The sequence below is a fragment of the Astyanax mexicanus genome, chromosome 25 (assembly GCF_023375975.1).
Source record: "Astyanax mexicanus isolate ESR-SI-001 chromosome 25, AstMex3_surface, whole genome shotgun sequence".
In the NCBI taxonomy this organism is placed as follows: domain Eukaryota; kingdom Metazoa; phylum Chordata; class Actinopteri; order Characiformes; family Acestrorhamphidae; genus Astyanax; species Astyanax mexicanus.
The window spans coordinates 665,499-737,587 of record NC_064432.1 but is presented as its reverse complement, the minus strand read 5'-3'; positions in this window follow the sequence as shown (position 1 = coordinate 737,587).

Here is a 72,089-nt window from a genome sequence, read left to right as displayed (position 1 = left end):
TGAATTCCTCGTTCCCATGTCAATCCCAAAACGGACCAGTCTGAAATCCATCATGCAGATTCTGGCCCAGAGCAAACCGGCGAGGGTTAGGGTTAATAAGAGGTTCCTGTTTATTGCTGTTATTCTAAAGGAGTTCACTGCCTCCCAATCAACCACTGCAGGGTCGTGAACAAACAAGGAGCATGTGGTTCAATCCTTATAAGCCCAAAAACCTATGTGTACTTTGGAGCTGGTCCAACATGCAATCATAACGGGACATGATCCACCTAACCCAGTTCTTTGAGTTTTAGTAAATGAAACAAAAAAGGAAATAAAAAGCTTATATATATATATATATATATATATATATATATATATATATATATATTTATATATGAGAATTTACAGAAACACACACATGTTGGAGGGTCGCAACCCTTTCTGTCGTGCCAGGAAGAAAAAAAGCTTCTACAAAAGGGATCTACAAATAACCAAACGACCTGAGGGAGGAGGTATTTAGAGATTATGGGATTAATTACTGTCAGTTTTTGTTGAGTGGAGTGTGATCAATAACACTGCGACTAGAGCACAGCTAAGCCTATAAGAAAGCACCCCAATCCAATAAACTCGAGCTGCGCTCAAAACAAAGCTCATCATCTCAATGGAGGGAATAAGCCAATACGATATTCCAGATAATCCACTGGGGAGTTAATCACCTTTACTAGCAATAGAAAAAAAATGACTGCATGTGCATGTCTAGAATAAAAGCATGAATTATACACAGCAAAGATGCATGCATGATAAAGTGGGAGATATGCCATGAATATCGTGATAACCAATCAGAATCCAGAAGTGGTACGCTGTGTATGCTGTCAAATCTATTCAAATTAATATAAATGATTAATCACTGGTTAATCACTGCTCTACACGGGACTAATTTGGAATGTGCTATGTTGTATACTGTCAGGGTTATAGAAGTACTGATAAGATAACAGAGGTGGAAAGTGATGAATTACATTTACTCAAGTTACTGTAATTGAGTACATTTTAGGAGTAATTTGTAATTTTTAAAGTAGTTTTTAAAGTAGGTAATTTTACTTTTACTCAAGTACATTTTGACACAAGTAATTTACTTCACTACATTGGAAAACTCCCAATTACTGAGTAAAAAATAAAATGCTGGGGGAAAAATACAAATTGTCTGAATAAAAAAAAAAAAATTGTGCCCCGCCGGACAGAGCTGTCAGCTTTCAAAACTTCCACATCAAACCTGCAATGATTTGTTTTTACTTTTTTACATCAAATAATTAAAAGTAACTATGTAACTTTTACTCAAAGTACATTTTTAATTGAGTACTTTTTTACTTTTACTCGAGTAGATTTTTAGATGGGTACTTTTACTTGAGTAGAATTTTAGCAAAGATGGTGATTTGAGGTGAATCAGCGTGAAGGAAAAGAAAAGCAGCAGCTATCGTTCAGCACCTCCAGAAACTCCTTCCTTCAGGACGCTGAGAAAACTAGGTGATTCCATGTGATTCTCCCTCATGAAGATACTGAGATTAAAATCTCACCAAGAGTGTGCAGATCTGAACTCAAAGCTAAATGTGCTACTTAGAAGAATCTAAAGTATAAAACATATTCTGGTTTGTTTAACACTTTTTGTTTACAGAATATTTCAGCATTTTTATGTTGTAAACTAATATTGAGAAGAGGGAAACATGTATAGATTTAATGTCATTGTCAGGTTTGCAGCAGGGAGGAGGCAGAGGCGGACAAAATAAACATAAACTGAGAACCAGAACTGAGCATAAACAGGAAAAACATGAGGACCACTAACAGATGTAAAAACGTACAAGCATCGACACACGAGAAAGAAAACACGGACTATAAATAGTGGTGGACACAAATGGGAAACAGGAAATACCTGGGACTAAGGGGCGGAGTTACAAATGAACACAGGTAAGTGGAAAATTACTGGGGAACAACACAGAGGAGCAAGGGTCACGTGGGGGTCACACACAGAGACATTAGAACAGACAGGAAACAGGGCAAAGACGTGACAGTCATCAATATTAAATTTACAGCGTATGCATTGAATTAGAAAAGGTGTGTCCAAACTTTGGACTGGTACTGTATCTGTTCTGTGGTGGTCCTGTGTGGTCCTGATTATTGAAGAACAGGGGGAAAGTATGTAATAAAGTATGCAGATAAAGGAGGAGTGGCTCAAAATTCCTCAGTACGTACACAGTGTAGACTGCAGTGTATACGGTGATACTGTGTTTGACCCCTGACCTTGTGATGGTCCTCCAGTCAGCTCCAGCTATTTATCGGCTTGACCCGTCCAAAGACAACAGATCGGACGTGCCTGAGCCTCACGCGCTCTCTCAGCACCCCAGGTAAAGAATGTTCCTCCACAGCCTGCGCTTATCATGGTCCACTCTCAGAGAGAGAACAGTCATCCATCTTTCCCAGTTCAATCTATCCCAGGGATTGGAGGGAAGCCTGTGAGAAGAGAAACGAAAAACGAAATGAAACCTGGAAAAACACAAGAGATTCTTCCGTCATTCTGGCCTTCGTCTGTGTTGTTGAAAGTGTGGACGGTAATGCTTAGTAAACAGGAAAAAGACACTCAAAAGGAACTGATAGGAATTTAACGAGGAAGAAATACAATTTGATTCCGTGCAAAAAAAAAATCCTAATTGTAAAAGTAATTCTGACGTCTCTTTTCATGATGACAGAACTTCCAACAGCTGGAAGTACTGAATATTCAGGAAATATTTCTGTAATTAACTTTAGACAAGCATGATACTGCAGCGTGCTGAGTCCTGCAACCTCTACTGTAGAATAATACCTTACCCCTCAGGAAATCTGAAAAAGCACTGAAAAAGATCTATTTAACTTAACTGGATCAAATGGTTGAGAGCTGCAGTCACGGGTAAAGTATGCGAATCCTTTAGAATTGTCTATATTTATATATTTCTGCATAAATACATCCTAAAACCTTATCAGATTAGATAAAGTAGATAAAGAGAACTTAATCAAACAAATATTACAAAAATATAAGACTTCGTAATTTATTTATAGTCAAGAATTATATACCTTTGATCAACAAAAAAGTAATTCAATATTTAGAATTAGCCAATCATTTGAAGATGAAAATACAATCAGGTGTTTTCAGTGAGGTGTTAATGAGGTGTCACAACACAGTTGTTCAGTGTGAACATGAACAAGGCCTTTAGTTGCTTAGAAGTTACACTTGGTTCTTTTGTGACCTCACAGACAATTACACATCACAACTGCTCTTGGAGTGATTTTTTGTTGGTTGACCACTCTTAACTTTCTTCCATTTGTACACAATGTGTCTTGGTGTAGTCCAAACCTTTTTAGAAATGGTTTTGTAACTTAAAGCTCCTTAGAAATCTTTGTTTGTGTGATTATACATTGGTATTCTATAACATGGCTACAAGGAGAAAACCCTCTGCTCTCCAGACAGAACCGCTGCCCGTCTGCAGTTTGCTAAATCTTACATGGACAAGCCAGAAAGCTAATAGGACAATGTTTTGTGCACAGATAAGACCAAAAATAAAGCATTTTGGTTTAAATGAGAATCATTATGTTCAGATAAATATATACAGGAAAACACTGCATTCCAGCATATAAAGTGTCTTTAAAACATGGTGGTGGTAGTATCACAATTTGCGCTTGTTTTGCTGCATCTGAGCCAGACCTGCTAGCTATCATTGATGAAACAACGAATTCTACAAAGGAATTTTACTAACTACCAAAATCTGAAGGAAATGTCTAGACATCTGTGTATGAGCTGAATCTCTAAAGACTGTGAATCATGACAAGACAATGACCCTAAACACACACATCAATCTAACACAGAATCATTAAAAAAGAAGAATAATGGTAATGTTTTGGAACGGCTGTTATGTAAGGAACCAGAGACTGTAAAAAAGATGGATGCCGTGTCGCCGTTCCCATTAATTTAATGAAAATGAAGCTAAAATCTTCCTCCATGTTGGCGATCCTGAAACCCGAGTCTGTAGAGCGCAGTAGAGACCAGAGGAGGGAGAAAGACTGTGGAGAGACCGCCTACTCATTTAAATAACCCCGCCCCTGAGGGCTGCCTCGAGGTCACAGGCTGCAGAGCCGAGCCGAGCGAAAAATAAAAACTTAACAATATAAGCAGATGTTACACTAGCTGCTGCATTTAAATAATGGAGGTAGAATTATAGTATATTAGAAAAAAAAACGCGATTGAAAGTTGTTCTGTTTTGCCTGTTTTGAAACCTATGGGGAAGGGTGGGGTTACCCAGCTTTCTGCAACCGAACAGCAGGGGGCGCCCGACCTGTGGTGGCTTCACTTTTGAGAGACGATGCTCTGTCCAGCTATACACAGACTATGTAAGGAACTAAAGCAGAAGTTCTGGAAAGAAAAAACAGCAAAATAACAGAGCTGTTCACGCATAGATATGTAATATTGGATCACTATCCACAATAAAAATTAGTAAGTCTAATATTTTTGTCTTATTAGTTTGATTTGGTTCTTCTTACCTATTTTAGGAGTACTTTAGGTAAATAAAGAATCTTTTGTAGGCTTCACAAACTCCAAGAAAACCTTCAAGCTCCACTCTATACTATATAATATATATATATAGTAGGGTCATGCAGAGGCTTCTGAAGAGGTTTACCTTCACTTGGCGAGCTCGCATGGTCTTGGAAACAGTGTCCAGCTATCCAAACAGATGTACAGACTTGTTGCTTTGTGAAAACAGAACAATGCGTTCAGGACAGTGCAAAGCAGCGCATGTTTTTCAGACATAAATCATCACGAGGCCTGCAATCCATTACCAAATACAAGCTGTTTCTACAGCAAACTTTAATTAATGTGGCTCACTGGCAAAAAAGGGGGAGGAGGGAGATGCAGCAGAGCCCTGAAGCCCTCAGTGTGAATCAATTATTGATTTGCCATTTGACAGTAACACGCTAATTTAAACTAATGGAAGAGCCGGAGGCTGACTTGTGGTCGACGCTCACTGTTCCTACAGACCCGAGTTTGTTACCTCCCAAAGTGCAGCAGTCCTGCAGTCCTTCCCTTATGATGGTCTAATGAATCTGGCTGTGTTTTCCAAACTTGTGCTCAATTACTCACCTGGCAGTCTGGAGGAGTCCTGTTGTAGAGAATTGCTCAGAAGAGAATTTGCATCGAAATGAAATTAAAAGCTGAGGTTAATGAGGCGTGTACACTTGCCTTTAATGTGTTAATTCTTGGCGGCAGCATCAAAGGGGAAATGCGGGACTACATAGAAGGAAGTTAAGGGCGATGTTATGCTGAGATATCGCAAAGAAGTCCATCGCTCTCGCCAACCCAACCAAAGACAAAATGATCTTTGGGTACTGATTATTTTACAGACCATTTTTGTCATTAATTCATTAAACAACTTTCTTTTTGGAAGTCTTTCACATTCTTATCCCAAATCAGTCATCTTTAAATAAAATAAATGAATAAAAAAAAATGATGGGCCGAATTGTTCAGAAGCATTAGAAGCACACACGATGAAAGACCATGCTGTGGTACACTTTGAACAAAGTACCAGACAGACAGCAGATATACCATTTAAGTAGTTAAGATGTTTCTAATGCTTTTTGGAACTTGGTGTGGATTAATAATATATCCCATGATATGATATGTGGGATTTTAGGTTTCATGGCTAAATTGGAGCAGCCTGGTGTTCAATCTTCATTAATTGCACATTGCACCAGTAAGAGCAGAGTGTGAAGGTTCAATTAGCAGGGTAAGAGCACAGTTCTGCTCTAAATATTACAATGCACACAACATTATGGGAGACATACCAGAGTTCAAAAGAGGACAAATTGTTGGTGCACGTCTTGCTGGAGCATCTGTGACCAAGACAGCAAGTCTTTGTGATGCATCAAGAGCCACGGTATCCAGGGTAACGTCAGCATACCACCAAGAAGGACCGACCACATCCAACAGGATTAACTGTGGATGCTGTAAGAGGAAGCTGTCTGAAAGGGATGTTCAAAGGGGTGATAACTCGGATTTTATAAAAAAAAAAAATATATAAAACCACGGCTGATCAAATCACGCAGAATTCAATGTGCACCTCAACTCTCCTGTTTCCACCAGAACTGTCCGTCACCACAATCAATTATTGTGCTCTAAAACCAGGTGTTTCACTTTCATTCTCCAACACCTGTACATATGTACAATGCCAACATATAACATATAAGTTGTAAGGTGTTATTTTGTGAGTGAGGTTGAGCACTGGCCAGTGTGCTCATGGCAAAGTGACATGAATCATGAAGCAATTGAAGCAATTTATCACATTTTATATATTCTATACATTTAACATATATTTTTATATACAGTGTAGCATTCTTTAGCTGTGTCAAGCTATAGTTTTCACCATGTAAAGGCAGCTTAAGGGTTCTAATAATCAGGACAAAAACTTTTTTATGATAAGAGCATGATTTTCTGTGGAAATTATAAATGAATGAAAATGAGACACGTCCCCGGTTTGAGATGAAATAGATTTTTAATGACTTTTTTAATTCATCATTAACAGTCTCGTTGATTCTGGTCATTTAGAGAATGGTGAAAAATGGATTTTAATCACAGCTGTGTTTATTAATCAGAAGAATTGAAAAGATCCATTTATCCTGTCTGCTATATTCATAAGCAGCTGTGCATGTTTGGGCATAAATAGTCTTATAAATAGCATATATACAATTTATCTATTTAACTCGTATAACTTAAATAATGACAGTTCCTGACACGTTGTGTGCAGTTCTAATCACAGTGACGGCAGTCTCATGTTACAGGTGACATGCAGCCATTTAATTTATGCCACTAAAGTGATTTAAAGTGAACTGATTCCAGTTGCATGTGTGAAATGTTAATATCTTAATATATCTGTGTTATAAACTGTTTAATTCAAAGCACGGCCTCTAATTATTCAGATAAGGCGGGTTTTTAATTTCACCTGATCCACACAGGCTTCAGATGCAAATTAGTTAAATTGACAATTATTCAGATTAGTATAGAAAGCTGGGCTGATTAGAAACATGCTCACTTCCGTTTTTATTTATGCCAAAATGATTTCTGCTATCAATTTATATTCTGATTCCACTTGACTTGCCACAGAGTATGAAACAAGAAAAAAAAACAGGCATTGCTAATTTTGCTGTTTTGCTATTTTCTGCTTAGAAATGCGAGTGAAATTTCAACAATAGATATATGGACTTTATTTATTTATTTTTTAAAGAATAATTGTCAATTGCATGCATGTTTCAATGAAGTTTGCGAAAATGTGTCTTCAAGGCAAAAAAACTCAAGAAAACCTTTTATAACTTCAAAAGAAGAAGTAAAATAGGCACAAAAACAGGACAAAGACTTACAGAAGAGGTTATACTCGAGGCGTTTGCCCCCCAGTAAGCTACAGCAGAAGATGACAGTGAGCAAATTGTCTGGAAATTGCATTTAATTTGAAATACAATGGCTGTAAATCTCAAGGTCCCCTAAAGACATAAAGTCTCAGTGTGGTGGATATGAAGCCTATTCACGGCGAATCACAGAGGTCCATTCTTCAAAGTCTTTTTCTGCACCCAGATAATGAAGTATCATCATCTTTGTCTCAGCAGCTTTATCGTTATCAGCCACACTGAATGACAAAACGCGTAGAGCGACAATGAATTCAGGCCTAAATCTACCATAAACAATGGGATTTAAAAAAGAACACACAAACACTCATTAGCCTGCCAAAGAGTGCATTTATTACCACGCTGCCTCTGCGAACGACTAGAAACAACCAGAGTGAAGTTGAAACCAACATTTTTTCTCAATGGCTTCATAATGGCTTCACTTTGTCAACACTTTTGTGCACGTGGGCGTCGCTCAGGATTCCACGTTTGACTGAACAGCTTCATTTAATCAGGTTTTGTCCTCTTATGTGTCACTCAGGAAGCTATCAGTAACATTTCTAGTAGCACTTCAGCTGCAAAGAGGGAAACTTGAGGCAATGATGAAAGGAGTTTGCTTCTCTTTTTATGAAAGTAAAGAAAAGCTAGTGCCACTTTAGACTGCAAGACAGTCACAGGGGAACAGAACGTGGCATGAATAGCAAATATGTTCACAGCATATTCCTCACATAGGTAATGGCTTTTAAACTATACTATACTATATATGGTGGAACAGATGGAAAGCTGAACTGGGGGTTTTAGGACTTTAGAAATTTGTTTAAAGAAGAAAAAAGAACACATATGCTTATAATCACTTTTCTTATCTTTATCCAAAGAGTTCATTTGAAATCTGGGCCCAGTCTTTCGCTGAAACCACACAGTAGCGGGTACAGTGGGCCAAGTACATTTTTCTCATAAAGTCTCAGAAAGACTAAAAAGATCAAGACAGTTGACCTGAATGACCAATTAAACCAAGAGAGTCACCCAGAATGACCAATTAAACCAAGAGAGTCAACCAAAATGACCGATTAAACAAAGAGAGTCAACCAGAGTGACCAATTAAATCAAGAGAGTCACCCAGAATGACCAATTAAACCAATAGAGTCAACCAGAATAACCAATTAAACCAAGAGAGTCAACCAGAATGACAAATTAAACCAAGATAGTCACCCAGAATGACCAATTAAACCAAGAGAGTCAACCAGAAGGACCAATTAAACCAAGAGAGTCAACCAGAATGACCAATTAAACCAAGAGAGTCACCCAGAATGACCAATTAAACCAAGAGAGTCAACCAGAATGACCAATTAAACCAAGAGAGTCACCCAGAATGACCAATTAAACCAAGAGAGTCACCCAGAATGCCCGATTAAACCAAGAGTGTCACCCAGAATGACCGATTAAACCAAGAGAGTCAACCAGAATGACCAATTAAACCAAGAGAGTCACCCAGAACGACCAACTAAACCAAGAGAGTCACCCAGAATGACCAATTAAACCAAGAGAGTCACCCAGAATGCCCGATTAAACCAAGAGTGTCACCCAGAATGACCGATTAAACCAAGAGAGTCAACCAGAATGACCAATTAAACCAAGAGAGTCACCCAGAACGACCAATTAAACCAAGAGAGTCACCCAGAATGACCAAGTAAACCAAGCTAGTCACCCAGAATGACCAATTAAACCAAGCTAGTCACCCAGAATGACCAATTAAACCAAGAGAGTCAACCAGAATGACCAATTAAACCAAGAGAGTCAACCAGAATGACCGATTAAACCAAGAGTCAACCAGAATGACACATTAAATCAAGAGAGTCACCCAGAATGACCAATTAAACCAAGAGAGTCACCCAGAACGACCAACTAAACCAAGAGAGTCACCCAGAATGACCAATTAAACCAAGAGAGTCACCCAGAATGACCAACTAAACCAAGAGAGTCACCCAGAATGACCAATTAAACCAAGAGAGTCACCCAGAATGACCAAGTAAACCAAGCTAGTCACCCAGAATGACCAATTAAACCGAGCTAGTCACCCAGAATGACCAATTAAACCAAGAGAGTCACCCAGAATGACCGATTAAACCAAGAGAGTCAACCAGAATGACCAATTAAACCAAGAGAGTCACCCAGAACGACCAACTAAACCAAGAGAGTCACCCAGAATGACCAATTAAACCAAGAGAGTCACCCAGAATGACCAAGTAAACCAAGCTAGTCACCCAGAATGACCAATTAAACCAAGCTAGTCACCCAGAATGACCAATTAAACCAAGCTAGTCACCCAGAATGACCAATTAAACCAAGATAGTCCGTCAGGATAGGATGACAATCAGAACTGCACTGGTCAACCAGGGTGACCAGCCTGACCAAGTTTTAACCAGCATGGCCAGCATGACCAAGAAGGTCAATCATAATGACCAAAGATCAAGCTATTGGATCAGCATGACCTACATTACCAAGCAAGTTGGCCATACTAACCAAGCATTACAAAAAAATGACATACACTACTGGTCAAGATCTGATTAACCAGCTAGCTAACCAACATAGGGTATGTTTAATAGTTTAGCTGCTCTACAAGTGTGATCAAACTGACCAAGCTAGAAAACCAGTATAACCAAGTAAAACCATACTGGACAACCAGCGTGACCAAGATAGTCAACTAATGTGACCTGCATGACCAGCATAATCGGTCAAGAGCTTTTTTTTTTTTTTTTTACTAGCACAGGGAATATTTTAACCAGATAAAAAACTGCTTTTCAACCATCTGAAACTAGCTGGATATTTCAGCAGGGTTTTCTCAAGGAAAAAATGAAAAATAGCTCTAAGGAAGATATAAATAAATGAGGCCTGACGTCTATAATACTGCGTGGCCAAATTGGGAGCCATTAGAGATTCAGGCTGATTCAAGCTGTAGTCATTATTATAAAGATGATTGTTACCACATTGTCCCCTAATGAACATCAGACCAATCAACAATCCCAATTACAACACGTTTACAACATGTTCAGCATGTACGCTGTAAAATGAATGAAAGTGTACACACCAATGCTTGACTCACCATGAATATTAAATTACTGCTGCAGTAAAGGTTGCAATCTCAAGGCAATAGCTGAGACAGACCATAAAGCAAAATGACATAAACAATCTAGATAATGCAACAACCCTAAGGAGGCCCTGTTTGTGGAATCCACATTATCATATTGAAATTGGACTGCACTCAAATCAGGCAGCCTTGGTATAATAGGAAGGGTCTATTTATGAAAACATAAGCTACATTCAGCATGGTTTATTATGTTCCACAACCTATTCAGAGGACATTTTTACTGCCCAAAACCTGTTTTCCAGTCTTCTTTCACTTGAAGGAGTCATTTCGGGTCAAATTACCAATGGAAGAGGCCTTTGGATCTGAGTGGAATGAATACGAATCTGAATATCAATGACTTTAGACCATCTTCTTGCATGTTAATGATTTTTTACAGTTTTAATAGCCCACCAAACAGGTTTAACAAACAGCTTCCCTTACAATTTCTATGTATTGTATCTTCTTAACTTAGAGTTAAGTGTTAAATGTAAAAAGAGTTTATTTCAGGTAATTTTGGAGACTTTCTATTGATCCAATCATCGATAAGTTTTGACACAGTGTAAGGGAGTGTTTGTATGTTCAAATTATGTAGTAAACTAAGAATCAACAAATGGATATGCTTATTTTCAGATGTTAAATTAATTACATTACATTACATTTTGCAGACGCTTTTATCCAAAGCGACCTACAATAGTAAAGTACAAAAGTAATAGAAGTTAAAGGTAAAAACATCTTTATACAGGGCCTAAAGGAGGTCAAAGGGAATAAAGGGATAGAGGAGTGAAGGAGGGGAAGAAGGAAATGAGGTTAGAAGTAGTTAGTGTGTTAGAGGTGTTAGGAGAGTAAGAGCTATTTGAAGAGCTCTGTCTTCAGGAGTTTATTAAAGATAGTGAGAGATTCTCCTGATCTGGTAGTAGAAGGTAGTTAGTTAGAGGTGTTAGGAGAGTAAGAGCTATTTGAAGAGCTCTGTCTTCAGGAGTTTATTAAAGATAGTGAGAGATTCTCCTGATCTGGTAGTAGAAGGTAGTTAGTTAGAGGTGTTAGGAGAGTAAGTGCTCTTTGAAGAGCTCTGTCTTCAGGAGTTTATTAAAGATAGTGAGAGATTCTCCTGATCTGGTAGTAGAAGGTAGTTAGTTAGAGGTGTTAGGAGAGTAAGTGCTCTTTGAAGAGCTCTGTCTTCAGGAGTTTATTAAAGATAGTGAGAGATTCTCCTGATCTGGTAGTAGAAGGTAGTTAGTTAGAGGTGTTAGGAGAGTAAGTGCTCTTTGAAGAGCTCTGTCTTCAGGAGTTTATTAAAGATAGTGAGAGATTCTCCTGATCTGGTAGTAGAAGGTAGTTAGTTAGAGGTGTTAGGAGAGTAAGAGCTCTTTGAAGAGCTCTGTCTTCAGGAGCCTGTTCTGTATCACCTTGTAGGCGATTAAAAGAGCTTTAAATTTGATGCGAGCATTAACTGGTAGCCAATGGAGCTCAATGAGCAGTGGGGTGACATGCCCGTTGGTTTTGGTTGGTTGAAGACCAGACGTGCTGCTGCATTCTGGATCATTTGGAGTGGTTTTACTACAGGGCATTGCAGTAGTCAAGGCGCGAGATGACGACTGCTTGTAGCAGGAGTTGGGTGGCCTGTTGCATCAGAAACGGTGGAATTTTTCTTATGTTATAAAGTGCAAAGTGGCAGGATCGAGCAACTGAGGCCACATGGTGCGTGAAGGAGAGCTGGTCATCAATCAGAACACCCAGGTTCCTAGCAACCTTTGTCGGGGAGAGGATAGATGGTGTTGCTGGTGTAACCAGAATTTCATTCTTTGAAAGGTTTAGCTGGAGGCACTGGTTATGTAGCTGCAAAATATTGTATTCTTTAGTAAATTAAACAATTTCACAGTGAGGTTCACAGTTCACCACTGGCCTGTTTGGCCAATAACAGTATTATTTATAAATATAAGCCTGTTTTCTGGCCTCTGATCTATTGTGTTGATGCCAGCCTCTTCTCCCACCCCTGCTGTTTCTTTGAATGCAGTCCAATCTCACCCACAGGATGCAGTTTGATTAAAGTGTGAGCTGAAGCACATGGCAGTGATTATAAGTAAGTTTGCATAAATCACATCCATCTCATCCACCTGATGATCAGGATTTACGTATCTTTGATGTCGTCAAACTCAGAGTGATGTGAGCAATGTTTCACTCTGAATCTCAGACACTTCTGTAGCCTCTGACATACGCACTTTATAATCACGACAGGGCTGAGATGATAACCACTGTCTAAGTAGCAATTAAAGCCTAATGAGGACTGATAGCTGGCAGCTCAAGTGGCAATGTATGTTAATATGACACTGAGTCGCCTTAAGTTATCTGATTTACCTCCTACAGCTTTCAATTTGTTCATATTTATATGTGTCGGTGTATACACGCTGATTTAAGAGGTAATTTACATGAATGATTTACATGATACAACTGGAGGCAATGCAAATCACTGCTGTCAAGACAAAGTCTTGTGTTTTGGAAGGTGTAATAAGAGTTTATTCATTTAGAAAATTGTAAGGTATATACTTAGGATTCTCGACACAGGATTAAGACATTTCTACAAGGTTGTAGAAAGGTTATAGATGTTATGGTTCCAATTTTTTTCAGAAATTAAGCCAATACTATACACCATATTGTCATTGTCATATTTTGCAACTAGTGCAATAGACGCCACTCCTCTACACATTTGGTAAACCCTCTTCGTTTACCAAGACTTAGGATGTCTTGTCTCAGCTTGCCTTCACTGAGCTTAGAATGCCACCTTTTTATTGAAGGGTGGAACTTCCTATCCATTTATCAACCAGTAACCAGCCTCCTTGTTTACAACATGCAAGTCTCTGCAATTATATACCAGTACCACTTCATGCACTGATTTCAACAATATTCAAATATGTTTCTCTACAATCAGCTACTCCATGTAATGGAGAGAAAGTGTACCATGCATGTTCAGCAGAAGACTAGTCAGCCATTTTTGTTTTGGTGCAGTTTTTGCCCTTTTCCCTTCACATTTTACATGCACAGACAATAGAAAAGTGGGAAAGATACATAAGATGCCTCCTTGAAATTGCTCCGAATGTAGTTTTCACTTTTAGGCTAAATATGACGGTTCCTTACATTGAAACAGACTTGATATGACTTTGTATGATGTAATCAGCTAGAAATCCAGCATGCTTTGGCTGCAGCCTAGGCTTTAGAATGAAGGTAAGTGGTCACGTGGTGGCCTCAGGTCAACAGGTCCAGTGATGAATCAGATGAATCAGAATCTTTGTCTTTTTCCACAAAAAATGGTGAAGAGTGCCTCGAAATAAAGCTCCAGAACTCAATGACTGCTGACTGCTGCTTTTTTTTTTTTTGACAGAGGCTCACAGTGGATATATACATAAGCTATATCAGGAGAAAAGTGCCAGTAAAGGAAAGAGTTTTCCAAGAAAATGAAAACAAAAGAACCCAATGACCCAAAGCAGACAGCTTTTATTTTAGTCTGTGGTTGATTCTCTGAGCGTAAAAAAGTGATGGGGGTTCAGGTGATTAAAGAAAGAATGTGTTTAGTCTTATGAAACACCAAGCCACGGAATATCATGAGTCATTTGACTGAAATGATAACAGAAACTGTAAGTAGCTGAGGTAGAGTCTGCCTCCGAGAGCGAGGTGGATAGTTAGCAGACATCTCATGATCAGCAGGTGCTCCGACGAGAACGTTCGCTGGCTTGTTTCCTGATTTCTCCTGTTATTTCAGCATGATTTGGACCAGAAACAGCAAAAGGCCCAGGTGCTGGATCTCAAATCAACCGTCTCTCTTCTTTTCTGTTCTGCTCATGTTCTGTTTCAGACCAAAAGAAAAACAGGAAAAAAAAATTCTCCAAGCAGAAGCAGAAGACCCAATGCAGTCTGATTACAAAAGACTCGACTACGTAAATACAGCTGATGAGACCACCAGCAGTGCCAACATAAGCAGCAGATTATCAAAATAGATTATGCTTATCATAGATTGTACTTTTCTCTCCACAGCCAATCATCAGCTGTCAGGAGAATAATTTCAGGGAAGAAAACAAGCTGATGCTGATGGGCTACATCACTGTAGAAGCTGTCCAAATCACCTTACAATTCCAGGTAATAATTTAGAAAACAGAAACCATGACATCAGAGCCAAGGTAAAAGAGGCTCTCAACGGGAAAAAGCATGGAAATAACCAATGTGCTCGTAAAACAAATACAATCTCACGTGCAGAGTGCACATGGAGCAGGCTTCCAGTGCTACCTGACTGGAATTATATATAAAAATGTAAAGACTATATAGAGCAGGGGTGTCCAAACTACGGCCCGTGGGCCATTTGCGGCCCGTTTCCTTTTTTGGAGCGGCCCGCGAGGTATTTTAGAAATAAAATGAAAGTTGGCCCGCTGTTAAGCAGGTTTTTATAATGTCAGATTTAAAGTTTGAACGCTAGGTGTCAGAAACGGGCCAAAGAGTCTAAAAGCGGAGAGAGTGTGCAGTTGTAGCACAAAAAACGGGCCAAAGAGTCTAAAAGCGGAGAGAGTGTGCAGTTGTAGCACAAAAAACGGGCCAAAGAGTCTAAAAGCGGAGAGAGTGTGCAGTTGTAGCACAAAAAACAGGCCAAAGAGTCTAAAAGTGGAGAGAGTGCGCAGTTGTAGCGCAGAAAAACGGGCCAAAGAGTCTAAAAACGGAGAGAGTGTTCAGTTGCAGCACAAAAAACAGGCCAAAGAGTCTAAAAGCGGAGAGGGTGCTCAGTTGTAGCGCAGAAAAACAGGCCAAAGAGTCTAAAAGCGGCGAGAGTGTGCAGTTGTAGCGCAGAAAAACGGGCCAAAGAGTCTAAAAGCGGAGAGGGTGTGTAGGTGTAGCGCAGAAAAACAGGCCAAAGTGTCTAAAAGTGGAAAGAGTGTTCAGTTGTAGCGCAGAAAAACAGGCCAAAGTTTAAGGATTTCAGGAAGGGAATCCAGGAAGGGGGCAAACACATTCACACCACATTATAAGCTGGATTTGTTTAGCAGGGTAATGTTAAACCACATTTTGTCGTCATATGGCATACTTTATTTATTTAAAGCAGATCTAAAATGTTCTGAATCTATGCATCTTTTTACTATCTTTGTGAAGGGAGTAGTGATGAACACAAATAAACACAGTGCTGCCATGAGTAGAGTGTAAATGCGAGATGTCCAAAGTGAGCTCAGAGCACCCCTACAGAGTCACCGAGCATGCCAGGGTCAATCAGCAGAAGCCTGATACTGCCCCAGACTGCTCGGGCCAAAAGGTCCTGTGGATAAAGCAGCGGTCAGCAGTGATGTTCTGGAAACTTCAAACAGAGAAGAGTCATCGCTCGGGTTCATCTTTCTCTTTCAAGGTGTTATATGTTAAGATTAAAGATGTTATCCGCCTTTTACTCTCACAGTCTGCCTTTGAAGTTGAGAACACAAGCAAAAGAGTTTGACCACCCTTTTGGGAAACTGTGATCTTGGGCTTTATGCAACAAGACACACCAGCATGATCCTTACATGTTAAAATATTTTATTGGTATTTAAAGATGGGTTATTATAGAACACTAAGAGGTAGTACTAGACAGGGATTAGGCCAAATTTGGAGATTTCCCATTTAAAGAAAACGTATAGTCTAAAACTAGGCTTAATCCCTATCTGAGACATTGACCCTAAAAGACCTGCAAGATCATGCTGGTTGACCGGTATGACCAGCATGACTATAGTTGTTAAACAGGTTGACTAGTGCATAAATAATGTACCATTCACACTACAGCTCCCATCCACTGGTGGCGCCGTTTTGCTAGCATAATCACTGTAATTGACCAGCAAAAAAAAACTTTTAAACAATTTATTTGACGGCTTTAAAGAGCCACCTGAACCCAACTGAACCATCTGTAATGTAATCAAGAGGAAGATGGATGATCACAAGCCATCAAACAAAGTTAAAGTGCATGAATTTTCACTCCAGGAGTGACACATGGTTACCCAAAAGCAGCATGAAAGACTGGTGGAGAGCATGCCAAGATGCACGAAAGCTATTTCTCCAAATGTTGACTTCAGGACTTAATCTCCTTATTAACGTAACAAGAGGCTATCAAAGTTCTTGTAATGAAAGTCATAGGTTATTTGGCATCATGTGTAACTGACCACACCAGGCCTACTGGATGAATTCATTTTGCTGCTGACCACATTTTATTAATAATGAATGTATTATATATTTTACAGGCATATAGTCTAAGCCAGGGGTGTCCAAACTTTTTTTGTTGGGGGCCAGAAGGAGAAATATATTTGAAGTCACGGGCCACAGACTCTGTAATAAAACAAACAATGAAATATACCACTTTAAATAATACATTTTCCTGATTACTTTCATTTACACACCATTTTACTTGACTTACTATCTTTATCTATCTTTGACAGTGTTGTGTAAACTAAGATTTTTCAAATTGATGTTTAATTTCATGATGTCTCTAAATATTAAACTCCTTAATTACGGCAACTTTTAGACTCTTTGGCCCGTTTTTCTGCGCTACAAATGCGCACCCTCTTCGCTTTTAGACTCTTTGGCCCGTTTTTCTGCGCTAGAAATGCGCACTCTCTCCGCTTTTAGACTCTTTGACCCGTTTTTCTGCGCTAGAAATGCGCACTCTCTCCGCTTTTAGACTCTTTGGCTTGTTTTTCTGCGCTAGAAATGCGCACTCTCTCCGCTTTTAGACTCTTTGGCTTGTTTTTCTGCGCTAGAAATGCGCACTCTCTCCGCTTTTAGACTCTTGGGCCCGTTTCTGACACCTAGCGTTCAAACTTTGAATCTCACATTATAAAAACCTGCTTAACAGCGGGACAACTTTCATTCTATTTCTAAAATACCTCGCGGGCCGCTCCAAAAAAGGAAACGGGCCACAAATGGCCCGCGGGCCGTAGTTTGGACACCCCTGGTCTAAGCTATTGATTATCCTGATCCAAAGATTGAGACATGCCATATTAATTCATGAAAAGTCCAAAGTTAGTATCCCTTTATTCAGCTTATACCAAGCTAGTTTCAGTGCTTACATCATCAGAGACACAGCAGACAGATAAGGTGTGATTAGCAGCAGAATCATTTGCTATCAGATCAGAAGCGAGTTTCTATCTTGTCCGTGTGAAGATGAAAGAAGATCTCTCTCCTCTGTTAGACAGGCCTTTTGAAGTGCATGAAAAGCGAGGATTTTACACTAAATAAAGTAAGGAAGTTCACTGGCTCTATAACACACTGACCACACACTTCCTGTTTCACAGAGGAAAACATGACTTTGGCAAATGGTCTGTTAACACTGCGTTCTGAAAGCACACAATCACTGCTGCTGCTCTTATTGTGCATTTTAACAGCAGTCATGCAGAGGGAATACTCACTTCAGTGGACTATTAATTTTATACAGAGAGCTTAAATGGAGAGTCTAAGTGGATTGCATTGTTGGACACAGCTAGCAATAAAATTATAAATGCATAATTTGTATATAGCTTAGATTAAAACTCGTGTCACATTCACACACTGTAAACCCAGAAGCTGTTTAAACTCAAATAAATTAAGTCAGAAAATATTCCTATAACAAAAACAATATGCACAGTAGGTATATAAACTACACTATGCCAGAATGTCAACAAATCAGTGCATGGGCTACATAAAAATATGAATATATTGAATGTTGGTGTATTATATTTTGCAATACTTTATTGAAGCATGTTGATATTTAATAGATTGCATGTAAAGATTTAGTGTTGTGTTTAAACCTTGCCCAATAGATAGATGGTGGATGTGTTTAATACGATGTGTATCATCTAGATATGTATAATCTGTCATTACTGATGTTTTTGTTGTTGTTGTAAGTATTCTTAGCATCATCCTTATTGGCCACTTTACTGAATGATCATCATAGCTTAGGTTGTGTAGTCCCAGTTTCAGCCATAGACAGCTGTACTTCTTCTGAAGGGCTATCATGCATTGTCTTGTCTGTTTTCTGCGAGGAGAAGAGCCCCACTGAACAAATGAGCCAGACCACGTGCTGCGTCTCCAATATGATGTGACATTTCTTTGCTTTTATCAACAATGCCTCCTTTTCACGCTTCACCTTCTCAGGGGAACAATGCTTGTGTTGGTGGTCTTTACCCATCTTTACCTTCTTACTAGAAAAGATTGGGTTCTCATGGCAACTGTGCTGAATGGGGAAATTGAGTGGATCCCTTTTCAGCCTGAAGGTTCATGAAAAGTCACAGCCATTTACATTGTTTTTAGAGCTGCCCAGATAGTCAGAGTGTCAAACGCCTTTTCTCCTTTTTAAAGATGATTACGCTGCCAACATGGCAAAGCTTTGCCTTCACTCTAAAAAACAGAGGTATGATATATATATATATATATATTTATTTATAATTGTACCCTCAAAAGTATAATATTGGTCTTTACAGGGTCAGATTTGTTCCCTCTGAAGTACAGTCATTTCTAACAGTAATAAGTACAGATTTGTACCATTTAACCTGCAGCCAAAAGGTACATTCAGTATTCTGTATCACTGTAGTATTAATCGATATATATTTTAATTGCACATTTTTTATTTGAAAGCCAGAAAGTTTTGGATTATCAAGTTTTAGAGCCATATTTAGTTGATGGTACAAAAAACATGGGTACAAAAAAGGATTTTCACTGAAAGGTACTTTTTTGTACCTCAATATAAGCTCTTTTAAGTACAAATCTGTACTTACTTTTCTTAGTGTGTTTCAGGTCTTAGGCAATGCTAAGTACCTAAGAATTGCAATTGCATATTGCTTCACATGAAAAAAAAAAAAAAAGGCACGCACAGGACAGTGCAGTGGGTGATAAGGATCGTGACTGGCATAATCTGGTTAGAATTGTCCATGCAGACAAATGACTCATTGAAGGAGACCCCACACACATATTCCACAGGTCAGTGTAGTGTTCATTATCTTCAGTGGAACATAGTATGGAACTAGTATTGTGTTCTATTACTTCATGAAAAGCCACAGTCTTTCACTCTCTGTTTTTAAAGCTGCCCAGACAGTCAAAGAAGTGTCAAACGCATTTCTTCCTTTTCTGAGCTGATTATTATTACACTGCCCACACGGCAAAGCTCCACCATTCATTAGGAGCTGCAGAGACATCTGTCTGAAAATAAACACACCTCTTAGGCAGTGCTGAGTGGGCGGACACTAGTGGAAATTACCATTGCGTATGGCTTCTTGTGGAAGCTCGACTCAATTAAGAATAATAACATTAGAGCCGTAATGAAAAAAGGCCTGCGCTTCTGTCCCATAATTGAGTTATGGAGTGTGAATCTAGCCGGGCTCTTTGCTTTAGTTGCAGAGTTTTATCTGACGGGTAAAAAAGAAGAATGCCTAACTCTGAATTTGTTTTCATTACGTTCACTTTTTTCCTCCCATGTTTTTGGTTGAATAATGTAAAACTTTTTAACTCAAACTTTTTTGTCTAATACAGTTTGAAGGGGTTTATTAAAAGTTAGATTTTGTATTTTCACTATATAGAACATGCAGCAGGTGCTTGAGCTTAGATCAGGGGTGTCCAAACTACGGCCCGCGGGCCATTTACGGCCCGTTTCCTTTTTTGGAGCGGCCCGCGAGGTATTTTAGAAATAGAATGAAAGTTGGCCCGCTGTTAAGCAAGTTTTTATAATGTGAGATTCAAAGTTTGAACGCTAGGTGTCAGAAACGGGCCAAAGAGTCTAAAAGTGGAGAGAGTGCGCATTTCTAGCGCAGAAAAACGGGCCAAAGAGTCTAAAAGTGGAGAGGGTGCGCATTTCTAAGGCAGAAAAACGGGCCAAAGAGTCTAAAAGCGGAGAGGGTGCGCATTTCTAGCGCAGAAAAACGGGCCAAAGAGTCTAAAAGCGGAGAGGGTGCGCATTTCTAGCGCAGAAAAACGGGCCAAAGAGTCTAAAAGCAGAGAGGGTGCGCATTTCTAGCGCAGAAAAACGGGCCAAAGAGTCTAAAAGCGGAGAGGGTGCGCATTTCTAGCACAGAAAAACGGGTCAAAGAGTCTAAAAGCAGAGAGGGTGCGCATTTCTAGCGCAGAAAAACGGGCCAAAGAGTCTGAAAGCGGAGAGAGTGCGCAGTTCTAGCGCAGAAAAACGGGCCAAAGAGTCTAAAAGCGGAGAGAGTGCGCATTTCTAGCGCAGAAAAACAGGGCAAAGAGTCTAAAAGCAGAGAGCGTGCGAATTTCTAGAGCAGAAAAACAGGCCAAAGAGTCTAAAAGTGGAGAGAGTGTTCAGTTGTAGTGCAGAAAAACAGGCCAAAGAGTCTAAAAGTTGTCGTAATTAAGGAGTTTAATATTAAGAGACATCATGAAATTAAACATCAATTTGAAAAATCTTAGTTTACACAATACTATCAAAGATAAAATGGTGTGTAAATGAAAGTAATCAGGAAAAAGTATTACTTAAAGTGGTATATTTCATTATTTGTTTTATTACAGAGTCTGTGGCCCGTGACTTCAAATATATTTCTCCTTCTGACCCCCAACAAAAAAAGTTTGGACACCCCTGGCTTAGAGTTAGTATATAATTTAATTTCGAGTTTGGCCGAGTTAAAACCATCCCAAGCATCAGAGCGTCATCTACGTGGAGAACTTTTGGGGGGTGTTATAATTCCGGTTTTATTTAGGGGTCTTATTAAATCCACATACTGCTGACCAACAACGTCTGTCTAGAATTGTCTATTGTGCAACAATTTCTCCAGCAGTGCAGGAGATCCCTCAGGTATAGTCCTCTGGTTTGTATAAGAGTTATTGTGCTTTAGTGGGACATGGCAAAAGTCACGGGACAGGTATAGCCATATCAGTGTAAATAACTAAAGCATTGGATTCTCCTTAAACGTATTTCTTTGCACAGTTTATTTAAATTTCACACACTGGTACACTTTCTATTCTTTAGACGGGTCTCCGTTTGACTTTCTCTATTATTTACACTCCTGTTATCTCCTTGCTTTGCTGCAGCAGCTTTAAATGGTCTGTTTTGAGAGCACTGTTCCAGCTCCTACGTGTCCTGGGACAGTGGAGGCAAATACTGACTCTGTATTGAAGCTGAAAGCGTGACATCTCTCCATTTAGAGCATTCGTAAAGTGGTGCACTGGGAAAAATCAGAACGATAGGGCTGCAAATGAGCATGATGCATTTCTTATTTTTCATAGCTTTAAAGCTGAGCTTTTGCCATCTATTACATAAGTGCTTTTCTTTAGCCTTTTCTTTTGTGTCTGAATTTGTTCCTAAAACTGTTTGTTTTTCTTGGTCGCAGACTAAGATCGTACCTGCACGTTGTCTGACTAAGAGCCAGGCTGCAGCCTGAAGTTAAGTCAAAAGAGGCTTTTATTGTCATTATATCTGAGTACAGGTACACAGTGCATTGAAGTTACGTTACTCCTGAACCATGGTGCAACATGGAACAACAATATTACAATAGACAACAAAGTGCAGGAGTGACGACAGTGTAGCAAAAACTATAACACTACAATAAATACAATAAATACAACAGACGAGACAGTTAGACAGACAGGACAGGACAGTACCGATACGGTATAATAAAGTATTATACCAATAGTAATAACACTAATAAAACAGCGGTCCCACTTCATAATAAGTGTCCCTAAGTACTATGTAGTTACACGGTAATAATCCATGTAACTACAGTGTAACTACTGATGAAGTACACATTGTTACAGATTAACTACAGAGGAACAGGTTATGTAATTACACATGTGTATTAAGGTTAATTTTGACTTGTATAACTACACATGTGTACCAGGGCGAGTGTACTTACACATGTGTAATAGTGTGTGTAGTAGACAATAGCTGTTGGATAAGTTTATACTCAACTTATCACACACACTATTACTTGTGCAAGTACACTCACCCTGAATTAACCCAAAATAAACCTTAATACACATGTGTAATTACATAACCTGTACCTCTGTAGTTAATCTGTAATAATGTGTACTTAATCAGTAGTTACACTGTAGTTACACGGATTGTTACCGTGTAACTACATAGTACTTAGGGACACTTATCATAAAGTGGGACCTTTAAAAAAGCTCAACGGTTAAGCGCTGGCTTAAGAGCACAGCCTGACACTAGCATTAGCGTTGCTGTCAGGCTCAGCTGATGTTTGGGTGGGTTTGGATAGTCCACTGCTGACTTTCTAACTAAGGATTGCGTAACACTGAGCTTAGAGAGGACAATGTCCCCCGCAATGTCCTTACAAAGAGTTGAAATGCATTAGATCTGTCACTCACATCCACACACACACACACACACACGCGCACACACGCACACATACATCCTCACACACAGCTCTTCAGTGTGACTTCACCATGCTAGATGACACTGACGCAATAATGAATGTTTTATGTAAGAAAGTCAGCCCACCTCACGTCAGTGTTTGGACTGTTTTATTCTTCATTCTTTGCTGTGACACATCCTGGCTCCGGCTTCAGCTGCCTTAATGGCTGTTGGATGCTGTAGTTTTTATGCTGATGAGCAATTACAGTTATGATGTCTAGAATTGGTTTAGATGAAGGGTTGTTGAAGAAGGGGAAAACTGGACCCAGACCAGCAAATGAAATGGGTTTGTTCTGTTCCACGCTTAAACGATGAAGCAGCGGAAGAACACTTGAACTCTTGGAGCATGAAGGTATTATAGGAGCTGCATTAGTGGCTATTCATTTTAATGGAATTTGCTCAGTGGTGCATGTACCACCTTGATGCATTTGCCTTAGAGCAGGGGTGTCCAAATTACGGCCCGTTTCCTTTTATGGAGCCGCCCGCGAGGTATTTTAGAAATAGAATGAAAGTTGGCCCGCTGTTAAGCAGGTTTTTATAATGTGAGATTCAAAGTTTGAACGCTAGGTGTCAGAAACGGGCCAAAGAGTCTAAAAGCAGAGAGGGTGCACATTTCTATCGCAGAAAAACAGGCCAAAGAGTCTAAAAGCGGAAAAACGGGACAAAAGAGTCTAAAAGCGGAAAAACGGGACAAAAGAGTCTAAAAGCGGAGAGAGTGTCTAAAAGTTGCCGTAATTAATTAAGTTTTATATTAAGAGACATCATGAAATTAAACACCAATTTGAAAAATCACAACACTGTCAAATATAGATAAAGATAGTAAGTCAATTAAAATGTGTAAATGAAAATAATCAGGAAAATGTATTATTTAAAGTGGTATATTTCATTATTTGTTTTATTACAGAGTCTGTGGCCCGTGACTTCAAATATATTTCTCCTTCTGGCCCCCAACAAAAAAAGTTTGGACACCCCTGACTTAGAGCATGCCATCTTGTCATGTAAAATGTACAAGCCAAAATTGAGCCATAATACGGATTAACAGCACCTTATATACCTGTTCAGCTCCTGCCAGCATATAGGATATAGGAGCACACTGTATATTTCCAGATTGTTTTAGGCTCTTGTACTGTATCTGTTTTCCTGCATAATTTTTTATCCTTTATTCACACTGTTCTTTAATGGATAGACCACCCCAGAGGAGCTGTTATTTAGGCCAGGGGACAATCTAAACTGGCACAGCAGGGCTGCTGGAGTTTTTAAACACTCTGTTAAATCACTGTTCACTCTATTAGACACGCCTACCTCCACTGCTCAACCTTATAGCTGTAAAGACAGAAACAGAAACAGAAAGTTTTTGTTGGTCATCCACTAGTTCTTTACCAGTGGTCAAAGGATACTGGTCAAAGAACACAACCCAGAGAACCCTATTGGCTGAGTATTTCTGGTTGGTGGACTATTCTCAGCACAACACACACGCTAACACACCACCACCACGCCAGTGTCACTGCACTGAGATGGTATTAATGTTATGGCTGGTCAGTTTCTAAATAATAAAATGATGAAACTGATTATAATGACACTAAACAGAATTCATACCTTCATGCATTCATACCATTAGACCCATGTGGTGAACTCAAACAGCCAAACTCTCACCTGTATTGAACAGCTGATCAGTCAACAGGTCTCCTGGGATCAGATTTATGGTGAATATATTGCTGCTAACACATTCTAAGATAAAAGCCATTTGCATTTTAGCTTCTAAAACATTTTATCGCACTTCATATTTTAAGCTGCTGATTTACAAGCTGGTACTTACAGTTTATGGAGAATCCAATAATTAAAGTGCTGCTCTGTTGTTGGGTTATTGCTTTTTTATGTCATATTCAATAGTTCAAAAGTGTAACTGCAAATTGGAGCAAAATTGACAGACATGAGAAATACCATAATGTAAATACAGGTTAATAAATTGAATTCACTGTAAACCCAGAAGTCTGTTTTACATAAAATTGGAGATTTCTAAACTATACTCAACTATTTTGAGTTAGTTGAACTGAATTTGTGGGCACATATACTTATAATAACTGAGTTTAGTTGACTGATTTTTCCATTGGCTTCTGTCATAATCTATTTGCATACTGGGCGTGTCCAACAGTTTCTGACAGACTAACACTCACCATCAGTGTGTAGTGATTCCCCCGGGGCTACCTTAGGTAAACTTGTAGATCACATATTATGATTAAATGCTTGTTCTCTGTGTTGTAGGCTGTAAGAACAAGCATCATTAACTGAGCTGCAGTAACTCTGTGTTCTCTCTGTGCTCTCAGTACTTTTAATTCTTTACTGTTTTCTTTCATCTACTTTTCTATGAGTATTTAAAATAAACAGAAAGAAGACTAAGTACGAGTTCAGGAAAATATTAATTTTAAATATATATGTATATGTATTTGTTAAGTTCACTGTACTTAAAAATTATACTACATGAACTTAAAATTTATTAGGTGATCGGTTACAACAAAAGTTTTGAGTTTAGTCAACTTATCGGGTTTTACACACTTAAAAAAACAACTTGCATTTACAGGCTATTTAAAGTACAAACAACTCAAGTAAACTGTGTAGATTTAACTATGATTTGAGTACACTTAAATAGCAAGCATAAAGTTACCTTAACTTGAAAATAACAGTTATAATTGCTTAACTGGTTTTCTCATTTTTTTAAGTAAGATCAACTTATCCCATTTTACAGTGCAATGCTACCCTGACCAGGATAAAGCTAATATGAAGATATGAAGTCTCTTCAAGGGTTAAAGATAAACCTCAGCAGCTTTGCAATAATAGAAAGCTGTATCGCATCTGAGGTAAATCTCATGAAATTCATACATACAATAGGCCTATGTAGATATCCTTTTCATATCTTTCAATATTAGAAATGTGGGACACAGGGATTGCCATACCATAATATTCTACAATAGGCCACACTGTGTAATTTTGCTTCCTCGCTGGCTTCACATGCGTGAGGCTTAAAGGATAAAACACCGTGGTGTGGAGGACACGGACACAGAAGATGCTCCTTCACCAGGCCCAAAGGCAACACATGGTGCAGAAAATAGTTCCCTCTCCTCCTCATTAATCTGTGATTCCCGCTGAGTCTCAGAAGCAGCGGTCAGTCTGCCTGTGGACAGAGCTCCGCTGAGCTAAGGAGCTCCGCTTCAAATAAAATGCTGTTTTCATCTATTCTGCTTATCTTTTTTATAGATGTCCAGATGCCACTATCTTTCATCGCAGGGATTACACAGCTGTGAAAAGCGTGTGCTGAATAAACTCATAAAAACATATCTGGTACGTTCAGAGTTCCACAGATAATCATTTTATGGTAACACTTTCTTTGAATGTCATATCTATAAGACTCTATAAACATACTCATAACACATTATAATGCATTCATAAGGCATTATAAACATGGCTATACATATCTATAAAAATGCATAATTCATCATAGCCATGTTTATTATGCATCATGAACTGTGATTATAATGCATTAATAGCTGTAGTGTTTATAACATGTCATACATCAATACCAAGAAACTCAGTCCCTGCTTGCAGACTTTATCATGACTAAAAAAGCTTCCAACTTATAAACACACCCTCAATAATCCTATACATATATTTGTTTATAAAAATGCATAACCCATTATAGCCATGTTTGTTAAGCATTATGACCTGTGATCATAATACATTATAAGCTGTGCTTATATATATATATATATATATATATATATGTTAAAATAGTATATAGTCTCTATCATTAATAATCTAGTCCTACAATAAAAGTCTGGCACTTTACTTAGAGCGCACAAAGACCTGTTATAAAACATTATAATTGACTATAACTAATATTATATTCAAGACAAGAATACTTTATGAGTGGTTAATATATATATATATATATATCCCTGCCCTGTTTTGTTTTGTTTATCTAGTTATAGTTATTAGTTTCCTTTGATTGCCTACTTGTTAGTTTATTCTGTCGTGTTTTAGTTTCTCGTTTACTAGCCTCCCTGTTTGTTTATTATTATTATTATTATTATTATTATTATTATTATTATTATTATTATTATTATTATTATTATTATTATTATCTCTTGTTTGTTTAGTTTATGTTCTCTTGTTTCACTGGTTTGTTTTCTTGTTCTGTGTTTGTTTGTTTCATTGTTATTTATTTAATAAATGATTTTTTCTGTTTCTTACGCCCTTACCTTCACTTGCGTCCGCCTCCTCGACTCCCTGCCTGGTTAGCCTTGACATTCTGAACATTTTAATCATTTTCTTACACATTTGCTGACAAACTAGACATTTTCTGTCCATTTGTGTTCCTCAAAGACAGCACAGATCCATTACTGCAATCACTGTGATTACTACAGTGCTATAATAACATACAGAACAACGATGACCAGACAAAAGATTCTGCATTAAGATTCATAACTGTATACTAAATGTAGGGATCAGTGGGTTAACAGCTATGGGACGCGCTATGGGACGCTAAGTTCAGTTTCAAACCTAATTGAAGTTCTGATGCAGTGTATAGAGGTGCAGTATATTAATTTTCTTCACAATCTAAACTCCAGTCCTGAAACAAACAGTGCTTCTACTCCGTATGAAACCCGCGGTCTCTAAAGGGAGTGGGCACAAAAAGAGTTTGAGAAATTACTTGGAGCATTTTTTTAATTTAAACTTTAAAGCAGCAGCTCTCCCCAACGTATAACCCGGCTCAGCCCGACCACTTATCCATTATAATACGCCGCTTTCAGAGAAAATGAAAGAAATACATGTAGAATGCCAATGAACTGCCAGGAGCTCGAGTTCTTATAGTTACACACGTGCTGCTGTAGAGAAGACCCCGTCACAAAGAAATGCTTCAATCTAACAAATACAAAGCACTTAGTCCAGCTGACAAGTGTAGAGATGTCCCCAACAGGGACATGCTGAACTACAGCCCTGCAGATCTCCAGCTCATACAGGAATAAGAATGATTAATCTGGGGCCGGACTGTGAACCCCTAGAGGCTGAAGGGGAATAACACAATCAGCTTCACTATCCAGTGTGAAATACACTTCACAGACAAAGTACAACATCAGAGCTCAGGTACAGACACTAGTCTTCTGTATTATAATGTAAAGCATTAGAAGGATTCTGTATCAAAATAGTAAAGGCAAGGGTAGAAGCTTTGTTTAATCCTTAACAGTGTTGGGCAGGTTACTTTGAAAAAGTAATTAGTTATAGTTACTAGTTACTTCTCCAAAAAAGTAACTGAGTTACTAACTGAGTTACTCCACTATAAAAGTAACTAGTTACCAGTAAAAGTAACTATTGTGTTACTTTTGCATAACTGTCAAGTTTTGAATTTAAAAATAAGGGAATTTTTCCGCAGCCCGCTTTGAGTCGTTCAAAGGTTCAGTATCCTTTACATTTTAATACAGGTTCAAAAGAATAACCACCTATGAACCACTTACACACTACAGTTCAATGATCAGAATCTGATAGACCTACATTTGTTGACATTGAAATGTTGTGGACATTCCTACATATGTAAATCTTATAATACAGCCTAAATGAAAAACTAGCTTTTACTAAAGTACATGGACCAGATATATTTCATCAATGAATCCACTCCTCAATAAAATACACAAAACAGTACATCAACAATAGATTTCGTGTAGCAATGTAATAATATAAACAATTTACTTGTTTTTGTCTAATACACTGCTGGATTTACATAATGATTGAGTTATGGCCCACAGTGGGCTAATGGATTTTAATAGGTAAACTCAGTAAAGGATTGTTAATTACCTGAATCATTAATAATAGATACTGAATCATTTATAATAGAAACTGAATCATTTATAATAGATACTGAATCATTTATAATAGATACTGAATCATTTATAATAGATACTGAATCATTTATAATAGATACTGAATCATTTATAATAGATACTGAATCATTTATAATAGATACTGAATCATTAATAATAGATACTGAATCATTAATAATAGATACTGAATCATTTATAATAGATACTGAATCATTTATAATAGATACTGAATCATTTATAATAGATACTGAATCATTAATAATAGATACTGAATCATTAATAATAGATACTGAATCATTTATAATAGATACTGAATCATTTATAATAGATACTGAATCATTAATAATAGATACTGAATCATTTATAATAGATACTGAATCATTTATAATAGATACTGAATCATTAATAATAGATACGGAATCATTTATAATAGATACGGAATCATTTATAATAGATACTGAATCATTTATAATAGATACTGAATCATTAATAATAGATACTGAATCATTTATAATAGAAACTGAATCATTTATAATAGATACTGAATCATTAATAATAGATACTGAATCATTTATAATAGATACTGAATCATTTATAATAGATACTGAATCATTTATAATAGATACTGAATCATTTATAATAGATACTGAATCATTAATAATAGATACTGAATCATTTATAATAGATACTGAATCATTTATAATAGATACTGAATCATTAATAATAGATACTGAATCATTAATAATAGATACTGAATCATTTATAATAGATACTGAATCATTAATAATAGATACTGAATCATTTATAATAGATACTGAATCATTTATAATAGATACTGAATCATTAATAATAGATACTGAATCATTTATAATAGATACTGAATCATTAATAATAGAAACTGAATCATTTATAATAGATACTGAATCATTAATAATAGATACTGAATCATTAATAATAGATACTGAATCATTTATAATAGATACTGAATCATTTATAATAGAAACTGAATCATTTATAATAGATACTGAATCATTAATAATAGATACTGAATCATTTATAATAGATACTGAATCATTTATAATAGATACTGAATCATTTATAATAGATACTGAATCATTTATAATAGATACTGAATCATTTATAATAGATACTGAATCATTTATAATAGATACTGAATCATTTATAATAGATACTGAATCATTTATAATAGAAACTGAATCATTTATAATAGATACTGAATCATTAATAATAGATACTGAATCATTTATAATAGATACTGAATAATTAATAATAGATACTGAATCATTTATAATAGATACTGAATCATTTATAATAGATACTGAATCATTTATAATAGATACTGAATCATTTATAATAGATACTGAATCATTAATAATAGATACTGAATCATTAATAATAGAAACTGAATCATTTATAATAGATACTGAATCATTTATAATAGATACTGAATCATTAATAATAGATACTGAATCATTTATAATAGATACTGAATCATTAATAATAGATACTGAATCATTTATAATAGATACTGAATCATTAATAATAGATACTGAATCATTTATAATAGATACTGAATCATTTATAATAGATACTGAATCATTTATAATAGATACTGAATCATTAATAATAGATACTGAATCATTTATAATAGATACTGAATCATTAATAATAGATACTGAATCATTTATAATAGATACTGAATCATTTATAATAGATACTGAATCATTTATAATAGATACTGAATCATTTATAATAGATACTGAATCATTAATAATAGATACTGAATCATTTATAATAGATACTGAATCATTAATAATAGAAACTGAATCATTTATAATAGATACTGAATCATTAATAATAGATACTGAATCATTTATAATAGATACTGAATCATTTATAATAGATACTGAATCATTAATAATAGATACTGAATCATTTATAATAGATACTGAATCATTTATAATAGAAACTAAATATTTAACTGAATCATTTATAGTACAAAATAAATCAGTTATTTACAGTAGAAACAAAATCATTTTAAATAGACAGATACTAGATGAATTATAGTGATTAGTGCATCTTTCATAGACATTATTTGCAATAAATACTGAATCATTTAAAGTAGACAGAGTTACGGATACCTTGTACAAACGTCACTGATCAAGATCCATCAAGGTATATCAAAGGAACCTTCAGGAAGCGTAACAATAACTTTATAATAATCTGTTTTATTATAAATCTATAATAATTCTATAATTGTTTATGTTCTAGTTGCCGCCAACTGCTTGAGGATCAAGCATCTACTCCAAGATAATCCTTTATTAGTCCCACAGCAGGGAAAAGTACAGTATTTCAGTTTTCGAGCCCCTGTCTGCTGCTGCTGCTGCTGCTGAGTTCTGAAAGCAGTAATTATGAGACTGGGTTCTGAAAGCAGTGCTGAACCAATTACACCTTTTGGGGGAGTGTGATCTCTCCTTCACTCGACCAATCACTGCTGCTGAAAGTCTTGATTGAATAGGATTTCAGCAAATTACGCAAAGCCCGGCAACATCCCATTCGCAAGCTGTGTCTGAAAGTTCAGACCATGATTACTATCTCAGAAATTAGTGGGCTGTATAAAAAATGAGAATTCCCAGCAGTGGCATAGAATAAATGATGATGAATGTACTCTGATCCAGAGCCAGCAGTGGATTACCGCACTTCTCGGCATAAAGCTAGCCATCCTGCTAACCGCTAACCCATCTGCTTTCAATTAACCATAAAGACGGCCAATAGCCAAGCGGTCTGACCAAGAGTTGCTGCTTTCACATGGAGCCATCCGACAGATCCGAGCGGTAATATGAACACAGCCAACGGAGGGAGGGAGGGAGGTCTGCTTGTGTCATTGTATTTTTAATAGATGGTGGATGATGATACTATTTACATGTCCAAATATTTGTAAATACCCCTTATTACCAATGCATCACACCCATTGCTGACACACATGCACAAATAGCTCTAATAGAACAGGACCTTATGGAGCAGATAAACATGAACCTATTGGCAGCATGTCTAATGCTGAGTATGGTGTTCTGTCGAATTGTCCTACCTTGTCGAACCGTGCTTCCTTAATGTATATTTAAATGTAAAAATACAAAAGAAGCTCTATTTTATATGTTATAGCAAATATAGCTCACTACAAACTGCTTTTGTATTTATTTATGATAATAATTGTAATTTTTGTTTCCATTTACACTTTTGTGCAATGACAGTGCGTCCAGGTTGTATAATGCACATATACCCCCCTAAAACAGATTAATTATAAATAAAAAACACGAGAAATAATTAAATTGTGTATGCGCAGTACCTTTGGGAAGCATGTATCGATGGGTAGGACAATTCAACAGAACAATGGGCTAGACTAGAGGTCATGGAGCAGAACTGGGTTCTCTGGAATGACCCTGATCCTCCGTCCAACACTTTTCTGAAGACTAATGCTTATGTTGCTGTCTAAAGGGGCACTGGTATGATGTATGGGTTTAAGGGCGGGGCAGAAGGGAGCGCGTGATAGGGCTGAGCAGTGTATCTCTGATACCGGTGGGATCCAGATGGTTGGATGTCTCCAGGCAGAGGTAATATTGATTGACTGATCTGCATATTATGAGTATCTGCGTACATGGACACATCATCCTCGTCTACAGCATAGTTGAATCTGTGAGAGCGCTGCAGAAGTGAAAATGACCGCAATAAAAGCTTTTTTTAAAGGTTTGGAATAGGTTTAGAGAAAAATTAAGAAGGACAGCACTACTTTTCATTACATTAAATGGAACACATTTCAACTATAAATGAAAAAAGTATGATTTAGTTTAGGTTATTTTATCATTTTTACTTACTGCTTTATTTATAGATTACTCTTTTACATGTTAAGTTAGCTTTTATTATTTTTATTAATTATATACGATTATATATGATATATATATATAATATATCAAAATGTTCATATTGTTTGTTTTATATCTTATTTTAGAATATCAGATATATATTATGAAAATGCTGGGTCTTATTTATTTCTTTATTGTTTTTTTTTTTGACAATCTCTATGTATTGCCTCGGCTGCATGAGGTAAATGTAAATGAGGGCCATCCTCAATGTCTAAATAAAGGTTGATTGATTGCCACGAGCAAGCTTTTTTAAGTGTTTAACCTCATTCACAAGATAACACCTCACAACATATACAGACAGATGTGGGCATTTCCAAGCCATTTCCTGTCATGCAACACCCTGTCATATGATGGGTCTTTTGGATAGAACACTAATTTGAGCACATAGTGAAGTACAATAAGTGAATTCATAGAGAGTGATCCATTACCCTTCCAGAACCCAAACCCAGAACCGGAAATGTCTGAGCATCAACACTGTCAAAATCACAGAATATCGGCAATTCTGGAAACTAGCTTCCAGTGCAGATCAGGTCAGTTAGTGAAGCAATAAAATACAAATAAACTTCTTAACACAACTTTAAACCTCATTAATGGTTCTGGGCATGTGCGAGTTCAGGGAATTCAAAAAGAATGTCAGAAAAAAGTCTAGAAATCTCCACAGCTTGGTGAACATCCAGAAAAGCTCCATTTGAGAGGACTCTAAGGACTGCTTTTTGCTAATTCTTGTTTTTACTTCTGGTGTAAAACATTCATCACTGACAACGACTCCCACAAAACTACACCCTGATATTTAACATGCTCCACCACTGTGAGTCTACAGTCCGGCAGCCCAAACGACTCAGAGTGACAGGGATTAATTACTGAACGATTATTTTTAACATGTAATAAAGATCTCAAAATGCAAAACAAGTACAATATGTGGGTACCACTTTAAAATAAGACTACCTTTATAAAGGGTTTATAAATGGTTTGCAATTAGTTTATTAATGGTTACTAATTAGGTTGTAAATGCCTTAAAAGTCATTAATAATCAGTTATAACACATACGTAGAAAGGACAACAGTATAGATGGCTATGGGTTCACTATTTGGCAAACAACAGGTCTACATACATTTCTATGTATGTGTTATAACTGATTATTAATGTTTTTTAAGGCATTTACAACCTAATTAGTAACATTAATAAACTAAACCATTTGTAAACCCTTTATGACTGTAATCTTATTTTATAATGGAACCTAAAGTGGTACCACTTTAAAATAAGGCTATCTTTATAAAGGGTTTATAAATGGTTTACAATTAGTTTATTAATGGTTACTAATTAGGTTGTAAATGAATTAAAACTCATTAATAATCAGTTATAACACATACGTTATAACAATGACCTGTTGTTTGTCAAATAGTGAACCCACAGCCATCTATACTGTTGCCCTTTCTACATATGTGTTATAACTGATTATTAATGACTTTTAAGGCATTTACAACCTAATTAGTAACATTAATAAACTAATTGTAAACCATTTATAAACACTTTATAAAGGTAGTCTTTTTTTTTTATTAATGTTACATGGAAACATTCTAAAAACAGAGTGAACCTTCTAAGAACGGTAAAAATTTTTTAGAAAATGCTCAACTAACCAAAAAGGGTTATCTGAGTTCCTTTTCCTGCTGTGCGCTTGCTATTGCTATTTTGGAGATACCACATTATATAACTGCAGCCTCCTCCTAAACGAACCCTTAATCAACCCTCGTTGATGTCATGCCACGTGATAAGTATGAGGAAGGTTAGAAAAATGCTCAAATACTCAAATACATCTGATGGACCGGACCATCAGACGCAGGACGCGAGCAGGTACAGTCATTTCTGACTCAGATTATGATCATTTATCGTAAATGGAGAGCAATCAGCCCCATTACCTCCGTCAGGCTCTCATGTGCTGCAATAGTTAATGGAGCTGAGCCTAATCACAGAGTGAATCAGAGAAAAACATACCTAGCGCCCCATCCAGTAACAACTACCATCATCCAGTAGTACAAGAAAAGCTTTTAGACTTAAGAAACAGTAGAGTTCATATAAGAGTTCAGTGCAGATCTTTAATAATGGCTCCATAATTGGAGAAAAGTGGTCCACAGACTGAGGCTATGGCAGTTCTGCTCAGTCCATGCCAGTCTTCACCTGTGGGTTTAGCGGATAGATAGGGCAGCTGAGAAGATAATCGAAGACTCTCTTCCCTCCATCACCGAGATCTACACCACACGCTGCATCAGTAAACACGGACTCCACTCTGATGCCGTCCGGCAGAAGATACAGAAGCATCCGAGCCTCCAGTACTAGACTCTGCAACAGCTTCATCCACCAGGCAGTCAGACTCCTCAATGCACAGACAAAGCCTCCACTACTAGACTCTGCAACAGCTTCATCCACCAGGCAGTCAGACTTCTCAACGCACAGAGACAGAGCTGAACCCCCACCCCACCCACGCACCACACACCCAACACACTTACACTAAACTGAACTGAACCCCCTACCCTTACACACACAAAGACTGAACTTCACACACACACACACACTCACCCACTCAGCAATATTTGCTGCTACTCTCAAAAACTATAAACTCTCTACCTCAGTAACTGCTGTGATTATATATGTTCTATATATATGAATCAAAACAATGACTGACCATAGACTAATCTAAAACTGGCATAGGCCACCCTGCTGTAAAATATATATATATATATTATTGAGAATCGAAAATCAAATCGTGACCCTAAAATGGGAAATAAAATCGATTCGAGGATTTAGAGAATCGTGACACCCCTAATGCTTACTATTGTATTTTTATGTGATTAGAAACTTCCTTTCCAAACACATTCACTTTAACAACAACACTGACCTAAAATATTGTCCATTACGGGTAAAACGTGCCGTACCTGTGGGGAGAAAGTGTGGATATTGGATCTTATTAAGAACATTTCACAGGCCGGTGTTGGGTGGCAGCGATGCTGTGCATCTGCTCCTTCACTGCATTTGCATTCCAGCCATCGGACAGGAGGGAGATGAAAGTGAGAAATGCATTTCAAACAGCAGCCTGTCGCTGGGGACGCTGAATCACCCGCCCTGCTGACTGACACACCTCACCTCCGCCATCATTACACTCAGCCTTAGTTAGCTGAATATTCATCAGCCCGTGCTCTTTATTCAGGGCATGCTTCATTTAACAAGACAGCCGTCACTCACACGTCCACCACGACTGACTCATCAAGGTAGCCAGCAATGCTAAGTGAGAAGTGTCTGCTGGAGAACTGCTGGAGAACTGCTGCTGGTATCAGGAAACTTTAATAGCAGCATATTTCCTGTTAAAAAATGAATTATGAAACAGAAACAAGGAAAATATGGGGGAAATTCAGGAGTATTGTCAATACTCAGACCATGGTTGCACAATACTATCTATATCTAAAGTCAAGGAACAAATACAATATATATCATATAATATTTATTCCATACAAAACAATTAACAGAGTTCTGACCTCTCAATATAATCAGATGCAAGGGATTTTATGAGTGCCAATATCTTTAATAGCTCCAAAAGGTACCCTCTGCTGCCAGAAAATTACAGCTATTTAACATAATGTATTTATTATTAGTGTGATTGCAGTAATGCAATCACAGTACTGTTCTTCTTAAGTCTTATTCTTCTTCTTATTATTAGTGTGATTGCAGATCACACTATTGATCTTCTTAAGTCTGTTTCTTATTATTATTAGTGTGATTGCAGTAATGCAATCACAGTATTGTTCTTCTTAAGTCTTATTAGTGTGATTGCAGTAATGCAATCACAGTATTGTTCTTCTTAAGTCTTATTCTTCTTATTATTATTATTATTAGTGTGATTGCAGTAATGCAATCACAGTATTGTTCTTCTTAAGTCTTATTCTTCTTCTTCTTCTTCTTCTTCTTCTTATTATTCCACCTGTTTTTTGTCCGGTTAACTAGTGCCGCAGTTTTCGAAATATCGACTTCGTTCAAAAGAGAAAACGTGCGTCCATATCGGGAATGGTGGGCTTGTATACAGCTTTCCGATCGGACTTACGTTTTTCGTAAAAACTTCGTAAGTACGCGTTTTTTTGCCCATTGAAAATGAATGGGCAGAACTTTGCACGCCCGTGGACGTCGCAATTTTTGAAATACTAAGATGAAACCAATTGAGGACCTGTAGAACTTATTGAGCTCTTTCCGAAAATATGCGTTACGAAAAGTTACGACGTACGGATTTCGTACGAATGTCGTACGAAGTGGCCCCATTGGAATGAATGGGGCCAATCGGAGGACGGCAGCTAGATCGAAGGACAGGTAGCTAGAACTCCAGTACTGTGTGTAATGGAGCAGCTATGGGATAAATCAGCGTTAGGTCAAAAGTTTGGACACCCCGGCCCCCCAGTACTGTGTGTAATGGAGCCACGGGTCAAAAGTTTGGACACCCTGGCCCCCCAGTACTGTGTGTAATGGAGCCACGGGTCAAAAGTTTGGACACCCCCGAACGGCCAGAGCAACCTAACGTGCATAGCTGATTGATGTATTTGCACGTTGCGTAGCAACGTGCAAACACCATTTAATCAAATTTATGCATATACATCACCTAGCAACCACCTAGAAACACCATAGCAACCACCCCGGATACCATAGCAACACCTTAGCAACCGCCTAGCAACACCATAGCAACCACCTAGCAACCATCTAGCAACACCTTAGCAACCACCCCAGATACCATAGCAACACCTTAGCAACCCCCTAGCAACACCCTAGCAACCACCTAGCAACCACCTAGCAACACCTTAGCAACCACCCCAGATACCATAGCAACACCTTAGCAACCGCCTAGCAACACCCTAGCAACCACCTAGCAACCACCTAGCAACACCTTAGCAAACACCCCGGATACCATAGCAACACCTTAGCAACCGCCTAGCAACACCCTAGCAACCACCTAGCAACCACCTAGCAACACCTTAGCAACCACCCCGGATACCATAGCAACACCTTAGCAACCGCCTAGCAACACCCTAGCAACCACCTAGCAACCACCTAGCAACACCTTAGCAACCACCCCGGATACCATAGCAACACCTTAGCAACCGCCTAGCAACACCCTAGCAACCACCTAGCAACCACCTAGCAACACCTTAGCAACCACCCCAGATACCATAGCAACACCTTAGCAACCGCCTAGCAACACCCTAGCAACCACCTAGCAACCACCTAGCAACACCCTAGCAACCACCCCGGATACCATAGCAACACCTTAGCAACCGCCTAGCAACACCCTAGCAACCACCTAGCAACCACCTAGCAACACCTTAGCAACCACCCCGGATACCATAGCAACACCTTAGCAACCGCCTAGCAACACCCTAGCAACCACCTAGCAACACCTTAGCAACCACCCCGGATACCATAGCAACACCTTAGCAACCGCCTAGCAACACCCTAGCAACCACCTAGCAACACCTTAGCAACCACCCCGGATACCATAGCAACACCTTAGCAACCGCCTAGCAACACCTTAGCAACCACCTAGCAACACCTTAGCAACCACCCCGGATACCATAGCAACACCTTAGCAACCGCCTAGCAACACCTTAGCAACCACCTAGCAACCACCTAGCAACACCTTAGCAACCACCCCGGATACCATAGCAACACCTTAGCAACCGCCTAGCAACACCTTAGCAACCACCTAGCAACCACCTAGCAACACCTTAGCAACCACCCTGGATACCATAGCAACACCTTAGCAACCGCCTAGCAACACCTTAGCAACCACCTGGCAACACCTTAGCAACCACCCCGGATACCATAGCAACACCTTAGCAACCGCCTAGCAACACCTTAGCAACCACCTAGCAACCACCTAGCAACACCTTAGCAACCACCCTGGATACCATAGCAACACCTTAGCAACCGCCTAGCAACACCTTAGCAACCACCTAGCAACACCTTAGCAACCACCCCAGATACCATAGCAACACCTTAGCAACCGCCTAGCAACACCTTAGCAACCACCTAGCAACCACTTAGCAACACCTTAGCAACCACCCCGGATACCATAGCCACACCTTAGCAACCACTTAGCAACACCTTAGCAACACCATAGCAGATACCAGCCAGCACTGCAATCACACTCGCAGTTTCTGTAGGAACTGCAATCTAGTTATTAGTGTGATTGCAGTAATGCAATCACAGTATTGTTCTTCTTAAGTCTTATTCTTCTTCTTCTTATTATTATTATTATTCCACCTGTTTTTTGTCCGGTTAACTAGTGCCGCAGTTTTCGAAATATCGACTTCGTTCAAAAGAGAAAACGTGCGTCCATATCGGGAATGGTGGGCTTGTATACAGCTTTCCGATCGGACTTACGTTTTTCGTAAAAACTTCGTAAGTACGCGTTTTTTTGACCATTGAAAATGAATGGGCAGAACTTTGCACGCCCGTGGACGTCGCAATTTTTGAAATACGAAGATGAAACCAATTGAGGACCTGTAGAACTTATTGAGCTCTTTCCGAAAATATGCGTTACGAAAAGTTACGTCGTACGGATTTCGTACGATTGTCGTACGAAGTGGCCCCATTGGAATGAATGGGGCCAATCGGAGGACGGCAGCTAGATCGAAGGACAGGTAGCTAGAACTCCAGTGCTGTGTGTAATGGAGCAGCTATGGGATAAAACAGCATTAGGTCAAAAGTTTGGACACCCCGGCCCCCCAGTACTGTGTGTAATGGAGCCACGGGTCAAAAGTTTGGACACCCCGGCCCCCCAGTACTGTGTGTAATGGAGCCACGGGTCAAAAGTTTGGACACCCCCGAACGGCCAGAGCAACCTAGCGTGCATAGCTGATTGATGTATTTGCACGTTGCGTAGCAACGTGCAAACACCATTTAATCAAATTTATGCATATACATCACCTAGCAACCACTTAGAAACACCATAGCAACCACCCCGGATACCATAGCAACACCTTAGCAACCACCTAGCAACTGCTTAGTAGTGACCTACCAACCACTTAGCAACACCAAAGCAACCACCCTGGATACCATAGCAACACCTTAGCAACTGCCTAGCAACACCATAGCAACCACCTAGCAACCATCTAGCAACACCTTAGCAACCACCCCGGATACCATAGCAACACCTTAGCAACCGCCTAGCAACACCATAGCAACCACCTAGCAACCACCTAGCAACACCTTAGCAACCACCCCGGATACCATAGCAACACCTTAGCAACCGCCTAGCAACACCCTAGCAACCACCTAGCAACCACCTAGCAACACCTTAGCAACCACCCCGGATACCATAGCAACACCTTAGCAACCGCCTAGCAACACCCTAGCAACCACCTAGCAACCACCTAACAACACCTTAGCAACCACCCCGGATACCATAGCAACACCTTAGCAACCGCCTAGCAACACCCTAGCAACCACCTAGCAACCACCTAGCAACACCTTAGCAACCACCCCGGATACCATAGCAACACCTTAGCAACCGCCTAGCAACACCTTAGCAACCACCTAGCAACCACCTAGCAACACCTTAGCAACCACCCCGGATACCATAGCAACACCTTAGCAACCGCCTAGCAACACCCTAGCAACCACCTAGCAACCACCTAGCAACACCTTAGCAACCACCCCGGATACCATAGCAACACCTTAGCAACCGCCTAGAAACACCCTAGCAACCACCTAGCAACACCTTAGCAACCACCCCGGATACCATAGCAACACCTTAGCAACCGCCTAGCAACACCCTAGCAACCACCTAGCAACCACCTAGGAACACCTTAGCAACCACCCCGGATACCATAGCAACACCTTAGCAACCGCCTAGCAACACCTTAGCAACCACCTAGCAACCACCTAGCAACACCTTAGCAACCACCCCGGATACCATAGCAACACCTTAGCAACCGCCTAGCAACACCTTTGCAACCACCTAGCAACCACCTAGCAACACCTTAGCAACCACCCCGGATACCATAGCAACACCTTAGCAACCACCTAGCAACACCTTAGCAACCACCTAGCAACACCTTAGCAGATACCAGCCAGCACTGCAATCACACTCGCAGTTTCTGCAGGAACTGCAATCTAGTTATTATTATTATTATTATTCCACCTGTTTTTTGTCCGGTTAACTAGTGCCGCAGTTTTCGAAATATCGACTTCGTTCAAAAGAGAAAACGTGCGTCCATATCGGGAATGGTGGGCTTGTATACAGCTTTCCGATCGGACTTACGTTTTTCGTAAAAACTTCGTAAGTACGCGTTTTTTTGCCCATAGAAAATGAATGGGCAGAACTTTGCACGTCCGTGGACGTCGCAATTTTTGAAATACTAAGATGAAACCAATTGAGGACCTGTAGAACTTATTGAGCTCTTTCCGAAAATATGCGTTACGAAAAGTTACGACGTACGGATTTCGTACGAATGTCGTACGAAGTGGCCCCATTGGAATGAATGGGGCCAATCGGAGGACGGCAGCTAGATCGAAGGACAGGTAGCTAGAACTCCAGTACTGTGAGTGTATGGAGCAGCTATGGGATAAAACAGCATTAGGTCAAAAGTTTGGACACCCCGGCCCCCCAGTACTGTGTGTAATGGAGCCACGGGTCAAAAGTTTGGACACCCCGGCCCCCCAGTACTGTGTGTAATGGAGCCACGGGTCAAAAGTTTGGACACCCCCGAACGGCCAGAGCAACCTAGCGTGCATAGCTGATTGATGTATTTGCACGTTGCGTAGCAACGTGCAAACACCATTTAATCAAATTTATGCATATACATCACCTAGCAACCACCTAGAAACACCATAGCAACCACCCTGGATACCATAGCAACACCTTAGCAACCGCCTAGCAACACCATAGCAACCACCTAGCAACCATCTAGCAACACCTTAGCAACCACCCCAGATACCATAGCAACACCTTAGCAACCGCCTAGCAACACCCTAGCAACCACCTAGCAACACCTTAGCAACCACCCCGGATACCATAGCAACACCTTAGCAACCGCCTAGCAACACCCTAGCAACCACCTAGCAACCACCTAGCAACACCTTAGCAACCACCCTGGATACCATAGCAACACCTTAGCAACCGCCTAGCAACACCCTAGCAACCACCTAGCAACACCTTAGCAACCACCCCAGATACCATAGCAACACCTTAGCAACCGCCTAGCAACACCTTAGCAACCACCTAGCAACACCTTAGCAACCACCCCGGATACCATAGCAACACCTTAGCAACCGCCTAGCAACACCCTAGCAACCACCTAGCAACCACCTAGCAACACCTTAGCAACCACCCCGGATACCATAGCAACACCTTAGCAACCGCCTAGCAACACCCTAGCAACCACCTAGCAACCACCTAGCAACACCTTAGCAACCACCCCGGATACCATAGCAACACCTTAGCAACCGCCTAGCAACACCCTAGCAACCACCTAGCAACACCTTAGCAACCACCCTGGATACCATAGCAACACCTTAGCAACCGCCTAGCAACACCCTAGCAACCACCTAGCAACCACCTAGCAACACCTTAGCAACCACCCCGGATACCATAGCAACACCTTAGCAACCACCTAGCAACACCCTAGCAACCACCTAGCAACCACCTAGCAACACCTTAGCAACCACCCCGGATACCATAGCAACACCTTAGCAACCGCCTAGCAACACCCTAGCAACCACCTAGCAACACCTTAGCAACCACCCCGGATACCATAGCAACACCTTAGCAACCGCCTAGCAACAACTTAGCAACCACCTAGCAACCACCTAGCAACACCTTAGCAACCACCCCGGATACCATAGCAACACCTTAGCAACCGCCTAGCAACACCTTAGCAACCACCTAGCAACCAGCTAGCAACACCTTAGCAACCACCCCGGATACCATAGCAACACCTTAGCAACCGCCTAGCAACACCTTAGCAACCACCTTAGCAACACCTTAGCAACCACCTAGCAACCACCTAGCAACCACCTAGCAACCACCTAGCAACACCTTAGCAACCACCCCAAATACCATAGCAACACCTTAGCAACCGCCTAGCAACACCTTAGCAACCACCTAGCAACACCTTCGCAACCACCTAGTAACCACCTAGCAACACCTTAGCAACCACCCCAGATACCATAGCAACACCTTAGCAACCGCCTAGCAACAGCTTAGCAACCACCTAGCAACATCTTAGCAACCACCCCGGATACCATAGCAACACCTTAGCAACACCTTAGCAGATACCAGCCAGCACTGCAATCACACTCGCAGTTTCTGCAGGAACTGCAATCTAGTTATTATTATTATTATTATTATTCCACCTGTTTTTTGTCCGGTTAACTAGTGCCGCAGTTTTCGAAATATCGACTTCGTTCAAAAGAGAAAACGTGCGTCCATATCGGGAATGGTGGGCTTGTATACAGCTTTCCGATCGGACTTACGTTTTTCGTAAAAACTTCGTAAGTACGCGTTTTTTTGCCCATAGAAAATGAATGGGCAGAACTTTGCACGTCCGTGGACGTCGCAATTTTTGAAATACTAAGATGAAACCAATTGAGGACCTGTAGAACTTATTGAGCTCTTTCCGAAAATATGCGTTACGAAAAGTTACGACGTACGGATTTCGTACGAATGTCGTACGAAGTGGCCCCATTGGAATGAATGGGGCCAATCGGAGGACGGCAGCTAGATCGAAGGACAGGTAGCTAGAACTCCAGTACTGTGAGTGTATGGAGCAGCTATGGGATAAAACAGCATTAGGTCAAAAGTTTGGACACCCCGGCCCCCCAGTACTGTGTGTAATGGAGCCACGGGTCAAAAGTTTGGACACCCCGGCCCCCCAGTACTGTGTGTAATGGAGCCACGGGTCAAAAGTTTGGACACCCCTGAACGGCCAGAGCAACCTAGCGTGCATAGCTGATTGATGTATTTGCACGTTGCGTAGCAACGTGCAAACACCATTTAATCAAATTTATGCATATACATCACCTAGCAACCACCTAGAAACACCATAGCAACCACCCTGGATACCATAGCAACACCTTAGCAACCGCCTAGCAACACCATAGCAACCACCTAGCAACCATCTAGCAACACCTTAGCAACCACCCCAGATACCATAGCAACACCTTAGCAACCGCCTAGCAACACCCTAGCAACCACCTAGCAACCACCTAGCAACACCTTAGCAACCACCCCGGATACCATAGCAACACCTTAGCAACCGCCTAGCAACACCCTAGCAACCACCTAGCAACCACCTAGCAACACCTTAGCAACCACCCTGGATACCATAGCAACACCTTAGCAACCGCCTAGCAACACCCTAGCAACCACCTAGCAACACCTTAGCAACCACCCCGGATACCATAGCAACACCTTAGCAACCGCCTAGCAACACCCTAGCAACCACCTAGCAACACCTTAGCAACCACCCCGGATACCATAGCAACACCTTAGCAACCGCCTAGCAACACCCTAGCAACCACCTAGCAACCACCTAGCAACACCTTAGCAACCACCCCGGATACCATAGCAACACCTTAGCAACCGCCTAGCAACACCCTAGCAACCACCTAGCAACCACCTAGCAACACCTTAGCAACCACCCCGGATACCATAGCAACACCTTAGCAACCGCCTAGCAACACCCTAGCAACCACCTAGCAACACCTTAGCAACCACCCTGGATACCATAGCAACACCTTAGCAACCGCCTAGCAACACCCTAGCAACCACCTAGCAACCACCTAGCAACACCTTAGCAACCACCCCGGATATCATAGCAACACCTTAGCAACCACCTAGCAACACCCTAGCAACCACCTAGCAACCACCTAGCAACACCTTAGCAACCACCCCGGATACCATAGCAACACCTTAGCAACCGCCTAGCAACACCCTAGCAACCACCTAGCAACACCTTAGCAACCACCCCGGATACCATAGCAACACCTTAGCAACCGCCTAGCAACACCCTAGCAACCACCTAGCAACACCTTAGCAACCACCCCGGATACCATAGCAACACCTTAGCAACCGCCTAGCAACAACTTAGCAACCACCTAGCAACCACCTAGCAACACCTTAGCAACCACCCCGGATACCATAGCAACACCTTAGCAACCGCCTAGCAACACCTTAGCAACCACCTAGCAACCAGCTAGCAACACCTTAGCAACCACCCCGGATACCATAGCAACACCTTAGCAACCGCCTAGCAACACCTTAGCAACCACCTAGCAACACCTTAGCAACCACCCCAGATACCATAGCAACACCTTAGCAACCACCTAGCAACACCTTAGCAACCACCTAGCAACCACTTAGCAACACCTTAGCAACCACCCCGGATACCATAGCCACACCTTAGCAACCACTTAGCAACACCTTAGCAACACCACAGCAGATACCAGCCAGCACTGCAATCACACTCGCAGTTTCTGTAGGAACTGCAATCTAGTTATTATTATTATTATTCCACCTGTTTTTTGTCCGGTTAACTAGTGCCGCAGTTTTCGAAATATCGACTTCGTCCAAAAGAGAAAACGTGCGTCCTTATCGGGAATGGTGGGCTTGTATACAGCTTTCCGATCGGACTTACGTTTTTCGTAAAAACTTCGTAAGTACGCGTTTTTTTGCCCATTGAAAATGAATGGCCAGAACTTTGCACGCCCGTGGACGTCGCAACTTTTGAAATACGAAGATGAAACCAATTGAGGACCTGTAGAACTTATTGAGCTCTTTCCGAAAATATGCGTTACGAAAAGTTACGACGTACGGATTTCGTACGATTGTCGTACGAAGTGGCCCCATTGGAATGAATGGGGCCAATCGGAGGACGGCAGCTAGATCGAAGGACAGGTAGCTAGAACTCCAGTACTGTGTGTAATGGAGCAGCTATGGGATAAAACAGCATTAGGTCAAAAGTTTGGACACCCCGGCCCCCCAGTACTGTGTGTAATGGAGCCACGGGTCAAAAGTTTGGACACCCCGGCCCCCCCAGTACTGTGTGTAATGGAGCCACGGGTCAAAAGTTTGGACACCCCCGAACAGCCAAAGCAACCTAGCGTGCATAGCTGATTGATGTATTTGCACGTTGCGTAGCAACGTGCAAACACCATTTAATCTAATTTATGCATATACATCACCTAGCAACCACCTAGCAACACCTTAGCAACCACCTAGCAACACCTTAGCAACCACCCAGGATACCATAGCAACACCTTAGCAACCGCCTAGCAACACCTTAGCAACCACCTAGCAAACACCTAGCAACACCTTAGCAACCACCCTGGATACCATAGCAACACCTTAGCAACCGCCTAGCAACACCTTAGCAACCACCTAGCAACCACCTAGCAACACCTTAGCAACCACCCCGGATACCATAGCAACACCTTAGCAACCGCCTAGCAACACCTTAGCAACCACCTAGCAACCACCTAGCAACACCTTAGCAACCACCCCGGATACCATAGCAACACCTTAGCAACCACCTAGCAACACCCTAGCAACCACCTAGCAACCACCTAGCAACAACTTAGCAACCACCCCGGATACCATAGCAACACCTTAGCAACCGCCTAGCAACACCCTAGCAACCACCTAGCAACCACCTAGCAACACCTTAGCAACCACCCCGGATACCATAGCAACACCTTAGCAACCGCCTAGCAACACCTTAGCAACCACCTAGCAACCACCTAGCAACACCCTAGCAACCACCCCGGATACCATAGCAACACCTTAGCAACCGCCTAGCAACACCTTAGCAACCACCTAGCAACCACCTAGCAACACCTTAGCAACCACCCCGGATACCATAGCAACACCTTAGCAACTGCCTAGCAACACCTTAGCAACCACCTAGCAACCAACTAGCAACACCTTAGCAACCACCCTGGATACCATAGCAACACCTTAGCAACCGCCTAGCAACACCCTAGCAACCACCTAGCAACCACCTAGCAACACCTTAGCAACCACCCCGGATACCATAGCAACACCTTAGCAACCGCCTAGCAACACCCTAGCAACCACCTAGCAACCACCTAGCAACACCTTAGCAACCACCCCGGCTACCATAGCAACACCTTAGCAACCGCCTAGCAACACCTTAGCAACCACCTAGCAACCACCTAGCAACCACCTAGCAACCACCTAGCAACACCTTAGCAACCACCCCAAATACCATAGCAACACCTTAGCAACCGCCTAGCAACACCTTAGCAACCACCTAGCAACACCTTCGCAACCACCTAGTAACCACCTAGCAACACCTTAGCAACCACCCCAGATACCATAGCAACACCTTAGCAACCGCCTAGCAACAGCTTAGCAACCACCTAGCAACATCTTAGCAACCACCCCGGATACCATAGCAACACCTTAGCAACACCTTAGCAGATACCAGCCAGCACTGCAATCACACTCGCAGTTTCTGCAGGAACTGCAATCTAGTTCTTATTATTATTAGTGTGATTGCAGTATGCAATCACAGTATTGTTCTTCTTAAGTCTTATTCTTATTATTAGTGTGATTGCAGTAATGCAATCACAGTATTGTTCTTCTTAAGTCTTATTCTTATTATTATTATTAGTGTGATTGCAGTAATGCAATCACAGTATTGTTCTTCTTAAGTCTTATTCTTCTTCTTCTTCTTCTTCTTATTATTATTATTATTATTATTATTATTCCACCTGTTTTTTGTCCGGTTAACTAGTGCCGCAGTTTTCGAAATATCGACTTCGTTCAAAAGAGAAAACGTGCGTCCATATCGGGAATGGTGGGCTTGTATACAGCTTTCCGATCGGACTTACGTTTTTCGTAAAAACTTCGTAAGTACGCGTTTTTTTGACCATTGAAAATGAATGGGCAGAACTTTGCACGCCCGTGGACGTCGCAATTTTTGAAATACGAAGATGAAACCAATTGAGGACCTGTAGAACTTATTGAGCTCTTTCCGAAAATATGCGTTACGAAAAGTTACGTCGTACGGATTTCGTACGATTGTCGTACGAAGTGGCCCCATTGGAATGAATGGGGCCAATCGGAGGACGGCAGCTAGATCGAAGGACAGGTAGCTAGAACTCCAGTACTGTGAGTGTATGGAGCAGCTATGGGATAAAACAGCGTTAGGTCAAAAGTTTGGACACCCCGGCCCCCCAGTACTGTGTGTAATGGAGCCACGGGTCAAAAGTTTGGACACCCCGGCCCCCCAGTACTGTGTGTAATGGAGCCACGGGTCAAAAGTTTGGACACCCCCGAACGGCCAGAGCAACCTAGCGTGCATAGCTGATTGATGTATTTGCACGTTGCGTAGCAACGTGCAAACACCATTTAATCTAATTTATGCATATAAATCACCTAGCAACCACCTAGAAACACCATAGCAACCACCCGGATACCATAGCAACACCTTAGCAACCGCCTAGCAACACCCTAGCAACCACCTAGCAACCACCTAGCAACACCTTAGCAACCTTCCCGGATCACATAGCAACACCTTAGCAACCGCCTAGCAACCACCTAGCAACCACCTAGCAACCACCTAGCAACACCTTAGCAACCACCCCGGATACCATAGCAACACCTTAGCAACCGCCTAGCAACACCTTAGCAACCACCTAGCAACTACCTAGCAACACCTTAGCAACCACCCCGGATACCATAGCAACACCCTAGCAACCACCTAGCAACCACCTAGCAACACCTTAGCAACCACCCCAGATACCATAGCAACACCTTAGCAACCACCTAGCAACACCCTAGCAACCACCTAGCAACCACCTAGCAACACCTTAGCAACCACCCCGGATACCATAGCAACACCTTAGCAACCGCCTAGCAACACCTTAGCAACCACCTAGCAACCACCTAGCAACACCTTAGCAACCACCCCGGATACCATAGCAACACCTTAGCAACCGCCTAGCAACACCCTAGCAACCACCTAGCAACCACCTAGCAACACCTTAGCAACCACCCCGGATACCATAGCAACACCTTAGCAACCGCCTAGCAACACCCTAGCAACCACCTAGCAACCACCTAGCAACACCTTAGCAACCACCCAAGATACCATAGCAACACCTTAGCAACCGCGTAGCAACACCTTAGCAACCACCTAGCAACCACCTAGCAACACCTTAGCAACCACCCCGGATACCATAGCAACACCTTAGCAACCGCCTAGCAACACCCTAGCAACCACCTAGCAACCACCTAGCAACACCTTAGCAACCACCCCGGATACCATAGCAACACCTTAGCAACCGCCTAGCAACACCCTAGCAACCACCTAGCAACACCTTAGCAACCACCCCGGATACCGTAGCAACACCTTAGCAACCGCCTAGCAACACCATAGCAACCACCTAGCAACCACCTAGCAACACCTTAGCAACCACCCCGGATACCATAGCAACACCCTAGCAACCACCTAGCAACCACCTAGCAACACCTTAGCAACCACCCCGGATACCATAGCAACACCTTAGCAACCGCCTAGCAACACCCTAGCAACCACCTAGCAACACCTTAGCAACCACCCCGGATACCATAGCAACACCTTAGCAACCGCCTAGCAACACCCTAGCAACCACCTAGCAACACCTTAGCAACCACCCCGGATACCATAGCAACACCTTAGCAACCGCCTAGCAACACCTTAGCAACCACCTAGCAACACCTTAGCAACCACCCCGGATACCATAGCAACACCTTAGCAACCGCCTAGCAACACCTTAGCAACCACCTAGCAACACCTTAGCAACCACCCCGGATACCATAGCAACACCTTAGCAACCGCCTAGCAACACCCTAGCAACCACCTAGCAACCACCTAGCAACACCTTAGCAACCACCCCGGATACCATAGCAACACCCTAGCAACCACCTAGCAACACCTTAGCAACCATCCCGGATACCATAGCAACACCTTAGCAACCGCCTAGCAACACCTTAGCAACCACCTAGCAACCACCTAGCAACACCTTAGCAACCACCCCGGATACCATAGCAACACCTTAGCAACCGCCTAGCAACACCTTAGCAACCACCTAGCAATCACCTAGCAACACCTTAGCAACCACCCTGGATACCATAGCAACACCTTAGCAACCGCCTAGCAACACCTTAGCAACCACCTAGCAACACCTTAGCAACCACCCCAGATACCATAGCAACACCTTAGCAACCGCCTAGCAACACCTTAGCAACCACCTAGCAACCACTTAGCAACACCTTAGCAACCACCCCGGATACCATAGCCACACCTTAGCAACCACTTAGCAACACCTTAGCAACACCATAGCAGATACCAGCCAGCACTGCAATCACACTCGCAGTTTCTGTAGGAACTGCAATCTAGTTATTATTATTATTATTATTATTATTCCACCTGTTTTTTGTCCGGTTAACTAGTGCCGCAGTTTTCGAAATATCGACTTCGTTCAAAAGAGAAAACGTGCGTCCATATCGGGAATGGTGGGCTTGTATACAGCTTTCCGATCGGACTTACGTTTTTCGTAAAAACTTCGTAAGTACGCGTTTTTTTGACCATTGAAAATGAATGGGCAGAACTTTGCACGCCCGTGGACGTCGCAATTTTTGAAATACGAAGATGAAACCAATTGAGGACCTGTAGAACTTATTGAGCTCTTTCCGAAAATATGCGTTACGAAAAGTTACGACGTACGGATTTCGTACGAATGTCGTACGAAGTGGCCCCATTGGAATGAATGGGGCCAATCGGAGGACGGCAGCTAGATCGAAGGACAGGTAGCTAGAACTCCAGTACTGTGAGTGTATGGAGCAGCTATGGGATAAATCAGCGTTAGGTCAAAAGTTTGGACACCCCGGCCCCCCCCCAGTACTGTGTGTAATGGAGCCATGGGTCAAAAGTTTGGACACCCCGGCCCCCCAGTACTGTGTGTAATGGAGCCACGGGTCAAAAGTTTGGACACCCCCGAACGGCCAGAGCAACCTAGCGTGCATAGCTGATTGATGTATTTGCACGTTGCGTAGCAACGTGCAAACACCATTTAATCTAATTTATGCATATAAATCACCTAGCAACCACCTAGAAACACCATAGCAACCACCCGGATACCATAGCAACACCTTAGCAACCGCCTAGCAACACCCTAGCAACCACCTAGCAACCACCTAGCAACACCTTAGCAACCTTCCCGGATCACATAGCAACACCTTAGCAACCGCCTAGCAACCGCCTAGCAACCACCTAGCAACCACCTAGCAACCACCTAGCAACACCTTAGCAACCACCCCGGATACCATAGCAACACCTTAGCAACCGCCTAGCAACACCTTAGCAACCACCTAGCAACTACCTAGCAACACCTTAGCAACCACCCCGGATACCATAGCAACACCCTAGCAACCACCTAGCAACCACCTAGCAACACCTTAGCAACCACCCCAGATACCATAGCAACACCTTAGCAACCGCCTAGCAACACCCTAGCAACCACCTAGCAACCACCTAGCAACACCTTAGCAACCACCCCGGATACCATAGCAACACCTTAGCAACCGCCAAGCAACACCCTAGCAACCACCTAGCAACCACCTAGCAACACCTTAGCAACCACCCCGGATACCATAGCAACACCTTAGCAACCGCCTAGCAACACCCTAGCAACCACCTAGCAACCACCTAGCAACACCTTAGCAACCACCCCGGATACCATAGCAACACCTTAGCAACCGCCTAGCAACACCCTAGCAACCACCTAGCAACCACCTAGCAACACCTTAGCAACCACCCCGGATACCATAGCAACACCTTAGCAACCGCCTAGCAACACCCTAGCAACCACCTAGCAACCACCTAGCAACACCTTAGCAACCTTCCCGGATCACATAGCAACACCTTAGCAACCGCCTAGCAACCGCCTAGCAACACCCTAGCAACCACCTAGCAACCACCTAGCAACACCTTAGCAACCACCCCGGATACCATAGCAACACCTTAGCAACCGCCTAGCAACACCCTAGCAACCACCTAGCAACCACCTAGCAACACTTTAGCAACCACCCCGGATACCATAGCAACACCTTAGCAACCACCTAGCAACACCCTAGCAACCACCTAGCAACCACCTAGCAACACCTTAGCAACCACCCCGGATACCATAGCAACACCTTAGCAACCGCCTAGCAACACCCTAGCAACCACCTAGCAACACCTTAGCAACCACCCCGGATACCATAGCAACACCTTAGCAACCGGATAGCAACACCTTAGCAACCACCTAGCAACCACCTAGCAACACCTTAGCAACCACCCCGGATACCATAGCAACACCTTAGCAACCGCCTAGCAACACCCTAGCAACCACCTAGCAACCACCTAGCAACACCTTAGCAACCACCCCGGATACCATAGCAACACCTTAGCAACCGCCTAGCAACACCCTAGCAACCACCTAGCAACACCTTAGCAACCACCCCGGATACTATAGCAACACCTTAGCAACCGCCTAGCAACACCCTAGCAACCACCTAGCAACCACCTAGCAACACCTTAGCAACCACCCCGGATACCATGGCAACACCTTAGCAACCGCCTAGCAACACCTTAGCAACCACCTAGCAACCACCTAGCAACACCTTAGCAACCACCCCGGATACCATAGCAACACCTTAGCAACCGCCTAGCAACACCTTAGCAACCACCTAGCAACACCTTAGCAACCACCCCGGATACCATAGCAACACCTTAGCAACACCATAGCAGATACCAGCCAGCACTGCAATCACACTCGCAGTTTCTGTAGGAACTGCAATCTAGTTATTATTATTATTCCACCTGTTTTTTGTCCGGTTAACTAGTGCCGCAGTTTTCGAAATATCGACTTCGTTCAAAAGAGAAAACGTGCGTCCATATCGGGAATGGTGGGCTTGTATACAGCTTTCCGATCGGACTTACGTTTTTCGTAAAAACTTCGTAAGTACGCGTTTTTTTGACCATTGAAAATGAATGGGCAGAACTTTGCACGCCCGTGGACGTCGCAATTTTTGAAATACGAAGATGAAACCAATTGAGGACTTGTAGAACTTATTGAGCTCTTTCCGAAAATATGCGTTACGAAAAGTTACGACGTACGGATTTCGTACGATTGTCGTACGAAGTGGCCCCATTGGAATGAATGGGGCCAATCGGAGGACGGCAGCTAGATCGAAGGACAGGTAGCTAGAACTCCAGTACTGTGTGTAATGGAGCAGCTATGGGATAAAACAGCATTAGGTCAAAAGTTTGGACACCCCGGCCCCCCAGTACTGTGTGTAATGGAGCCACGGGTCAAAAGTTTGGACACCCCAGAGCCCCAGTACTGTGTGTAATGGAGCCACGGGTCAAAAGTTTGGACACCCCAGCCCCCCAGTACTGTGTGTAATGGAGCCACGGGTCAAAAGTTTGGACACCCCAGCCCCCCAGTACTGTGTGTAATGGAGCCACGGGTCAAAAGTTTGGACACCCCAGAGCCCCAGTACTGTGTGTAATGGAGCCACGGGTCAAAAGTTTGGACACCCCAGAGCCCCAGTACTGTGTGTAATGGAGCCACGGGTCAAAAGTTTGGACACCCCAGAGCCCCAGTACTGTGTGTAATGGAGTCACGGGTCAAAAGTTTGGACACCCCAGAGCCCCAGTACTGTGTGTAATGGAGTCACGGGTCAAAAGTTTGGACACCCCAGAGCCCCAGTACTGTGTAATGGAGCCACGGGTCAAAAGTTTGGACACCCCAGAGCCCCAGTACTGTGTGTAATGGAGTCACGGGTCAAAAGTTTGGACACCCCAGAGCCCCAGTACTGTGTGTAATGGAGTCACGGGTCAAAAGTTTGGACACCCCAGAGCCCCAGTACTGTGTAATGGAGCCACGGGTCAAAAGTTTGGACACCCCAGGGCCCCAGTACTGTGTGTAATGGAGCAACTGGTCAAAAGTTTGGGTACCCCGGTCAGCTCTGCAATCACACTCGCAGTTTCTGTAGGAACTGCAATCTAGTTATTATTATTATTCCACCTGTTTTTTGTCCGGTTAACTAGTGCCGCAGTTTTCGAAATATCGACTTCGTTCAAAAGAGAAAACGTGCGTCCATATCGGGAATGGTGGGCTTGTATACAGCTTTCCGATCGGACTTACGTTTTTCGTAAAAACTTCGTAAGTACGCGTTTTTTTGACCATTGAAAATGAATGGGCAGAACTTTGCACGCCCGTGGACGTCGCAATTTTTGAAATACGAAGATGAAACCAATTGAGGACCTGTAGAACTTATTGAGCTCTTTCCGAAAATATGCGTTACGAAAAGTTACGACGTACGGATTTCGTACGAATGTCGTACGAAGTGGCCCCATTGGAATGAATGGGGCCAATCGGAGGACGGCAGCTAGATCGAAGGACAGGTAGCTAGAACTCCAGTACTGTGAGTGTATGGAGCAGCTATGGGATAAATCAGCGTTAGGTCAAAAGTTTGGACACACCGGCCCCCCCCCAGTACTGTGTGTAATGGAGCCATGGGTCAAAAGTTTGGACACCCCGGCCCCCCAGTACTGTGTGTAATGGAGCCACGGGTCAAAAGTTTGGACACCCCCGAACGGCCAGAGCAACCTAGCGTGCATAGCTGATTGATGTATTTGCACGTTGCGTAGCAACGTGCAAACACCATTTAATCTAATTGATGCATATACATCACCTAGCAACCACCTAGAAACACCATAGCAACCACCCCGGATACCATAGCAACACCTTAGCAACCGCCTAGCAACACCCTAGCAACCACCTAGCAACCACCTAGCAACACCTTGGCAACCATCCCGGATACCATAGCAACACCTTAGCAACCGCCTAGCAACACCCTAGCAACCACCTAGCAACCACCTAGCAACACCTTAGCAACCACCCCAGATACCATAGCAACACCTTAGCAACCGCCTGGCAACACCTTAGCAACCACCTAGCAACCACCTAGCAACACCTTAGTAACCACCCCAGATACCATAGCAACACCTTAGCAACCGCCTAGCAACACCTTAGCAACCACCTACCAACCACTTAGCAACACCTTAGCAACCACCCCGGATACCATAGCAACACCTTAGCAACCGCCTAGCAACACCCTAGCAACCACCTAGCAACCACCTAGCAACACCTTAGCAACCACCCCGGATACCATAGCAACACCTTAGCAACCACCTAGCAACCGCCTAGCAACACCCTAGCAACCACCTAGCAACCACCTAGCAACACCTTAGCAACCACCCCGGATACCATAGCAACACCTTAGTAACCGCCTAGCAACACCCTAGCAACCACCTAGCAACCACCTAGCAACACCTTAGCAACCACCCCGGATACCATAGCAACACCTTAGCAACCGCCTAGCAACACCCTAGCAACCACCTAGCAACCACCTAGCAACACCTTAGCAACCACCCCAGATACCATAGCAACACCTTAGCAACCGCCTAGCAACACCTTAGCAACCACATAGCAACACCTTAGCAACCACCCCGGATACCATAGCAACACCTTAGCAACCACCCCGGATACCATAGCAACACCTTAGCAACCGCCTAGCAACACCCTAGCAACCACCTAGCAACACCTTAGCAACCACCCCGGATACCATAGCAACACCTTAGCAACCGCCTAGCAACACCTTAGCAACCACCTACCAACCACTTAGCAACACCTTAGCAACCACCCCGGATACCATAGCAACACCTTAGCAACCGCCTAGCAACACCCTAGCAACCACCTAGCAACCACCTAGCAACACCTTAGCAACCACCCCGGATACCATAGCAACACCTTAGCAACCACCTAGCAACCGCCTAGCAACACCCTAGCAACCACCTAGCAACCACCTAGCAACACCTTAGCAACACCTTAGCAACCACCCCGGATACCATAGCAACACCTTAGTAACCGCCTAGCAACACCCTAGCAACCACCTAGCAACACCTTAGCAACCACCACGGATACCATAGCAACACCTTAGCAACCGCCTAGCAACACCCTAGCAACCACCTAGCAACCACCTAGCAACACCTTAGCAACCACCCCAGATACCATAGCAACACCTTAGCAACCGCCAAGCAACACCTTAGCAACCACCTAGCAACACCTTAGCAACCACCCCGGATACCATAGCAACACCTTAGCAACCACCCCGGATACCATAGCAACACCTTAGCAACCGCCTAGCAACACCCTAGCAACCACCTAGCAACACCTTAGCAACCACCCCGGATACCATAGCAACACCTTAGCAACCGCCTAGTAACACCCTAGCAACCACCTAGCAACACCTTAGCAACCACCCCGGATACCATAGCAACACCTTAGCAACCGCCTAGCAACACCCTAGCAACCACCTAGCAACACCTTAGCAACCATCCTGGATACCATAGCAACACCTTAGCAACCGCCTAGCAATACCTTAGCAACCACCTAGCAACATCTTAGCAACCACCCCGGATACCACAGCAACACCTTAGCAACCACCTAGCAACACCTTAGCAACCACCTAGCAACACCTTAGCAGATACCAGCCAGCACTGCAATCACACTCGCAGTTTCTGCAGGAACTGCAATCTAGTTATTATTATTATTCCACCTGTTTTTTGTCCGGTTAACTAGTGCCGCAGTTTTCGAAATATCGACTTCGTTCAAAAGAGAAAACGTGCGTCCATATCGGGAATGGTGGGCTTGTATACAGCTTTCCGATCGGACTTACGTTTTTCGTAAAAACTTCGTAAGTACGCGTTTTTTTGACCATTGAAAATGAATGGGCAGAACTTTGCACGCCCGTGGACGTCGCAATTTTTGAAATACGAAGATGAAACCAATTGAGGACCTGTAGAACTTATTGAGCTCTTTCCGAAAATATGCGTTACGAAAAGTTACGACGTACGGATTTCGTACGATTGTCGTACGAAGTGGCCCCATTGGAATGAATGGGGCCAATCGGAGGACGGCAGCTAGATCGAAGGACAGGTAGCTAGAACTCCAGTACTGTGTGTAATGGAGCAGCTATGGGATAAAACAGCATTAGGTCAAAAGTTTGGACACCCCGGCCCCCCAGTACTGTGTGTAATGGAGCCACGGGTCAAAAGTTTGGACACCCCGGCCCCCCAGTACTGTGTGTAATGGAGCCACGGGTCAAAAGTTTGGACACCCCCGAACGGCCAGAGCAACCTAGCGTGCATAGCTGATTGATGTATTTGCACGTTGCGTAGCAACGTGCAAACACCATTTAATCTAATTTATGCATATAAATCACCTAGCAACCACCTAGAAACACCATAGCAACCACCCCGGATACCATAGCAACACCTTAGCAACCGCCTAGCAACACCCTAGCAACCACCTAGCAACCACCTAGCAACACCTTAGCAACCATCCCGGATACCATAGCAACACCTTAGCAACCGCCTAGCAACACCCTAGCAACCACCTAGCAACCACCTAGCAACACCTTAGCAACCACCCCGGATACCATAGCAACACCTTAGCAACCGCCTAGCAACACCCTAGCAACCACCTAGCAACCACCTAGCAACACCTTAGCAACCACCCCGGATACCATAGCAACACCTTAGCAACCGCCTGGCAACACCTTAGCAACCACCTAGCAACAACCTAGCAACACCTTAGCAACCACCCCGGATACCATAGCAACACCTTAGCAACCGCCTAGCAACACCTTAGCAACCACCTACCAACCACTTAGCAACACCTTAGCAACCACCCCGGATACCATAGCAACACCTTAGCAACCGCCTAGCAACACCCTAGCAACCACCTAGCAACCACCTAGCAACACCTTAGCAACCACCCCGGATACCATAGCAACACCTTAGCAACCGCCTAGCAACACCCTAGCAACCACCTAGCAACCACCTAGCAACACCTTAGCAACCACCCCAAATACCATAGCAACACCTTAGCAACCGCCTAGCAACACCTTAGCAACCGCCTAGCAACACCTTAGCAACCACCTAGCAACCATCTAGCAACACCTTAGCAACCACCCCAGATACCATAGCAACACCTTAGCAACCGCCTAGCAACACCCTAGCAACCACCTAGCAACCACCTAGCAACACCCTAGCAACCACCTAGCAACCACCTAGCAACACCTTAGCAACCACCCCGGATACCATAGCAACACCTTAGCAACCGCCTAGCAACACCATAGCAACCACCTAGCAACCATCTAGCAACACCTTAGCAACCACCCCAGATACCATAGCAACACCTTAGCAACCGCCTAGCAACACCCTAGCAACCACCTAGCAACCACCTAGCAACACCTTAGCAACCACCCCGGATACCATAGCAACACCTTAGCAACCGCCTAGCAACACCCTAGCAACCACCTAGCAACCACCTAGCAACACCTTAGCAACCACCCCGGATACCATAGCAACACCTTAGCAACTGCCTAGCAACACCCTAGCAACCACCTAGCAACACCTTAGCAACCACCCCGGATACCATAGCAACACCTTAGCAACCGCCTAGCAACACCCTAGCAACCACCTAGCAACCACCTAGCAACACCTTAGCAACCACCCCGGATACCATAGCAACACCTTAGCAACCGCCTAGCAACACCTTAGCAACCACCTAGCAACCACCTAGCAACACCTTAGCAACCACCCCGGATACCATAGCAACACCTTAGCAACCGCCTAGCAACACCCTAGCAACCACCTAGCAACCACCTAGCAACACCTTAGCAACCACCCCGGATACCATAGCAACACCTTAGCAACCACCTAGCAACCGCCTAGCAACACCCTAGCAACCACCTAGCAACCACCTAGCAACACCTTAGCAACCACCCCGGATACCATAGCAACACCTTAGTAACCGCCTAGCAACACCCTAGCAACCACCTAGCAACCACCTAGCAACACCTTAGCAACCACCCCGGATACCATAGCAACACCTTAGCAACCGCCTAGCAACACCCTAGCAACCACCTAGCAACCACCTAGCAACACCTTAGCAACCACCCCAGATACCATAGCAACACCTTAGCAACCGCCTAGCAACACCTTAGCAACCACCTAGCAACACCTTAGCAACCACCCCGGATACCATAGCAACACCTTAGCAACCACCCCGGATACCATAGCAACACCTTAGCAACCACCTAGCAACACCCTAGCAACCACCTAGCAACACCTTAGCAACCACCCCGGATACCATAGCAACACCTTAGCAACCGCCTAGCAACACCCTAGCAACCACCTAGCAACACCTTAGCAACCACCCCGGATACCATAGCAACACCTTAGCAACCGCCTAGCAACACCCTAGCAACCACCTAGCAACACCTTAGCAACCATCCTGGATACCATAGCAACACCTTAGAAACCGCCTAGCAATACCTTAGCAACCACCTAGCAACATCTTAGCAACCACCCCGGATACCACAGCAACACCTTAGCAACCACCTAGCAACACCTTAGCAACCACCTAGCAACACCTTAGCAGATACCAGCCAGCACTGCAATCACACTCGCAGTTTCTGCAGGAACTGCAATCTAGTTATTTTTATTATTATTATTATTATTATTATTATTCCACCTGTTTTTTGTCCGGTTAACTAGTGCCGCAGTTTTCGAAATATCGACTTCGTTCAAAAGAGAAAACGTGCGTCCATATCGGGAATGGTGGGCTTGTATACAGCTTTCCGATCGGACTTACGTTTTTCGTAAAAACTTCGTAAGTACGCGTTTTTTTGCCCATAGAAAATGAATGGGCAGAACTTTGCACGTCCGTGGACGTCGCAATTTTTGAAATACTAAGATGAAACCAATTGAGGACCTGTAGAACTTATTGAGCTCTTTCCGAAAATATGCGTTACGAAAAGTTACGACGTACGGATTTCGTACGAATGTCGTACGAAGTGGCCCCATTGGAATGAATGGGGCCAATCGGAGGACGGCAGCTAGATCGAAGGACAGGTAGCTAGAACTCCAGTACTGTGTGTAATGGAGCAGCTATGGGATAAATCAGCGTTAGGTCAAAAGTTTGGACACCCCGGCCCCCCAGTACTGTGTGTAATGGAGCCATGGGTCAAAAGTTTGGACACCCCGGCCCCCCAGTACTGTGTGTACTGGAGCCACGGGTTAAAAGTTTGGACACCCCCGAACGGCCAGAGCAACCTAGCGTGCATAGCTGATTGATGTATTTGCACGTTGCGTAGCAACGTGCAAACACCATTTAATCTAATTTATGCATATAAATCACCTAGCAACCACCTAGAAACACCATAGCAACCACCACAGATACCATAGCAACACCTTAGCAACCGCCTAACAACACCTTAGCAACCACCTAGCAACCACCTAGCAACACCTTAGCAACCTCCCCGGATACCATAGCAACACCTTAGCAACCGCCTAGCAACACCTTAGCAACCGCATAGCAACCACTTAGCAACACCTTAGCAACCACCCCGGATACCATAGCAACACCTTAGCAACCGCCTAGCAACCACCTAGCAACACCTTAGCAACCACCCCGGATACCATAGCAACACCTTAGCAACCGCCTAGCAACACCTTAGCAACCACCTAGCAACACCTTAGCAACCACCCCGGATACCATAGCAACACCTTAGCAACCGCCTAGCAACACCCTAGCAACCACCTAGCAACCACCTAGCAACACCTTAGCAACCACCCCGGATACCATAGCAACACCTTAGCAACCGCCTAGCAACACCTTAGCAACCACCTAGCAACCACCTAGCAACACCTTAGCAACCACCCTGGATACCATAGCAACACCTTAGCAACCGCCTAGCAACACCCTAGCAACCACCTAGCAACCACCTAGCAACACCTTAGCAACCACCCCGGATACCATAGCAACACCTTAGCAACCGCCTAGCAACACCCTAGCAACCACCTAGCAACCACCTAGCAACACCTTAGCAACCACCCCGGATACCATAGCAACACCTTAGCAACCGCCTAGCAACACTCTAGCAACCACCTAGCAACCACCTAGCAACACCTTAGCAACCACCCCGGATACCATAGCAACACCTTAGCAACCGCCTAGCAACACCTTAGCAACCACCTAGCAACCACTTAGCAACACCTTAGCAACCACCCCGGATACCATAGCAACACCTTAGCAACCGCCTAGCAACACCCTAGCAACCACCTAGCAACACCTTAGCAACCACCCCGGATACCATAGCAACACCATAGCAACCGCCTAGCAACACCCTAGCAACCACCTAGCAACACCTTAGCAACCACCCCGGATACCATAGCAACACCTTAGCAACCACCTAGCAACACCTTAGCAACCACCCCGGATACCATAGCAACACCTTAGCAACCGCCTAGCAACCATCTAGCAACACCTTAGCAACCACCCCGGATACCATTGCAACACCTTAGCAACCACCTAGCAACACCTTAGCAACCACCTAGCAACCACTTAGCAACACCTTAGCAACCACCCTGGATACGATAGCAACACCTTAGCAACCACTTAGCAACACCTTAGCAACACCATAGCAGATACCAGCCAGCTCTGCAATCACACTCGCAGTTTCTGTAGGAACTGCAATCTAGTTATCATTAATATTATATTAATTTATGTGCAAATATATATATATATAAAATGCTGCTACTTTTTAAAATGTATAGTTCGTTTTGTTAAATTTGCTTTAAGAAAGCTGTTAAAACAAACACTTACACATCTATTCATGTGTTTGTATTATTTATTGATATATATATATATACTTGCTCTAACCATTAAACTGTTTTTTGCCATATTTAAGGTCATTTCTAAGGTTAAAAAAAAACAGGAAACATTTTTCGGAAAACATTTTTTAAGCGTTGATGCATATTTAGTATTTACCAGAGGTGGAAAAAGTACTGAAAAATTGTAATTAAGTAAAAGTTCCTTTACTTTGCTAAAATTCTAAAAACCCATCTAAAAATCTACTCGAGTAAAAGTAATAAAGTACTCAATTTAAAATTTACTTTGAGCAAAAGTTACATAGTTACTTTTAATTATTTGATGTAAAACAGTCAAACATATCATAAATTAAATTATTATTAGTTTTTAATGAACTATTATTTCACATAATAATTTGGAGCTTTCAGGCAGTATTTGTTTCTATGATCATTTTTTTTCTTTACTGGTAAAGAGTTATGGTCATATATGTGACTATAAACAGTTTTTGTATAGTTTTACAGTTCGTTTTTTATTTTTATAACTTTTTCTTTGCTTCAACTGCCATTTACATGTTGTTTTTTTTCCCCCATTTTTTTATTTTTCAAATGTAGCGAAGTAAATTACTTGTGTAAAATGTACTTGAGTAAAAGTAAAATTACCTGTTTTAAAAACTACTTTAAAAATGACATATTACTCATAAAATCTACTTAATTACAGTAATGTGAGTAAATGTAATTCATTACTTTTTTATCTATGTTATTTACCAATACTGTGATAACTCTCAGGCTCTCTCTGGCAGTGCCATCATGGAAAGTAGAATTTTAACACATGACTGCAACACTGTGTGTTCTGCAGGCGGTTGCTCCTAGGAGCGAAAGCAGCAGGGCAATTTAAAAGGGGCTTTCAATTGTAGGCTCATTAGCCCTGGAGTGTGTTCTGGGGTCAGTAATCTTCCAGATCCTTCCCATCCAGACCCGAATCTCTTCAAACACACAGGCCGCGAGCCGCGAGCGCGTTCCGCCCTGTTCCCTCCACGTGGCAGAGGGCCGCGGTGTGCTTCAGTGAGCTAATCCGCTCCTCTGTTTTATGTAATTGAGGCCTAATGCTGAGAGAGGTCTGCTGCATGTGTGATATAGCTGCTGTGCTGCTCTGTTCACTGAGATCTTTTTATTAAGAATCACTGTAACCTGCTGCACGCTGAACACTAACTGCTGCCATTCATTTTAATTCCATGTTTTCTATATGCTCATACACACAGCATGCTACAAAACTGTGAAAAATCATCCAATCTGTGTCCCCGACTCCGTCCTAATCCTATTTAGCAGCTTGAAAAATAATGGTGCTGTGTGGGCTACAGGGCTACAGAGTGAGATTGACAGATATACCAGAAATATACAGAGAGAGAGAGAGAGAAGTAGAGGGAGGAGTGTGGGGGTGGGGGGTGGGGGGTCTTGGCTATCCTTCAAGGTTCATGAAAAAAATATAAAATACAGCTATTTGTAAATCTACCCAAAACCTATTTCATATAACAACTTAATAGCCAGCCTAATAGTTATAAATGACATCAAAAAATGGGACATTTTTGTATCAAGGCCAGAATGTTCTCAAATAAACTGTAACTGAAAAAATAACTAGAATAGCAGGCGACCTGCAGTACACTTGGCTGCAATGTGTACACTCAATAATCTATTATCTGATAAAAATGAAAATATATGATATATGCACATTCATATATATATATATATATATATTTTTTTTTTTTTATATATATATTGTACTGAGTAGCATATACATTGAAAAAAGTCATATTAACTCATCTTCTTCTCATTTATACTCATTTAACTCTTTTCAGTGTTAGTGTAACAATTTAGGAAGTTAAAGAAATACAAATGTGAGTTAAAAAGGAACTCAGGCGAGGTGTTAAATGTTTAACTATTTGACTCTATTGAAAGTGTTGATTTAACTCCAAAGAGCATGGACCTATATAAACCCTGAAAAAGAGTTAAAATCAACTCTGTGGGAGTTCATTTAACACTTGCGTTTTTGCTTTGGCACTGCAAATGAAAGTAATGGTGACTGGCTGACGGACCACCTAAACGGTGAGCAGGCTTACTAGGTGTTTGAGTTAACTGGCTTAAATAAATTATGGAGTTAAAATAATAAACAAATAACTGGAAATCACTTTTAAGCACCTGAAAATAACAAAACACTTAATAACTCTTATCTATGACTGAAGTAGCAGTACTTTGTCATCTCCCTCTAAGCACATGGTATAGCATTAGCGAGCCACTTAATAGCAATGCATTCTAACAGGCAAATTACATGTTCTCTCACTGCCAGGACTAAAAAACAGCTCTCCATAAACCAACAACTGCCCGCCCGAAATGTTCTGAACACGTCCTGTCTGTTAATTAAGTCCTGGCATCGGTGCCTCTATCGCTTTTGATGGACGTCCAGCCATAAGGCTGAAAAAGGCTCTGCTTTGTCATATTTATCATCGATTTGAACACAGAGAGGGAACAAACACATCTATCAGAACGTGACAGGAATGATCGCTCCATTTTATATCATTTCTTTTCTCCTTTTTTCCCCTTCTATTACGATCAAACAAAAAAAGAAAAGAAAGAGCATCAGGTCGGTGAGTGGAGTCTGGTTCTTCTGGTTCTTTGCTGTTGGTTTTGTTATGTAAGCAGTGTGCTCCCATTACCGTAATTGTGCTTGCGTGCATTCATGTTGCAGTTAGGGTTATGAATGCGTACTGATTCAGCACGGGTTTACTGATTGAACACCGGTAGAAGACTCAAGGCTGCAGATGTGGATAAATCATCTAGCATCTGTTCTGTATCTGTATCTGTTCACAGCAGTTGCTGGTTGTGATCTACAGAGATTGACAAAAGAACATAGCAGATGGTAAAGGTAAAGTGGCACAGTACTTGGCAATAGTTTTCAGTAGTTTACTGGTAATGTTGAATGGACCAGGAAAACCTTGCTTCTCAGAAAGCCAACGTTGCCTACATTTGAAGTGGGATCATGATAAAAAACTGACCATCTTCAGACTGAATGCTTGGCTTTCGATAATCAGTCTCCCCAAGTAATAATCAGTGGCGGATGCTGGTCTTTCAAGGAGGGGAAGCTCAATTTCGGCCTACATATTAAAATATGTCGGTTTATTTATACGTAAATTCTAACCTCCCTGAGATGTTTTTAATCAAGTGGCCAACAGTACATTGTAACAAACGGGAGTAGACGGGAGGTGGACGTAAAAGCGGGTAAGACAGACTTTAATGAATAATAGGTAAACAAACAAACAAACAAGGAAATAACGAACATAAATAAGTACATAAACAAACAGGGAAAACCAACAAAGAGCTAAGCTAAACAGATAACAAACTAAACAAAGCTAGGGACATATACAAGGGATAAATATGTAAATATATATACAGGTATAAACAAGGAAACAGACAGAAAATAAACGTGACAGGAAATATACGTGAAATACAGGGAGCTAGAAATAAACGAGATAATCCACTCGCTATCAGGCCTCGCTTAAAATCAGATTATTTACGTTGCCTTGCCATACTGGCCACGTCTCTCTCACGAGATAATACCTCACAACTTATACAGCAATTAAAGTGGACTGTCAGGAATCGCAGGCAGGAAGACGAGGAGGCGGACGTAAAAGCAGGTAAGGGGGTCTATTAAAGAAATAAATAAATAAACAGAGAAACAAAGATACAAACCAAAACGAACGAGGGATAACGAAAACATAAAACAGGGAAGCTAAACAATGAAACAAAGTAATCACTAAAATAGATAAAGAAAAACAAAACAGAACAAGGAAATAAACAAGGAACTAGAAAATAACAAAAGATAAACAAGAAATAAACACGGAGATAAATACTAAACTAGGGACAAGCGCTTAGAGACAAAACATCAGAGGAAGGTGCAAAGACCGACGAGGACAAAGTGACAAAGGGGGACTATATATACAAACAGGAAATACACAATAAACACGAACACCTGGGGAAAGGGCGGAGCTACAATTGGGACACACATGATGGAAAATTACTGGGGAAGAAACACAGGGGAGCATGGGTCACGTGGGGAAATTACACAGAGACATGAGGACAGACAGATGAGAAACAGGACCAGGACGTGACATGGACCATAGTTCAGTAGATCCAGACAAACACCACTTCTTTTGGTTAGATTAAATTTCTCAGCTGATATTTTTGTTTGCATCAAACTGAATATTTTTAAAGTCCGGACCAAACAAAGTAGCTGTAAAAGATTTAAGATGCTTCTGTTCAATTTATATTATTTATCAGCACTGAATCAGACAAGTGAACCAATTCACCACATTTTTTTCCCATCATTACCCTGTTCCAGGTTCAGCCAGGTTAAACTCACCTACAAGCTATTGTTCATACTTTTTATTAAAGCAAAAACAGTATGTGTCTTCTCTATCAGTAGTTACCAGTGGTTTGCATCACCAGGTGATGCGCTCTCTCAGGTTATGTCTCTTGTTTCTTGTGTATTCTTTTGTTTGTTGTGCTCCTTTGATTTATCAGTGTTCTTTATCATATGCAGTGTTTTTGATCAGTATTCCTGCTTGGAAGTATTCTCTGGACATCTGCTATTGTGGGCTACCCAGCAGACACTTGCACTTGTTGAGCTCTCTGAAAATGCTCCTGCTTGCGAATACAAAACAGTTCATTTACTCTGATTTGACATAAATTAATTCTGATATTTCACCTCGTGAAAAAAACACAATCCACACTGTTTAAATCACAGCGTTAACTCCCTGAGCGCTATCCTAACAACATTAACTCTTAAATATTCCACAGTGTGTGTTATTTGTTAAAGTTAAGAAGTCCACTTGAATCTAGTTTATCTATCTGAAATTTCTAATTCTTGCATCATTGTCAGAATTTCATAATAACATTCAACTAGTATTTCTAGTTTTAAGAAAAAATGTCTTATTTTATTGGCAGATATTTGTGCTTTCTTTAAGCATTGTTTCTTGATAAAAACTGAATTACTTATTTAATATTTTTCCTAAATTAAGCAAAGTATCTGCCAATACAATAAGACACGTTTGGTAGATTACATCATTTAAAACAAGTAGAATGTTAGATTAATAAGTTATTAATTACCATAATATTATTTTTAATAATCTCAAAATTACAAATATTTCATATTTGGACTATATTTTAGAGAACTTCATTTGCTAATATTTCATTTGTTTGCAGTAGGGGTGTGCGATATGTCTCTAAAATAATATCACGATATTTCGGGGTATTTTTGCGATAACGATATACTTGGCGATATAGAAAAACTAAAATATGAGGAATATATAATAATATATAATATAATAGGAATATAGTATAATAGTGGCAATATAATGTGGCAAAATAAATAATATATGATAAAATAATATAATGCAGCAAATAATATTGCAGAATATTTAGTGCATGCATATAAACTGCAAACTAAAACAATTATACAATAAATACACCTAAAGCTTCACAGTAAATAATAGACTACTTTTAAGACAGAACAGCCCTATTATCACGATATGGATTTTTAATATCATGATATTTCTGTATCACGATATATTGTATACCATATAATATTGCCCACCCCTAGTTTGCAGTGCTTCATCTTAGTTATGGATTAAAGGGTCACCACTGGAGAGCTGCTCTTTTATACAGACAGAACCAAAATTGTTTGCCAGTTTCACACGTATTTTCCATGATTTTATTCATAGTATTCTAATTATTACACAGCTGATTCTCCTGTTTTATAATTTAAGGAAAGGTACAGGGTGTGAGTTACCTAATAATTAGTACTAAAAACATAAATTAAAACCCTGACTATAACTATAACACTGTATACAATAAAAACACTGCATTTACTAAAACATTTTTGAGAGTTGTTTTACCTAATCTGTTAACACCAATGAGTTAATGAGTTAATATACAACAGCATACAGTGTTGCATTAGCTCTGAAATGCTAAATTGCTAAATTGTCTTGTGATAGAGTTTATTTACACACTGCAGCGAGTCAGTGTTAAATAATAATCAGCAAATCAGTGTAAGTGTGAGATATCAAGACATGTTATAATCTGCCACCTCTTTAGAAGTGGTGAGGTGTACCCAAGACTTCAGGCGTTCCAATTGGCTAATGAACAACATCAAAGCATCAAAAAGTGTGTCACTATTCAAAGACGCACATATAAACTACAGTTTAAACCCCCACTAACTATAGAAACAGGCAGAGGTGGAAAAAGTACTGAAAAATTGTAATTAAGTAAAAGTACCTTTACTTTGTTAAAATTCTACTCAAGTAAAAGTAAAAGTACCCATCTAAAAATCTACTCGAGTAAAAGTAAAAAAGTACTCAATTTAAAATGTACTTTGAGTAAAAGTTACATAGTTACTTTTAATTATTTGATGTAAAAAGTAAAAACAAATCATAAATTAAATAGTTTTTAATGAACTATTATTCCACGTAATAATTTGGATCTTTCAGGCAGTATTTGTTCAGACCCCCCCATAAAACATTTTCAAGAACAAGTGGTATAGGTTTCTATGATCCATTTGTTTTTCTTTACCATTAATAAGTTATGGTTATATAATATAGCTGACTATAAACTGTATTTTTATAGTTTTACAGTTCATTATTGTTTTTTTAACTTGCCATTGCTGTGCTTTAACTGCTATTTACATGTTTTTTTAACATTTAAGCAGATTGTTTAATGATAAAAGTACTTACACCACATGCTTTCTCAGGTTTGATGTGGAAGTTTTGAAAGCTGCAGCTCTGTCTGGACGGTGGGGCACATTTTGTATTGCATGAGGACGTTATTGCCTCATTATTCCACGCATGAGCATCTGTGCCATTTTTTTTTTTTTTATTTAGACAATTGTTTTTTTTTCCCCAGCATTTTTTTTTGTACTCCAATGTAGCGAAGTAAATTACTTGTGTTAAAATGTACTTGAGTAAAAGTAAAATTACCTATTTTAAAAACTACTTAAAAAATTACAAATTACTCATAAAATCTACTCAATTACAGTAACTTGAGTAAATGTAATTCATTACTTTCCACCTCTGAAAACAGGTGGGCTAATTCTCACTGGACAAGCTTTTACCTGCAGTTCCACAGCGTGGCACCACACTGCTCATCTCTTATTCCAACCCCTGTAGTCTCTGTTCTAAATATAGCTTCGAACACCCGACTCATCCTGAATACTGAGTGTTTTCACCTCAGTGTTTATGAGCTGTTTATAAGCTGTCTTCTGGGCCTCAGGTTAACTGTCTGCTTAGAAACCTATGCCTCAAAGACATCACACTTTCAGACCTCATAAACCCAGAGGGTACATTACAGCTAATTCAGTGTCAGTGTGAATTAAACGGTCGGCTTTTGTAATTAAATCTCTGGCTTTGACTCGAGTTTGCCGTTTGTCCAGCTAATAAGACTAAGAGTTACTGGTGAATTAGGAGAGCTGAATTATTTACTGAAGCAATCTGAAGTCAGAACATCAGTGAAGTTGATTTGCTCAGTTCTTAGCAGTTTATAGATGCATAATCTATAGAAAGGTTCACTCTGCTTTAAGGAGTAATACGAAACTGGTCTATTAGCTGCGGTTGTTACACAAACACATGCAGCTAAATGCTGGTGGAAACTAATTCATTAATTCATTACTGCAATGGTCAACTTGGAAAATTGACCCATGAACAAGGAAAAGTAAATTAAAACAGTCAGTCATGGGGGGTCATGGCAAATTACACTCCTGTAAGACTATGGTCTTATTAGCTGAATGTCTTGGGACCCTATTTTAACAATCTATAGCGCTAAACAGTCAATTACGTATCATGCAGCTGGATTTAGTGCATGTCGGTGTGTCTTTGGTATTGTGAGGGCGTGAAAAATAGATTTTAAGCAAATGGCATGTACTAATTCTCTAAGGGTGCTTTCACACCTGCCTTGTTTCTTTCAGAATTTTCAGTTTGGTCCGAACCAAAGTAGCAGGTGTGAAAGGGGCCGCGAACCACGGTCTGGACCAAAGGACCAAATTTGCTCCGACCAAGAGAGGTGGTCTCGGCCCGGATCTTCTGAACCATGGTCCGGTTCTCCTGCAGCGTGAAAACGCTTTTCTGGATGGTTCCAACTTTCAGACCAATTACAGGAAGCTGAGCAGCGTTCCTCAACAACGGCAACAGAAGAAGAAAAATAACCAACTACTACTGACTGCAGCCTGCGGGAAGGTGGAGTTATAGACGTCCAGCGCGTCCAGTCCCGCCTACTTTGTCCACGCCACGCCTCGTCAGTCTCGCAAGCTTGTAGTGTAACACAGTATTTAAGCTGGACGACACGGCGAATTATATTTAAAGTCTGCTACCTGCCCTGTACATTGTTTACTTCCGTTCAGAGGCGGAGCTAAGACATGATGCTGACAAAGTGGGCGGAGCTGGACGCACTGGACTGCAGTCAGTACCCTCTCAAAATAAGCGGAAAAGCAGGAAAAATGAGGCGTGGATACAGCTGCTTCAGGACGAGCACGTTCGTTTAGTGAATTTAAACTAATCTACAGTACTGTACCTGAAGCTGCTGCTGCTGCTCGTATTAAAACCACAATAGCAGCAGCTCTACTATAGACACGGAATTAATCTGTTCATACATTTTATCCTGATCCTGGAAAGGCTTCTTGCCGAATGAACCACACGCTGAATTATCATCAACACGCCAACGTCAGACGCACGTCCTAGAACTAAACAATACATAATATAACTATATCCTTATAAGTATATAAATATATATAAATATATATATCCATTATACATTCATACCTGCTCTGCACTTGGATCCCACACCTACCCCAACCGTAACAACACCATAATTTAACTTTTTTTTTTACCTTACAACATCGTTTTTTGTCAAATTGTTGTAAATTGTCAAGATAAAAAGGTTTTCTTTTTTTGCTCTCCTGCCTCTGGAGTCTTCTGGTAGAACGAGTGTATCTGAACATCTGAAGTGTTGAGACTGAGCACCGCAGTCGACGATTTAAACCATGGTCTGGGCTGTCTATCAAATGCTCTTTCTTTTCTTTTTATCCAGTGGCTCACGGCTTTGCGCTTCATCTGAAACGAGCTAAGACTCTCCAAAGCTACGATGATCTGCCATGAGTGAATGCACTAAGTACTGTTTCTGAAACTCACGCTGCTAAACATTTGAACTCTGCATTGTTGTGAAGGGATAAATGCCAGTCCACTTGAGAGCATAAGTGTGAATGTATGTGTTTGTGTGTGTGTGTGTGTGTGTGTGTGTGTGTGTGTGTGTGTGTCAGAGGGATAGATAGATGATTATGCATGAGCAGTCAACTAAAATGAGCAGATGAGTTAGGTACCGGATCAATTGCATAATGCATAATCTGCATAATCTCCTTTCAATTGAGACAACTCGCCAATACGCATGTAATTGATGATAAATGGTCCACTGTGAGCACTGAATGAGACAAATGGTAGAGAGTTTAGAACCCAAGCCAAAGTCTGTGAGTGATTATGATGGCATTTAGTCAGAGAGGCAATACAGATCGCTAAATAAATCAATCAAATCCAACCCTGATATTTTTATTTCTCGTTTCTAACAGACTTCAGTAGATTACGGCACATAAAAACATTGTCAGAATACAAAAGGCTGCAAAACTGAATACTATCCTGACATAAATGGTAAAAAAAATGTTTTTGGAACATAGAAATCTTTAAAAATCTTCCTGAGAAACAGACTTTGTGTTCAGGTATAAAAACGAACCTTTGTCTTTGCACAGGAAGTCGTTTTTCTTAAAAAAAAAAAAATAATGTCCACATGTGGGGACTTTAGTTTATTTTAATATTTAAAAAGATTCATAGTCCAAAAACAAAAGAAGTAAATAAACTAGTCTCAAATATAAAATTTGATATCTGGCCCATTTTTCTGTCTGGGTCTGGACTGGCTGTAAAAACTTTTGACTGGGATTCCCACCACCTTGTTTTACATCAATTGATTGTGCTGGTGTCATGTGATTTAGTGGTATGGGCAGTGTCTCCATATAAGGCCAAAGGGTCAAAGTTTTAAAATATTAAGAATCATGGTGCAGAAAAGCAGAAATGTAATGTCCTCATATGAGGACGCTGGGTCTCAAGAGGATATACATTGGTTATAATAGTTTACAGAAGTAAAACTATACTAAAAATAGACTAAGACAATTAATATTACAGTTAATTTTAAAAACATAAAGATCTGCATCCTGTCAAATAGCATAACAGCATTAAACAGCACTGCAGAAATTCAATGTCATGATTTTAATTGCAAATGTTAAATATGCTACACTTGAATTGACTCACTGTCTCAAAAGGACATTCCTTAATATGTCTACTGCTAAAACTGCTATTCTTAATAATACTATATTAATACATAGTGTATAGGCTTATATCTGTCTAATACCATCTGAGGATGCTTTACAAAATCAATATAAACAATAACAACTAAAAAATCCCCCTTAAAAATAGAAGTTTGAGTTAACTTCTCTTT